Source organism: Macaca mulatta, chromosome X (genome assembly GCF_049350105.2).
Source record: "Macaca mulatta isolate MMU2019108-1 chromosome X, T2T-MMU8v2.0, whole genome shotgun sequence".
NCBI classification, from domain to species: Eukaryota; Metazoa; Chordata; class Mammalia; order Primates; family Cercopithecidae; genus Macaca; species Macaca mulatta.
In genome coordinates, this window is record NC_133426.1 from 122,706,660 (window position 1) to 122,778,748 (window position 72,089).

Below are 72,089 nucleotides of genomic sequence, written 5' to 3' on the forward strand. Positions count from 1 at the left end.
ACTTATTCATCTTATTTTTCATCTGTGAATATAGAGTCATAAGTAGTTGGATCCCTAAGTCCATTTGGATTGACAATATACTCTAAGTTTCTATAAATCTGTAGCACAATTGCACTGTTTCTTCTAGGTCAGCCTCTGTGACAATTAGCCACATTATTACCTTGATCTGTCCACATGTCCCATATGTTGTTTATCTAATCATTTGAACTGTCTGATCCTTGAGACCAGTGATGACCATGGCATGCCTATCACTTTGGATATGTAACATGTGGAAAAATACATTTGTCATTTCAATATGTTCAACCCAAGTTACAAAAACAGCAACAAGGACAAAAAATGCAAGGATGGATTGCTGAAAAAGAAATAAGGAGGAGGGTTAAGAGAAGTGAAATGAGAAGGGAGGTGTGGAGAAGGGTGGGGGTGGGGGAGAGGGAGAGGGAAAAGGAGGGGGGAGGGAGGGGGGGAGAGAGAGAGAGAGAGAGAAAAAAAAACTTTCAGTGACAAAATGGAAATATTTTACCAGCACCAGTCTCTCAATAGTTGCCAGTCTACCGTGGATTCTGAAAGATTCATTTGTCTCCTTATTATACGTACCCTCCTAAGGCTTTCTTATACTCATGAAGCCAAAAAGAGAAAGCAATTGTTATGAAACATCTATTATTTAAAATAAATAAGACTGTAAGCTACTGGAGACCAGAGGGCAAGCTTAATTTACCTTGTATTCCCAAGACCTGGTTCAAGGCTTGGTACGTGGTAGTCCTTGAGGTAATTGTTATTGAAAGAATGAATACTTGAAAGAAACTTGAACTATAAAGATGGTATAAATAATATCAACAAAATCCTGCATGAGCATGCTGAGAGCTAGCATTATAAAATGTTGAAACCAACTTTTTCAGTCTTGATCACATTTGTACCAGTTGGTTGCTGAAGGGGGTGCTTATTTTATCCCTTCATTCACTCATTCTCCAAGTGCATCCTTCTCAAAGTTGCATACTCCTCTTCCCCAGAAAGAGGAGGACCATTTTCCTCTCCAGCTTCCATGCTTCAAACTCCAAACAAGCTCAGAACACCCATAATTAACGTACTGGCCCCAATCAATTAATCATTCCAGAAGATTTACTTTTTCACAACTGAAACAATGAACTTGGATCTTCCTTGTTTGTCTCCTCTACTCTCCTTCCTGCCTCAGGTTTGCTGTCTTACACAGCGGGAAGGCCTTATTAGCTAGCTGGATACCTAAGGGAGTTTACATTTCCCTTTTACTCTTGTTTTCCCCATAGGTCTTACATAGAAGTGCCTGGAACTTCTCAAAGTATTTGAAAAATTTCAAGGGCAAACCCAGACATTTTTAGAAATTCACAATCTTACAGAAAAAAATGAATTTATTTTGAAATTGTAAGTCAAGTTATACATGCATCGTTCTCTTACTTTATATATTAATACAGTTTTTAGGTTTTTATGAAGAGCTGTCCCAGTTCTTTGAAGAGAATTTCACAGTCAACTAAATTATGAAAACAAAAACTGCTTCAATGAAAGCTCTTTTCACCTTATTGACTTCACCTTAGCTATGGGCATTTACCTTTGAATTAAGAGTCAGCAAATAAAAACATTACTTTTACAACAGCATTGACTTGTGAGATTTGCTCTAAGTGTATTATATTTATGGAGTGCTCTCATTTGCTGAGCTATCCTACTGATACGGTTAGATATGTGGCCACACTCGAATCTCATGTTAAATGATAATCACCAATGTAATCACCAATGTTTGGGATGTGGCCTGGTGGGAGGTGATTGGATCATGAGGGTGAATCCTTCAGGAATGGTTTAGCACCATCCCCTACTTGGTACTGCACAGTGAGTTCTCATGAGATCCAGTTGTTTAAAAGTGTGAGGCACCTCCCCCTCCCTTTCTCCTGCTCTGGCCATGTGAAGACGTCTGCTCTGGTTTTGCCTTCTGCCATGAGTAAAGCCTCCCTAAGGCCTCCAAAATTATGCTTCCTGTACAGCATGTGGAACCATGAACCAATTAAACTTCTTTTCTTTATAAATTACCCAGGCTCAGGCATTTCTTTATAGCAATGCAAAAATGGGCTAATATACCTACTAATATTTTAAAACATTTTTCTGATTTACTTTTATCTGGAGATTCCCAGAATACATAGATATCCCCTTTTCATCAGGAAAATTAATTAATGTGCCTCATGTTTATCAGAATGGTGTAGAAGAAATAATGCCTGAGGTTTGAGTCTCAGTTCTATAATTTACTAGCTGTTTGAGATTGGGCAAGTTATTTAACCTCTTTGTGCTTCAATATCCTCATTTCTCTTTATTTATAAGGCATGGATGATATATGTCTTTCAGAATTATTGCAAAGTATACATGAAATATGTGTCAAGTGCCCAGCACAGTGCTTGGTGCCCTCTCCCATATCCTGTTCACATTCATTAATGTCTGCACCTCCCTAACAACTCCGGGGGACTTCATATCTAGGGAAATGAAAAGTGGCTTCTCTTCACAAAAAGTCTGGGGACCTTCAGATGGAATCAACCCTATAGGCTATTTATACAACATTTACTTTTCTGTATTAATTCCAGAGAAACCTTCTGACTGTGAGTTTAGCACAAATAACCAAACAAGAATTTATACAGTTAGAGGGGACATAGATTTCTGCTAACAGTACTGTTCACTGAATGAAAGTGTTAAGTTTACTTCAATCTGTGGGGCTACAGATATATGCCACTGAAAATAACTAAAGAACAATGAAAATAGTAAAGCCACACTATTCTTAAAGTTCATTCATTTATGTATTGATTTGTTATCTATTTCTCTAGACAATGTCTTCTGTAATTTCTAGGCTACAGCTTGTATTTTAATCTTAAAATAAAAGGAGAATAGAGACAAGGGAAAAGGGCAAATAGAGAGTGACTGCTAATGGATATCAGGTTTCTGTTAGAAGTGATAAAAAGGTTTTGGAATTATATAGTGGTGATAGCTGCACAACTTCATGAGTATACTAAAAACCACTGAATTGTATATTTTTAAAAAGGTGAATTTCATAATATGTAAATTATATCTCAGTTTAAAAAAACAAATAAAAGAAGAATAATTTCAGGAGGGCGGAGCAAGATGGCCGAATAGGAACAGCTCCAGTCTCCAGCTCCCAGCATGAACAACACAGAAGACGGGGGATTTCTGCATTTTCAACTGAGATACCGGGTTCATCTCACTAGGGAGTGCTGGACATTCAGTGCTGGTCAGCTGCTGCAGCCCGACCAGTGAGAGCTGAAGCAGGGCGAGGCATCGCCTCAACTGGGAAGTGCAAGGGGGAAGGAAATCCTTATTCCTAGCCAGGGGAACTGAGACACACAACACCTGGAAAATCGGGTAACTCCCACCCCAATACTGCACTTTACCAAGAGTCTTAGCAAACGGCACACCAGGAAATTATATCCCACACCTGGCTGGGAAGGTCCCATGAGTGCGGAGCCTCTCTCATTGCTAGCACTGCAGTCTGCGATCTACGGGCAAGGCTGCAGCAAAGCTGGGAGAGGGGCGCCCGCCATGGCTGAGGCTTAAGTAGGTAAACAAAGCTGCTGGGAAGCTCGAACTGGGTGGAGCCCACAGCAGCTCAAGGAGGCCTGCCTGTCACTGTAGACTCCACCTCTGGGGACAGGACACAGCTAAACAAACAAACAAACAAACAAAAAGCAGCAGAAACCTCTGCAGGCACAAACGACCCTGTCTGACAGCTTTGAAGAGAGCAGTGGATCTCCCAACACGGAGGTTGAGATCTGAGAATGGACAGACTGCCTGCTCAAGTGGGACCCTGACCCCTGAGTAGCCTAACAGGGAGACATCCCCCACTAGGGGCAGACCGACACCTCTTACCTCACACGGCTGGGTACACCCCAAGACGAAGCTTCCAAAGCAAGAATCAGACAGGTACATTTGCTATTCAGCAATATTATATCTTCTACAGTCTCTGCTGCCGATACCCAGGCAAACAGGGTCTGGAGTGGACCTCAAGCAATCTCCAACAGATCTACAGTTGAGGGTCCTGACTGTTAGAAGGAAAACTAACAAACAGAAAGGACACCCACACCAAAGCCCCATCAGTACGTCACCATCATCAAAGACCAAAGGCAGACAAAACCACAAAGATGGGGAAAAAGCAGGGCAGAAAAGTTGGAAATTCAAAAAATAAGAGCGCATCTCCCCCTCCAAAGGAACGCAGCTCAGTGCCAGCAACGAATCAAAGCTGGACGGAGAATGACTTTGACGAGATGAGAGAAGAAGGCTTCAGTCCATCAAACTTCTCAGAGCTAAAGGAGGAATAATGTACCCAGTGCAAAGAAATTAAAAATCTTGAAAAAAGAATGGAAGAATGGATAACTAGAATAATCCATGCAGAGAAGGCCATAAACGAACTGACAGAGATAAAAACCATGAAACAGAAATACATGACAAATGCACAAGCTTCAACTAACTTGATCAACTGGAAGAAAGAGTACCAGCGATTGAGGATCAAATGAATGAAATGAAGCAAGAAGAGAAGTGTAAAGAAAAAAGAGGAAAAAGAAATGAACAAAGCCTTCAAGAAGTATGGGATTATGTGAAAAGACCAAATCTATGTCTGATTGGTGTGCATGAAAGTGAGGGGGAAATGTAAACAGTTGGAAAACACTCTTCAGGATATCATCCAGGAGAACTTCCCCAACCTACTAAGGCAGGCCAACATTCAAATTCAGGAAATACAGAGAACGCCACAAAGATGCTCCTCAAGAAGAGCAACTCCAAGACACATAATTGTCAGATTCACCAAAGTTGAAATGAAGGAAAATCTGTTAAGGGCAGCCAGAGAGAAAGGTCGGGTTACTCACAAAGGGAAGCCCATCAGACTAACAGCAGATCTCTCGGCAGAAACTCTACAAGCCAGAAGAGAGTGGGGGCCAATCTTCAACATTCTTAAAGAATAGAATTTTCAACCCAGAATTTCATATCCAGCCAAACTAAGTTTCATAAGTGAAGGAGAAATAAAATCCTTTATAGATAAGCAAATGCTTAGAGATTTTGTCACCACCAGGCCTTCCTTACAAGAGACCCTGAAGGAAGCACTCAACATGGAAAAGAACAACCGGTACCAGTCATTGCAAAAACATGCCAAAATGTAAAGACCATCGAGGCTAGGAAGAAACTGCATCAACTAACGAGCAAAATAACCAGTTAATATCATAATGACAGGATCAAGTTCACACATAACAATATTAACCTTAAATGTAAATGGACTAAATTGACCAATTAAAAGACAAAGACTGGCAAACTGGATAAAGAGTCAAGACCCATCAGTTTGCTGTATTCAGAAGACCCATCTCACATGCAGAGACACATATCAGCTCAAAATAAAGGGATAGAGGAAGATCTACCAAGCAAACGAAGAACAAAAAAAAAGCAGGGGTTGCAATCCTAGCCTCTAATAAAACAGACTTTAAACCATTAAAGATCAAAAGAGACAAAGAAGGCCATTACATAATGGCAAAGGGATCAATTCATCAGGAAGAGCTAACTATCCTAAATATATATGCACCCAATACAGGAGCACCCAGATTCACAAAACAAGTCCTTAGAGACTTACAAAGAGACTTAGACTCCCATACAATAATAATGGGAGACTACAACACCCCACTGTCAACATTAGACAGATCAACGAGACAGAAAGTTAACAAGGATATCCAGGAATTGAACTCATCTCTGCACCAAGCGGACCTAATAGACATCTACAGAACTCTCCACCCCAAATCAACAGAATATACATTCTTCTTAGCACCACATCACATTTATTCCAAAATTGACCACATAATTGGAAGTAAAGCACTCCTCAGGAAATGTACAAGAACAGAAATTATAACAAACTGTCTCTCAGACCACAGTGCAATCAAACTAGAACTCAGGACTAAGAAACTCAATCAATACCGCTCAACTACATGGAAACTGAACAACCTGCTCCTGAAAGACTACTGGGTACATAATGAAATGAAGGCAGAAATAAAGATGTTCTTTGAAACCAATGAGAACAAAGATGCAACCTACCAGAATCTCTGGCACACATTTAAAGCAGTGTGTAGAGGGAAATTTATAGCACTAAATGCCCACAAGAGAAAGCTGGAAAGATCTAAAATTGACACTCTAACATTACAATTAAAAGAACTAGAGAAGCAAGAGCAAACACATTCAAAAGCTAGCAGAAGGCAAGAAATAACTAAGATCAGAGCAGAACTGAAGGAGATAGAGACACAAAAAAACCCTCCAAAAAATCAATGAATCCAGGAGTTGGTTTTTTGAAAAGATCAACAAAATTGATAGACCGCTAGTAAGACTCATAAAGAAGAAAAGAGAGAAGAATCAAATAGACGCAATGAAAAATGATAAAGGGGATATCACCACTGACCCCACAGAAATACAAACTACCATCAGAGAATACTATAAACACCTCTACACAAATGAACTAGAAAACCTAGAAGAAATGGATAATATCCTGGACACTTACACTCTCCCAAGACTAAACCAGTAAGAATTTGAATCCCTGAATAGACCAATAGCAGGCTCTGAAATTGAGGCAAAAATTAATAGCCTACCAACCAAAAAAAGTCCAGGACCAGATGGATTCACAGTTGAATTCTACCAGAGGTACAAGGAGGAGCTGGTACCATTCCTTCTGAAACTATTCCAATCAATAGAAAAAGGGGGAATCCTCCCTAACTCATTTTATGAGGCCAACATCATCCTGATACCAAAGCCTGGCAGAGACAAAACAAAAAAAGAGAATTTTAGACCAATATTCCTGATGAACATCGATGCAAAAATCCTCAATAAAATACTGGCCAACCGAATCCAGCAACACATCAAAAAGCTTATCCACCATGATCAAGTGGGCTTCATCCCTGGGATGCAAGGTTGGTTCAACATACAGAAATCAATAAATGTAATCCAGCGTGTAAACAGAACCAAAGACAAAAACCACATGATTATCTCAATAGATGCAGAAAAGACCTTTGACAAAATTCAACCGCCCTTCATGCTAAAAACTCTCAATAAATTCTGTATTGATGGAATGTACCTCAAAATAATAAGAGCTATTTATGACAAATCCACAGCCAATATCATACTGAATGCACAAAAACTGGAAGCATTCCCTTTGAAAACTGATACAAGACAGGGATGCCCTCTCTCACCACTCCTATTCAACATAGTGTTGGAAGTTCTGGCTAGGGCAATCAGGCAAGAGAAAGAAATAAAGGGTATTCAGTTAGGAAAAGAAGAAGTCAAATTGTCCCTGTTTGCAGATGACATTATTGTATATTTAGAAAACCCCTTTGCCTCAGCCCAAAATCTCCTTAAGCTGATAAGCAACTTCAGCAAAGTGTCAGGATACAAAATTAATGTGTAAAAATCACAAGCATTCTTATACACCAGTAACAGACAAACAGAGAGCCAAATCATGAATGAACTCCCATTACAATAGCTTCAAAGAGAATAAAATGGCTAGAAATCCAACTTACAAGGGATGTAAAGGACCTCTTCAAGGAGAACTACAAACCACTGCTCAGTGAAATGAAAGAGGACACAAACAAATGGAAGAACATACCATACTCATTGATAGGAAGAATCAGTTTTGTGAAAATGGCCATACTGCCCAGTGTAATTTATAGATTCAATGCCATCTCCATTAAGCTACCAATGACTTTCTTCATAGAATTGGAAAAAACTGCTTTAAAGTTCATATGGAACCAAAAAAGAGCCCGCATTGCCAAGACAATCCTATGTCAAAAGAACAAAGCTAGAGGCATCACAATACCTGACTACAAACTATATTACAAGGCTACAGTAACCAAAACAGCATGGTACTGGTACCAAAACAGAGATATAGACTGATGGAACAGAACAGAGCACTCAGAAATAATACCACACATCTACAGCCATCTGATCTTTGACAAACCTGACAAAAACAAGAAATGGGGAAAGGATTCCCTATTTAATAAATGGTGCTGGGAAAATTGGCTAGTCATAAGTAGAAAGCTGAAACTGGGTCCTTTCCTTACTCCTTATACGAAAATTAATTCAAGATGGATTAGAGACTTAAATGTTAGACCTAAAACCATAAAAACCCTAGAGGAAAACCTAGGTAATACCATTCAGGACATAGGCATGGGCAAGGACTTCATGTCTAAAACACCAAAAGCAATGGCAACAAAAGCCAAAATTGACAAATGGGATCTATTTAAACTAAAAAGCTTCTTAACAGCAAAAGAAACTACCATCAGAGTGAACAGACAACCTACAGAATGGGAGAAAATTTTTGCAATCTACTCATCTGACAAAGGGCTAATATCCAGAACCTACAAAGAACTCAAACAAATTTACAAGAAAAAATCAAAGAACCCTATCAAAAAGTGGGCAAAGGATATGAACAGATACTTCTCAAAAGAAGACATTCATACAGCCAACAGACACATGAGAAAATGCTCATCATCACTCGTCATCAGAGAAATGCAAATCAAAACCACAATGAGATATCATCTCACACCAATTAGAATGGCAATCATTAAAAAATCAGGAATCAACAGGTGCTGGGGAGGATGTGGAGAAATAGGAACACTTTTACACTGTTGGTGGGACTGTAAACTAGTTCAACCATTGTGGAAAACAGCATGGTGATTCCTCAAAGATCTAGAACTAGAAGTACCATTTGACCCAGCCATCCCATTACTGGGCATATATGCAAAGGATTATAAATCATGCTGCTATAAAGACATATGCACACGTATGTTCATTCACAATAGCAAAGACTTGGAATCAACCCAAATGTCCATCAGTGACAGACTGGATTAAGAAAATGTGGCACATATATACCATGGAATACTATACAGCCATAAAAAAGGATGAGTTTGTGTCCTTTGTAGGGACACGGATGCAGCTGGAAACCATCATTCTCAGCAAACTATCACAAGAACAGAAAACCAAACACCGCATGTTCTCACTCATAGGTGGGAAATGAACAATGAGGTCACTTGGACACAGGAAAAGGAACATCACACACCAGGGCCTATTGGGGGACGGGGATAGGGGGAGGTATAGCATTAGGAGATATACCTAATGTAAATGACAAGTTACATTAGGCACACCAACATGGCACATGTATACATATGTAACAAATCTGCACGTTGTGCACATGTACCCTAGAACTTAAAGTATAATAAAAAATAAATAATAATAAAAAAATTTTAAAAAAATGTACTGAGTCTGACATCCATTCATCTCACTACATCGGTTCCACCTTAACTTACTTAGCATTCCTCTCTGTCACTTTTCATGTGATACGTAGACAAAGAGGTAGTGGAATGCAAATAATCACTCATGTTGGGCATTTCACTGAATTTTAAGCTGGTTTCTAAAAATGGCCAATCTGATTGTTATTTCTGAATAAAAGGCCTTATTTTTTTCCATTTGCTTTCATTGTGACATTTCACCGAGAGGCACAAAAATAATATGCAAAGATTCATCAATAATGGGCAATCGTCTTAACTACCCTCCTTTTATAGACCCCCAGGTTAGGAAAAGTCCAGTGACAATTAAAGCATGGCTACTCAATAGGTAAGTGAATTAAAGAAAGGTTGGTATAAAGTACGTGTGTGGGTCTATGGGTGTGAGTGATGCGTGTGTGTGTTGAAGTTGAGAGAAGTGGTAATGATATTGGCACTCAGTGTGGTGGCTGTGGTTGGGGAAAGTTAAATTGACTCTGAAAGACCTAGATTAAAAAGGAAGACCCATATGTATTAAAATCATTCCATAATCTGTACCTCTAATCTTTACCTCTATAACCAGGGCACTTATGTCTAGAATTTTTGCTAATTTTTGCATTTATGTATTTCTTTTCTCCTTTGAAGTTTCATCTGTGTGTGTGGGTGGAGGTGAGGGGGCAAATAAAATTTGTTCTGAACTCTGTAACCTTCTAGCAGAGGAAGAATTCCTCCCAAGAACATTTACTTTTTTAGCTTAGTCCTTTCAAATTTACTGTTAAGTAATCTCACAATAAACAACAGGTATTCATTAGAAAAAAATTAATTTAATGTGATTTACTATTTAATTCTGCTAGCTCAGCTACACTTGTCCTGCAGAGCTGCATAATTTATTCAAATGACCTGAAACTTTTTTAAGTAAGTCTACCAGCAGAAAAAGTATTCCCTACTCCCAGGAGAATGAACTTTTTGTGTTGTACTGCTTCCCAGGACTGACATTTATTTGACTCTCAAGCGTATTTACATTGTTGGTTTAACTGGGAGTTCTTTGCTGAATCAATAATATACAGTATTTCTTTCTTCAAGTGGTGTCAATATTATTGCTATTCCTTTTATAAACTTTTTTTTGTTAATTCTCTACAGTTACAAAATTTTTCTTTGACTTGTGAAAAAATTTACTCCTAAGAGTATGAAGACGCAGAGTAAATGGCCCTTTAATCTTCTGGGAAATATGTACCTCTTTAAACTTTATTTACGTCAGAACTTACTCTAATGAAGGACAAAAGCTCTAGACAAGATCCCCTGTTCCTTGTGGGTGTTCAAGGCTAGGTCTTCTGGAGACAAGCCTGTAGTTTGTTCTCATAATTTTATAGCTCACCTCCTGGCTGTTTCTTTGCAAGGGGCATAAGAGGGGACGAGAAAAAGAGCAGGGTGAGAATCTGACCCATTTTGACCACTTGGGAGGCCCTGGCCTGGAAAATTCCCCTTTATGTGGCAAAAACAAACATTTGAAATGGAGGGAGAAACCAGGTTTAAACAATGAGAGAAAACAGTTTCCATGTCAGCTTTCCTGCTGATAAACATATGTGCCCCCTCACTTGTTTCCAAAACATAAGTTTTCTATCATTTTAACAGAGCCTCAGCCTCAACTGAATCTGTCCAGAGCATAGGACACAAATATTTTGAGATTTAGTAAAATGGTGCATACATTTATTAGGGGAATTTTGACTACGTTCAAACTGTTCACCAAAAGGAACTTTAAGATGGTCTATGAAACCTTTGAATCCTACTGTATTTTTCACACAACGATGACTTCTCACTGATCTCATCTGCCTGTGTGCTACAGTATTGACTTCAATATTAATGGAGAAACAGACAAATATCAAAAGTCATGTGCTTTGTCTCATGCCATTTGCAATTTTGTTTTCTGTCATCAACACTGACTTTTCCTTCCTTGTTCTGCTGAACTCCATACTTAGGTGCCCAGCTACTTCCTCAGAGCCTGCCCTCATCCTTTACCTGTGGCCTGCAGCATGGACAGGCGCGCCCTTACTGCTTATCTGAAAAATACGATCCACAGGAATAACTTGAATCTTTTTGCCCATTTAAAATGTGTTCTAGGTTCTCTGGTTTTCTGTACTAACTACAGAAAGCTATCTAGTCACAAGTTTCTCCTTCCTATGGTCTCCAATTGGGCAATACAATTAAGAAAAATACTTTTCCCCACATAACAGTTCTTCCAATTCTTTTCCCCTTCTTTGATGATTTTGTGATAGATTATGAATGGTCATCAGTGATTTTCTGTAAATGCTACATTTCCTTTTTGCCAAGACAAAGAGTGAGATTAAAGGACCATCTAGTGCTTCCTCTTGTGGTATAGAGGCTAAACAGAATGAGTTCTGATATTAGTTTCTTTTGATTTAAATGCAAGTGTCTTCATTTAATAGCTGTATGATCTCAGAAAAGTTATTAAACTCTATGAGTCCTAGTTTCCTGATTTGTAAAGTGGGGGCTAAAATGAATAGCTTGTAATAGCACCTACCATATGCTAGGCATGATTTTAGGCACTTTAAACATATTAGCTCATTTAATTTTCCATTAGCTTATTTAAAATTCCTACTCTATGATGTAGGTAATTTATATCATTCTCATTTCTCAGATGAGAAACTGAGACATGGAGAAATAAAGTAACTTGGCCAAGGTCAGAATTAGTAAGTGGTAGAGCTGGGTTTGTAAAGCCAGGTAGTTGGATCCCAGAGGCTATTTACTAACCAGTGTGTTATACTGCCTCTCTATTAAATTATTGATGATAAATAACTCATCACAGTGTTTGGCACATAACATGTATTGTCAGCTAGTATTATCACTACCATCACCTGTTCTTATCTTTCTTCATTTTGTCACTCTTGCTTCTGTTGGATTGGTTGTGTAGTTTATTGCCCCCAAGAAACTACTGCCACAAGAAACAGCAGCAACAGTGATCTATGTTGAATTAGTCACCTAATCCTTCTTCACTTTTTGTGCTTTGTATTTAAACTACAAATATGACAGAGACCTATGCAAGGAGGACCAAACCTCTTCTCCATCACGTAAAAATTATATTCCTGCAATCTCCAACCCTCCAGCAAGAAGCCAATAAAAACCGCATAAAGCAAAGGAGAAATTTTAGAAGTTGTAGACTTCAAGTAAAATTGCTACCATTCTTTAATAAACATGGATAAAATTTTCAGAAAGTAATGAAGGTTGTAAAAGATGATGAACAAAGACTTTGCTACTATAATAAATTTCCTAGTCTCTACTCATTAATTTCTATTAGAATGCCAATATTAGGAAAAAAGAAAGAGAAAATTCTATAAATAATTATTATGTTCTTCTCTTAAAGTAAGCCACTGACTTCAAAATTATCTAACACATTTGTGGAAACTTCATTTTTTTGTTTGAGATTTATTTCAATGAGCTGTTATGATTGGAGACAGTGAGAATTTCAGATTAATGTTTTGCAGACAAAAAAAAACCTCTCTGGAAAGCTGGCAAGTGTTCATAAGTCAGCCCTAGAATTATGTAGGTTGAAGGCTCCCAGTGGACAGACCAAACATATAAGAAGGAAACCAGAGATCTGGTGCTATTACGTCCCAGCGTCTGAGAGAACGAGTAAGCACAGAATTCAAAGCATTCTGCAGCCTTAATTTTTAAGGTAAGTATGAACAATTTGTATATAATTTACTTGGAAAGTAGAACATACATTAAATGAAAGTATTTTTTATGGATGAACTTCTGTTTTTCCTGTGTTTTAACACTGTATTTTGTAAAACTCCTGAATTATTTAGCTGCTGTTTCTCTTACAGGAGTGTGTTTAGGCACTAAGCAAGCTGATTTATGATTACTGCTTTAAACTTCAACAACCAGTAAGTCTTCAAGTGGAATTTATTATTGATTCTTTTATGTTAATTTGTTAGGTCAAAAGAAAAAGCTTTAGTCCAAAATAAAAGTTTTGCTCTTTATTAGGAGGTTCTTTGGAGATTATACTTTTAATTGGGTAGTTTATTTGCATGTATTTTGAAACTATCTAAAGTAAATAGTGTTTCCTTAGTATGCTTACCTTTAGCTAATGTGTGTTTTTTTGCTTTTAAAATAATGTTTCTAGTGAAAAAAGTCACAAGAACCTGAACACTGCAACATTTGAGAGCCACGGCTATTCAGTTTTGTTAAACTGAGAAGAGAGCAAAAGAAAAATGATAAGACTATCTCATGATTAATCATTGATGTTCAATTCTCATTTCATTGAGCAATATAAATTACTTCTACTTGAACCTAAAATAGGTTTGACTGTTTTTTTCTTTATCTGCTTTAATTGAAAATGGATTGTTTATATATGAAATAGACCAAAATTAGATATCTATCTCTAAAACTAATATTCTCTATTAAAAGGAGAAGACTTAGAAATAGAAATATATTTCATAACTTCTTAACTATTTTATTATTGTGAAAACAATAGAAAAGTAAAACTAAAGGAATTATTTTTAATTATTAAAGAAAAACCATGATTCCTCATCACAATATGTTCCTTTGGCATATTCTCTTTTAGTTTTTTATATACTTATGTTTTCCTTTGCTTACGTTACTTATGTTTTCCATAGTTGTAGTGATTTGTATGTAATTAGTTACTTAAATAGAGCATTTCTCTATGCAATAGCAGGCAGCAGTGTAGTTTCTAGAAAGTATACAAACAGAGATATATGCTCAAGTGTTTTTTGAAAGATTAACTTTTCTTACCTCTAGGTTTCTTATTTGTTTCACATATTTCCTGCCCTGACTAATCTTTTGAAATATTAATTTTCTTTAAACCTTTCAAAAACATCATAGAAAAGATGGGCAAAAGGTAGTTTTGTTCAGAACTTTCGATCTCTGAAATGATTTACTTTTTTCTACTATTAAGAAAAGTATTTCTCCTTTTTCAAGCGGTAAAATCCATTCTTATTTTACAAGGCATGGCTCTGTTTCATAATGTTTTCTATAATCACTCACTTCTTTTTGCTTTTGACAAACTTTCAAAATGCTAAGGATTCAAGGATGTCCTCAGCTCTGTATGTGTTCTAAGAGTTCTATTTTTTTTCCTCCACAGAAGGCATAAGAACTAGGAGCTGCTGACATTTCAATATGAAGGGCAACTCCACCCTTGCCACTAGTAGCAAAAGCATTACTAGCAGTCTTCACTTCGGGCTTGTGAACATCTCTGGCAACAATGAGTCTACCTTGAACTGTTCACAGAAACCATCAGATAAGCATTTAGATGCAATTCCTATTCTCTACTACATTATATTTGTAATTGGATTTCTGGTCAATATTGTTGTGGTTACACTGTTTTGTTGTCAAAAGGGTCCTAAAAAGGTTTCTAGCATTTACATCTTCAACCTTGCTGTGGCTGACTTACTCCTTTTGGCTACTCTTCCTCTCTGGGCAACCTATTATTCTTATAGATATGACTGGCTCTTCGGACCTGTGATGTGCAAAGTTTTTGGTTCTTTTCTTACTCTGAACATGTTTGCAAGCATTTTTTTTATCACCTGTATGAGTGTTGATAGGTACCAATCCGTTATCTACCCCTTTCTGTCTCAAAGAAGAAATCCCTGGCAAGCATCTTATATAGTTCCCCTTGTTTGGTGTATGGCCTGTTTGTCCTCATTGCCAACATTTTATTTTCGAGATGTCAGAACCATTGAATACTTAGGAGTGAATGCTTGCATTATGGCTTTCCCACCTGAGAAATATGCCCAATGGTCAGCTGGGATTGCCTTAATGAAAAATATCCTTGGTTTTATTATCCCTTTAATATTCATAGCAACATGCTATTTTGGAATTAGAAAACACTTACTGAAGACGAATAGCTATGGGAAGAACAGGATAACCCGAGACCAAGTCCTGAAGATGGCAGCTGCTGTTGTTCTGGCCTTCATCATTTGCTGGCTTCCCTTCCATGTTCTGACCTTCCTGGATGCTCTGGCCTGGATGGGTGTCATTAATAGCTGTGAAGTTATAGCAGTCATTGACCTGGCACTTCCTTTTGCCATCCTCCTGGGATTCACCAACAGCTGCGTTAATCCATTTCTCTATTGTTTTGTTGGAAACCGGTTCCAACAGAAGCTCCGCAGTGTGTTTAGGGCTCCAATTACTTGGCTCCAAGGGAAAAGAGAGAGTATGTCTTGCCGGAAAAGCAGTTCTCTTAGAGAAATGGAGACCTTTGTGTCTTAAACCTGAGAGCAAAATGCATGTAACCAACATGGCTACTTGCTTTGAGGCCCACCAGAATTATTTTAAGTGGTTTTAATTAAATAATACATTTTCCCCTAATCTAATCTTTTCTGAATCTTTTGAAACCAAATGTAACTATGTTTTATCGTCCAGTGACTTTCAGGAGTTGCCCATTGTTTTTCTGATATGTTTGTACAAGATTGTCATTGGTGAGACATATTTACAACCTAGAAGTAACTGGTGATATATCTCAAATTGTAATTAATAATAGATTGTGAATAATGATTTGGGGTTTCAGGTTTCTCTTTGAAACATGCTTGTGTTTCTTAGTGGGGTTTTATATCCATTTTTATCAGGATTTCCTCTTGAACCAGGACCAGTCTTTCAACTCATTGCATCATTTACAAGACAACATTGTAAGAGAGATGAGTACTTCTAAGTTGAGTATATTATAATAGATTAATACTGGATTATTCAGGCTTTAGGCATGTACTTCTTTAAAAAGGCTATAAATTATATTCCTCTTGCATTTCACTTGAGTGGAAATTTATAGCTAATCTATAATTACATATTGAGTAGGGCTAGAAATATAGATTAAATCATACTCCTATGTTTTAGCTTATTTTTACAGTTATAGAAAGTAAAATGTACTGTAACATAGAATTGCAATCAATGATATTTGTGTGTTCACTAAACTCTGAATAAGCACTTTTTCTAAAAAAAAATCTTTCTATTCATTTTAATGAATGTTTAAAGGTTGCTATTTTCTCTGATACTTTTTTGAAATCAATAAACACTGTGTATTGTTATAAAATGTAAAGGTCACTTTTTACATCCTTGACTTTTTAGATGTGGTGCTTTGATATACAGGACACTGATTTGATTTTTATTATTAATGCTTTCGTTCTGGGTTGTTTCCTAAAATATCTGGGTGGCTTTAAAAAAAAAACTCTTTAACTTGTAACAAACCCTTAACTGGCATAGGAAATGGTATCCAGAATGGAATTTTGCTACATGGGGTCTGGGTGGGGGGGCGAAGGGACCCAGTCAATTACATGTTTGGTACCAAGAAAGGAACCTGTCAGGGCAGTGCAATGTGACTTTGAAAATATACACCATGGGGGTAATTTTACCCTATATCTGTAAACACTATTTGTTTCAGAATCTGTATGATTGTGTAGAGTTGTTTTAAACCAATTGCAGGTCTAGATATCTCCTTCTCAACACTATTAAAGCTCCTAAATTAGAGGAGTGCCTAAAACTGAGTTACCTAAAGTTTACTTACATTAAAGTATGCATATTAATTTTAGAAATTTGAGACTTCATTCTGTACCAGCCCTGTATAATAACAGGTTATCTAGGACCTTCCTCTGAGGTAGGTCTAAATAGTGATCTCTGAGTTGGAACTGATGTTTTGGGGGCTCAGCATCTCTGCCAGGTTCCAGGATTATAGACAGAAGAATCCTGTCATACCACTTTCTGAAAAAGTCCTAATTTCATGTAATCCTTTTATTTTCAGTAAAAACAAATAACTAAATGTATAACCAACTATGATGTCATGTTTTAAATAATTTTGTAAAACATCTCATATAAATAAAATTTTTAATTGGAAGAAATCCGTGCTTTTTAAAAATTTTTTAAACTACTTCTAAGTATATATTCTTACCTTCACTTGTATTTGTATCCTCCATTTTATCTCCACTGATACTACTTAGTTTCAGCTCTGATTATTACTCACTTGGCTTCTTGCCATACTGTTCAAGTCTTCTTCTCTTGAGTATTCTGCCATAATTTCCCATTAGCTATGAAAGCAAAATCCAACTTTCCTTGAGTCTGGAAGACCTTGTGAGATGTGACTCTTCCTAGTCTTTCTGGACTTTTTCTCTCTGTCACCCTTCTTCAAACCCTATGTTTAAGCACCAAAAAGTGACTTAATGCTTTTTAAAGCCTAATGCCCTTTCATGCCTCTCTGCTGTTGTTCACACAGCTCTGTCTTCCTAAACACCCCTCCAATAATTCTCACCTCTTCAGGGCTTCACATTCAACTGATGAAAACCTGCTCAACTTTCAACATTCAGCTCATGCTATTTCCTCTACCATAATAATAATTATTATACTAATTATAACACTACACCCCTAGAATTTCCCTTAATGAACAGAATTACTTCTCTAGTTATTGGGATGTTAAGCCTGACTTCTGCTTTTATAGAAGCCCAATGTTGAACCCTGAGTAGTAGCCTCCAAGTGGTTTTTCTTGGGACTAAGAAGAAATGCCAGTTGAGAGGATGGTACAAGAATGTGTGAACTCTTGCTTTAGGAATGTATGTACAAAGGTGTACTTGTCCGCTTTTCTCTTTGAAAATGTAAATTTCAGGTAAGCTTCTCAGATAACAAATGAAAATGTTTTTCTTCTCATTTGGCCACTTTTCAAGGTATTATGCAATATCCTTTCCTTTTCATGACCCCACCTTTTCTCAACTCACCGAACACAATGCCTGGGAAGCATATAACAACAACAACAGGTATTATTAGATGAGCATTATGTGCTAAGAAATATTATATATGCATTGTTCCATTTTATTCTAAAAATTACTCAGTGATTATTATTTTACAAATAAGGAAACTGAAGCACAGATGAGTTCTGACTAATCTTTAAATTTGGCTCTGACAGAGGAATCGGGTAGTATCAATTATGCGATTTGGTACTTTAAATATAAATCCTAGGCCACTAAGCAGATATTTCAGACAGTCTTACACACTCCTTCAACCTTCACCTTAAAGTTAGTACTTCATCATCCATAACCTCAGTAATACAAGTGCTTCTGGGAAGGCGGTAGGTATATTTCACTTATGAAGGAAAAGATAGGAGGCAGATGGATGAGGCTTTCTCCCTTGTTCTTCACTGCCCTTTCCTTGTACTCCATACTGTATGGAACTACATAAAGTCACCACTCTCCCCTGCTGCCCCCTCTACCCTGTACACAAAGCAAGGCAGATATCTTAAGTGTTTCCTTTAAGGAACAAGCATGTTGATATGAACTTTAGCTCTTTGAAATGAGATTATATAGGGTTACCAGAGAAACTTATCTCTTGCATCTTGCAGAAGTAATGTGTATTATTATTATGGAAAAGTAAATGTTAATTATTTCCACATTTTATAGCCCTAAATCAGATCTACTAAATAGGTTATTTTATAATATATACTTTTTTTTCTGATTCTTTGAGGCATGCATCAAAATCAGAAGAAAATCTGAAAGTAAGCAAATTCTGTTTTGACTTTTTTTCTTTCTTTTGTTCCCCCACAGGAATCTGAGGCTGGGAAACTGTCTGATGTCCTCACATATCAACAAGAGAAAACTCCAAACTTGACAAGTTGAGTTAACAAATGAGATGTCTCAGGCAAGAAAGCATTAAGGGTTGAGGCCATAAGGATAATAGAACGCTTATTTTGTTAATTCTTACATAAACTATAACAGCAGTGATAATTTATACAAAATAACAGAAATTCATAAATTATCACTAAAAATAATTATTTCACCTGCAGAAGACCAGTGGCCCAGAGATTAGTTAGCTCACTCCATACAAATACCTACAAAGGGTTAGCACTTTCAAAAATAAATTCTTTCTTTTTGAACACTTTTTTGGAATAAGATAATTCTATCTAAATTTAAAAATAATTGATATATATTTCTTATTATAGAATCAATACTTATTCTTGAAAAATTTAACTATACAGACAAAAAATAGCTATAATCACCACTAATAGCATGGAGTAAAATTATTATATATATATACACACACACACACAGTACATATAAATGGATAAACTTTATTTTTATCTGTATGTCTGCATTCATATTTCTTTCTCTTTTTTGTTTATTATCTATCAGATATGTTCTTTATCACTGTGTCATACCTTTATTTAAATGTTTAAAATATTTTGACCCTAAACTCCCATCTGGTGTACTAGACATTTTTCTTTCTTTACTCACTTGGTCCTGCTTTCCTATAAGCCCCAAATCCCGAGAGCTTTAAGCAATCCAAGAGATCACACCTGGTTATAATTTTCCAGTGAAAGAAAATACTGGAAAATCTGATAAGTCTGCTAGCCCATTCTCTGCAGCTGTTGTTGCTACATTATTTATCAGTTGGTCTGCATGAGAACAGATGTCTGAATAGTCTCATGCAGACTTCTGTCCACTTAAGTAGTTTTGAAGTGATCTATGCACAAGCCACCTGATAAGGATATAAGAGGGGGAAAAAGGAAGGCTCTTCCTTTCTCCAGTGCTACACTCACCGATATCTGATGCGTGTCAAAGTAGACCTGGGCCCAAACACATATTTCTGTTTTGCCACCTCCATGGAGCCAGGAGCAATCAGCAGAAACCCAGCTAGTGGAACATTCCATACAAGGAACCAGTCTTCTCTTTCCTTAAGTAAACATCTCCAGTGCAGCCGGAGTCACATTTCAAACTTTTCCTCAGTAAAAAGGAGTATCCCTGATTGGGAGAGGAAGTGGGTAGTTGAGCTGTTGTTGCTTCTCCATGACATCAGTAGAGGCCATGTTAGTGCATAAGATATACTGAAATAACTTTGAACTTCTTTTAAAAAAGGCGTCTCATTCTTGATTCCTTTCCTCTCCAAAAGGAAACCTAAGCTCAATACACCGATGTGTACAGAATACAGTTGGCACAAACCCATTTGCCTGAAAAATTGGAACCATCAAACTGTTGTGAAGCCCTGATATTTCCAGCTATAGCCTTCCTTCACCTATTTACATTCATATAACAAAAAGGTACATGGAAGTGATTACAAAAAAATTACAAAAAAAAATCTTCTACTCCAACTATTTGTGATGTCCTAACAGCTTGAAACATTTGTGAATAACAGATTTGAAATGACACTTTTTCTGTCTCCTAGAAAAAAACAAAACTATGCCTCATTGTGTATGCTGTTATCTATTCTTATGGACTGAATTACAACCTTCCTTCACACCCAAAATTCATATATTCAATCCTCAAACTCCAATGGAATGATATTTGGAAACTTTTTGAGGTAATTAAGGTTAAATGATGTCATAGAGGTGAAGTCTTCATCTGATAGGATAGTAATCTCGTAAGAAAAAAACAGATACCTCTGTCTCTCTCTTCACACATTCACAATGAGAAAAGGTCATGTGAGTATATAGCAAGAAAGAAGCCATCTGCAAGACAGACAGAGAACCCTCCAAACATGCTGGCATGCTCATTTTAAACTTTCAGTCTCCAAAACTGTGAGAAAATGTATTCTGTTGTTTAAGTGACTCAGTCTGTGGTATTTTGTTATAGCACCCTGATATGGTTTGGCTCTGTGTCCCCACCCAAATCTCGTCTTGAATTGTACTCCCATAATTACTATGTGTTGTGGGAGGGACCGGGTGGGAGATAATTGACTTATGGGGGTGGTTTTCCCCATACTGTTCTTGATAGCTGATGGTTTGACAAGGATTTCCTCTTTTGCTTGGCTTTCATTCTCTCTTGCCACCATCATGTAAGAAGTGCATTTCTCTTTCCGCCACAATTGTGAGGCCTCCCCAGTCACATGCAACTGTAAGTTCATTAAACCTATTTTTCTTCTTAGCTTGGGTATGTCTTTATCAGCAACATGAAAATGGACTAATACAGTAAATTGGTACAAGTAGGGTAGGGCGCTGGTGAAAAAATACCCAAAAGTGGAAGTGACTTCAAAACTGGGTAACAGGCAGAGGTTGGAACAGTCTGGAGGGCTCAGAAAAGGCAGGAAAATGTGGGAAAGTTGGAAACTCCCTAGAGACCTGTTGAATGGCTTTGACAAAAATGCTGATAGTGACATGAACAATAAAGTCCAGGCTAAGGTGGTCTCAGATGGAAATGAGGAACTTGTTGGAAACTGGAGCAAAGGGGATTCCTGTTGTGTTTTAGCAAAGAGGCTGGCAGAATTTTGCCCCTGCCCTAGAGATTTGTGAAACTTTGAACTTGAGAGATATGATTTAGGTTATCTGGCAGAAGAAATTTCTAAGCAGCAAAGCATTCAAGAGGTGAGGTGGGTGCTGTTAAAGACATTGGGTTTTATAAGGGAAGCAGAGCATAAACATTCTGAAAATTTACAGCCTGACAATGTGATAAAAATAAAATCCCATTTTCCAAGGAGAAATTCAAGCCTGCTGCAGAAATCTGCATAAGTAACAAGGGGCTGAATATTAATCCCCAAGGCAATGGAAGAAATTTCTCCAGGGCATGTCAGAGGTCTTCATGGCAGCACTCCCATCACAGGCCCGGAGGCCCAGGATGGAAAAATGGTTAAGAGGGCTAGGCCTCTGGTCCCTGTGCTGAGTGCAGTCTAGGGACTTTGTGCCCTGCATCTCAGCCTCTCCAGTCATGACTAAAAGGGACCAAGATACAGCTCAGGCCATAGCTTCAGAAGGTGCAATCCCTAAGCCTTGGCAGCTTCTACATGGTATTGAGCCTGTGAGTGCACGTAAGTCAAGAACTGGGGTTTTGTAACCTCTGCCTAGATTTCAAAAGATGTATTGAAACACCTGGATGCCTAGGCAGAAGTTTGCTGCAGGGGTGGGGCCTTCATGGAGAACCTCCACTCAGGCAGTGTGGAAGGGAAATGTGGGGTCAGAGCCCCCACACAGAGTCCCTACTAGGGCACTGCCTAGTGGAGCTGTGAGAAGAGAGCCACCATCCTCTAGACCCCAGAATGATAAATCCACTGACAGCTTGTACCATGCTCCTGGAAAGCCACAGATATTCAACGACAGCCTGTGAAGGCAGTTGGGAAGGAGGATGTACCCTGCAAAGCCACAGTGGGAAGCTTCCCAAGACCATGGGAACCCACTGCTTGCATCAGATCTGGAGTCAAAGGAAATCATTTTGGAGTTTTACGATTTGACTGCTCCACTGGATTTTGGTCTTGCATAGGGCTGGTAGCCCCTTTGTTTTGGCCAATTTCTCCCATTTGTAATGACTGTATTTGATCTGATGGTTTAATTAGAGGTTTCCCCTTTTGCTTGGTTCTCATTCTGTCTTGCCACTGCCATGTGAGAAGTGCCTTTCACCTTCCACCATGATTGTGAGGCCTCCCCAGTCATGTGCAGCTATAAGTCCATTAAACCTATTTATCTTCCCTGTCTTTATTACAGTATTGTGATATTTATTATATTATTATAATGTCTTTATTAGCAGGGTGAAAATGGACTAGTACACAGCTCAAGTATATTAAGAAAAATTTTGATATTGAGTGTGGTACTAGAAAACATAATTTTAAGGGTGAGTTTTCTAGATTGGTTCTGGAGTTTCTGAAGTTGTTTCTCTAATCTGATTACATTTAAAGGTGTTAATGATTATTTCCAGTAGTAAAGAGAGCACTGATAAGGCATGATAGGAACTAGCAATGGAGACATATGGAATATGAGCATTAAAGTGGTTTATTTTTTCTGAGATAGCTGCCTAGAAGTATTTCACACATGCCTCATCCACTTGAAGGAATCAGCATAGTGTGTAGGAAGACACATTTTGAGTGAATTATTCAAGAGAGTGCATGAGAGTTCAGTGGAAATGCAAGGAGAAACTCAAAAATTAGTAGAGGTGAAGGAGGATAGTCAGCTTGTGTGGTTGACACCAGCCAGAATCTGGAAGTAAATCCCCAGTATAGAAGAGTGTAAGAAAATGTCTTTCTGTGGTTTATCTTATCACTGGGGAAATCATACAATGTAGTCCATGGGAGTGCACCTTGATCCTCCCAAGCCCTGAATCTAAGTTGGAAGATGGCCAGGAGACTATGAGAAGGAACTGCTTCAGGGAGGTTGCATATTCTGTGTCCTATGTTCTCCTTAAGACTTAAGTGGCTACAATAAAATGTTATTATCAATCCGAGTTTTTAACAATCTGGGTATGCTCCAGGGAAGAGCGGCCCTAGTCCTGAACATTAGGGAAACTTGGGCCCCTGCAACCAGGACTGAAAAGCCAGCCTAAAGAGGGCTTCAGCTGCCAGTGCTGGAGCCAGACAACCTCCCTGGGTCCTGAGCAGGACAAGAGTTGCTGCAAAGGGTAGGTTCTGAGCTAGATGGGTGCTTCTATGGCCCAGGGCTGAGTTATAAGCTAGATGTGAACTATCTACACTGACTGAACTACAGTGTGGGCTGTGAGAGCCAGGACAGGGCAGGGAGCCCCACCTGTACTGGGGTGTGGAGGAGATATGGGTTCTACACTCACTGGCCAAGGCTACAACTGCAAGAACCAGTGGTTCAACGTGCTTCCCACAACTTTGACAGGGTTAGGGTTACCCCTAACCCAAGCATTTCACTAGGGAACTGAGGACTTTCCTACCATCCCCGTCATAGCTGGAGTATGCTATCACCATTCGTTGGGGCTTGGGAAGCTGAGGACAGGTTTGCCTGGTCCAGCTCCAGCCAGCTTTTCCCCAACTACCGAGACAGGGTGCAAAATTGAGGCTTCCGGAGGTTCCACACTCCAGCCCACTGCCTGAGGAACCAAAGCACTTTATCCAGGTCAGAGGTTGTGCATAAACATATTGCTGCTACTACCTCAGCTGGAATGTACCTGCAAGCACCATCTACTGGCTTAGAGGCTGGCCCACATAGCCCATTTCAAACACTCCCAACACAAAAGCACAGCAGTTGAGAACTGGGAAAGCATCTCACTACAACTGCTACTGCCATTACCCACATTGTCATGGATGCCCAAGAGCTTAAAAGCCCAGTCACCTATCTGGTAGCTGCTACTACAACTGACATCTGAGAAAGCCACCCAAAGGAATAAGAATTTCCCTGTCTGGAACCAACAGAATTGCCACTATATGCTGTACCAGATCCCAAGGATACACATGCTTAGTTTACCCTTACTACCACTGAAACTTGAAAAAGAACCCATCAAGCATTCCAGTCTCCAGCACAAATTCACCAGTTTCTACCAATAACCTCACAATACCACACAGAGGAATAGACAGATACTACTAAGGCTGTTTATAGCCAAGGAAATCATACACAGTCTTCACCATTACATGGACCCAGAAGCAAAGCCAAATGGCCCTACCCTACCAACATCACAGCCACATCTTCAAGAAAAATTTCCCTCAAACAAAAGAAAATAAGAAGAAGCTACTGTTGCTTCAGATGTGCAGAAATCGATGTAAAGACAGAGGAAACAAAAAAGCAAAGTAATATGACACCCTCAGAAGAAAGCAATAATTCTCAAGTAATAGATCCTTACCAAAAAGAAATAATCAAAATTTCAGGTACAAAATTCAAACTATTAATTTTAAAGAACCTCAATGAGATGCAAGAGAAACCTGAAAAAAATAAAACTAAAGCAGAAAATAAATTCAGGACATTAATGAGAAATTTACCAAGATATATATATTTTTAAAAGTCAGTCAGAAATTCTGGAATTAAAGGAATTACAAAATACTTTTGAAAACTTCAACAATAGACTAGACCAAGAAGAAGAAAGAATCTCAGAATTGAAGATGGATCTTTTAAAATAATCTGCCCAGACAAATTATAGAAAAAAAGATTTTAAAAGAATGAACAAAGTTCAAGACATTTGGAACTGCATAACATGACCAAACAAGAATATTGGTATTCATGGTAGGGAATAAAGATCAAAACGTTTAGTAAACCTATTTAACAAAATAATTGATAAAACTTTCTAAGTCTAGCAAGAGATTCAGATATCCTGTAATATAAGTGATCCCTAGATAAAGACATTGTAAAAAGTACTTCACCATGGCATATTATTATCAGACTGTCTAAAGTCAAAGTAAAAGAAAGAATTCTAAAATCAGCAAGAGAAAAGCCTCTAGTCACCTGTAAAGGAAACACCATCAGACTAACAGTGAACTTCTCAAGCCTTACAGGCCAGAAGAGAATAGAATGACATACTCAAAGTGCTGGAAGAAGAAACTGCTAGATAAGAGTTATGGACACAGCAAAATTAAGCTTCATAAATGAATGAGAAATAACAATTTTCCAGACAAGTAAATGCTGAGGGACTTTATCACCACAAGACTCATTCTACAAGAAATGCTCAAAGGAGTCTTAAACTTGGAGATGAAAATGTAATATTCACCATCATGAAAACATGTTAAACTATAAAATGCATAGTAATGAATCACAGAAAGGAGAAGGAGAAAGGAATCAAGTGGCAACAGTGCAGAATTTAATCAAATCACAAAGACTAATAGACAAAGAAAGAAACAAATAATTTATAAAACAACTAGAAAAGAATTAACAAATGACAGAAGCAAAATCTTGCATATCAATCATAATCTTAAACCTAAAAGGATTAAAAGCTCCACTTAAAAGATATAGATTGTTGTAACTGATTTTTAAAAGATCCAAATATATGCTGCTTGCAGAAGCTCATATTACCTATAAAGGCAAATGGAGACTTAAAATGAAGGGTGAAAAAAGATATTCACATAAACAGAAACCAAAATTAAGCAAGAGTAGCTATACTTATATAAGATAAAACAGACTTTAAACAAACAAACAAACAAAAAACAAAAAAACAGAAAAAATGTCAAAGAAAGACATTATATAATGATAAAGGGATTGATTATTCATTGGGATAGAATAATTATAAATATATATGCACCTAAGAACAGAGTATCCAGATTCATAAAACAAATATTATTGGACCTAAAGAGATAGACAGATGGTGATATAATAATAGTGGGGGATCTAAACACACCACTCACATTATTAGACAGATCATTGGGACAGAAAATCAATAAAGCAACTTTGGACTTTAACTGGACTTTAGACCAAATAGACCTAACAAATATTTACAAAATATTATTACTAACAAAGGTAGAATATACATTCTTTTCATCAGCTTATAAACAGTCTTCAGGACAAACCATATGTTAGATAATAAAAACCAGTCAACAAATTTTATAAAATCAAAATCACATCAAGTATCTTCTCAGATCACAGTGGAATAAAACTAGAAATCAATATTTACAGAAATTTAAGAAACTATAAAAATACATGGAAATTAACCTGCTCCTGAGCAATCATTGAGTTAACAAGAAAATTAAGAAAGAAATTTACAAAATTTTAATTAAACAAATAAAAATGCAAGCACAACATACCAAAACTTGTGAGATACAGCAAAAGCAGTGGTAAAAAGCTACTTTATAGCATTAAATTCAACATCAAAAGAGTAGAAAGATTACAAATTAACCTAATGTCACACCTCAAGGAACTAGTAAAACAAAAACAAACAAATCCCAAAGTTAGCAGAAGAAAGGATATAACAAAGGCCAGAACAGATCTAAATAAAATTGAGACCAAAAATTTACAAAGGATGAATAATACAAAAACTTGCTTCTTTAAAAAGGTAAAGAATTTATAAACCAATAGCTAGACTAACCAAGAAAAGAAAAAATCTAAACAAACAAAATCAGAAATGAAAAAGGAGACATTACGACTGATACTACAGAAATACAAAAGGCCATCAAAGACTATTCTGCACAACTATACACTGAAGCTAGAAGACCTAGAGAAAATGACGAAATTGCTAGAAACATGAAACCTCCCAAAACTGAACCAGAAAGAAGTAGAAAACTTGAACATACTGATAATAAATAGCAAGAATGAATCAGTAAGAAAAACATTGTTCAATAAAGGAAAGCCCAGGATTAGATATATTCACAGCTGAATTCTAACAACCATATAAAGAAGAACTAATATTAATCTTCCTGAAACTGTTTCAAAAAATTAAGAAGGAGAGAAATTTCTCTAACTGATTCTATGAGACGGGTATTACTGTGATACCAATATCAGACAATAATGAAAAAATAAAAGAAAACTACAGAGCAAACTTCTTGATGAACAAAGACACAAAATTTTTTTCCAGAACTTCTTTCTTCTTATTATTATTTCAATAGGGTTGGGGAAACAGGTAATGTTTGGTTACATAAATAAATTCTTTACTGGTGATTCCTAAAATTTTGGTGCACCCATCACCCGAGCAGTGTACACTGTACCCAATGTGTAGTCTTTTTTCCTCATACCCCTCCCCTTGAGTTCCCAGAGTCCATTATATCAGTCTTATGTTTTTGCATCCTCATTATGTTTTTGCATCCTCATAGCTTAGCTCCCACTTATAAGTGAGAATATATGTTTGGTTTTTTATTCCCGAGTTACTTCACTTAGAATAATGGTCTCCAACTCCATTCAGGTTGCTGCAAATGCCATTATTTCATTTCTTTTTATAGCTGAGTAGTATTTCATGGTGTGTGTGTGTGTGTATTTTACACATTTTATTTATCCACTGATTGGTTGATGGGCATTTAGGCTGGTTCCATACTTTCCCAATTGTGAATTGTGCTGCTATAAACATGCTTTTGTCAGTGTCTATTTCATATAATGCCTTTTCCCCCCCTCTGGGTAGATACCCAGTAGTCGGATTGCTGGATTAAATGGAAGTTCTCTTTTTAGTTTTTTAGTGAGTCTCCATACTGTTTTCCATAGGGGTTGTACTAGTTTACTTTCACACTATCAGTGTAAAAGTGTTCCCTTTTCACCACATCCACACCAACACACAAATTTTTTTTTATTTTTCTTTTATTATGGGCTATTTTTGTGGAGTAAGGTGGTATTGCATTGTGGTTTTGTCTAGCATGTCCCTGATAATTAGTGATGTTGAGCATTTCTTAAGACATTTGTTGGCCATGTGTATACCTTCTTTTGAGAACTGTCTATTCATGTTCTTAGCCTACTTTTTGATGATATTATTTGTGTTTTTCTTCTTAATTTGTTTCAGTTCCTTGTAGATTATAGATATTAGTCCTTTGTCAGATGCACAGTTTGAGAATATTTTCTCCCACTCTATGGGTTGTCTGTTTACTCTGCTGATTATTTTTTTTGCTGTGCAGAAGATTTTTAGTTTAATTAAGTCCCATCTATTTATTTTTGTTTTTGTTGCATTTGCTTTTGGGTTCTTGGTCATAAACTCTATGCCTCAGCCAATGTCGAAAAGTTTTTCTGATGTTAATACTTCTAGCATTTTTATGGTTTCCAGTCTTAGATTTAAGTCTTTGATCCATTGTGAGTTGATTTTTGTATAAGGTGAGAGATGAGAATCCAGTTTCATTCTTCGACATGTGGCTTGCCAATTATCCCAGCACCATTTGTTGAATAGGGTATCTGTTCCCCACTTTATGTTTTTCTTTGCCTTGTCAAAGATCCATTGACTGTAAGTATTTGGCTTTATTTTTATACTGTTCCATTGATCCATGTGCCTATTTTTAAACAAGTACCATGCTGTTTTAGTAACTATGACCTTGTAGTATTGTTTAAATTCGAGTAATGAGATGCTTCCCAATTTGTTCTTTTTACTTAGTCTTGTTTTGGTCATGCAGCTCTTTTTTGTCTCCATATAAATTTTAAGATTTTGTTTTCTAGTTCTGTGAAGAATAATGATGGTATTTTAATGGAAATTGCATTGAATTTATAGATTGCTTTTGACAGTATGGTCATTTTCACAATATTGATTCTACCCATCCATGAGCATGGGATATGTTTCAATTTGTTTATCTATGATTTCTTGCAGTAGTGTTTTGTAGGTTTCCTTATAGAGATCTTTTACCTCTTTCATTAGGTGTTTTATTAAGTATTTTATTTTATTTTTTTGCAAGTTTGTAAAAGGGGTTCAGTTTTTGATTTGATTCTCAGCTTGGTTGCTGTTGGTGTATAGCACTGCTATTGATTTATGTACATTGATTTTGTATCCTGAAATTTTACTGAATTAATTTATCAAATCTAGGAGACTTTTGGATGAGTCTTTATGGTTTTCTAGGTATATGATCATATTATAAGCAAACAGTGACTATTTGACTTCCTCTTTACTGATTTGGATGCCCTCTATTTCTTTCTCTTGTCTAATTGCTTTGGCTAAGGACTTCCAGTACTATGTTGAATAGAAGTGGTGAAAATGGGCATCCTTGTCTTGTTCCAGTTCTCAGAGGGAATGCTTTTAACTTTTCCCCATTCAGTGTAATGTTGACTATTAGTTTGCCATAGATGGCTTTTATTACTTTAAGGTATGTTCCTTCTCTGCTGATTTTGCAGAGGAGTTTAATCATAAAGCAATGATGTATTTTGTCAAATGTTTTTCTGCATCTATTGAGATGATCATAGGATTTTTATTTCTGTTTATGTGGTGTATCACATTTAATAACTTGTGTGTGGTGTATGTTAAACCATCCCTGCATCTGTGGGATGAAACCCACTTGATTATTGTGTATTATCTTTTTGACATGTTGTTGGATTTATTTAGCTAGTATTTTGTTGAGGATTTTTGCATCTATGTTCACTGGGTATATTGGTCTGTGGTTTTCTTTTTTTGTTATGTCCTTTTCTGATTTGGGTATTAGGGTGATATTGGCTTTATAGAATGATTTAGGGAAACTTTCCTCTTTCTCCAGCTAATGGAACAGTTTCAGTAGGATTGGTACCAATTCTTCTTTGAATGTCTGATAGAATTCAGCTGTGAATCCATCCGGTTCTGGACTTTTATGTTGACAATTTTTTTATTACTGTTTCAATCTTGCTACTTGTTATTAATCTGTTCAGAGTTTATTCCAGGTTTAATCTAGGAGGATTGTATATTTCCAGGAATTTATCCATCTCCTCTATATTTTTTAGTTTGTGCACATAGGGGTGTTCATAGTAGCTTTGAATGATCGTTTTGGATTTCTGTGGTGTTAGTTGTAGTATCTCCCATTTTGTTTCTAATTGAGCTTATTCGGATCTTCTCTCTTTACTTGATTAATCTCGCAAATGGTCCATCAACTTTGTTTATATTTTCAAATAACCTGCTTTCTAAAAATTATACTTTTAGTTCTGAGATACATGTGCAGAAAGTGCAGGTTTGCTACATAGGTATACACGTGTCATGGTGGTTTGCTGCACCCATCAACCCATCATCTACATTAGGTATTTCTCCTAATACTATCCCTCCCCTAGCCCCCCACCCCCCAGCAGGCCCCAGTGTGTGATGTTCCCCTCACTGTGCCCATGTGTTCTCATTGTTCAACTCCTACTTATGAGTGAGAACATGCGGTGTTTGGTTTTTGGTTACTGTGTTAGTTTTCTGAGAATGACGATTTCCAGCTTCATTCATGCCCCTGCAAAAGACATGAACTTATCCTTTTTTATGGTTGCATAGTATTCCATGGCATATATTTTCCACATTTTTTTTATCCAGTCTATCATTGATGGGCATTTGGGTTGGTTGCAAGTCTTTGTTATTTTGAATAGTGCTGCAATAAACTTACATGTGCATGTGTCTTTATAGTAGAATGATTTATAATCCTTTGGGTATTTGCCCAATAAAGGGATTGCTGGGTCAAATGATATTTCTGGTTCTAGATCCTTGAGGAATTTCCACACTGTCTTCCACAATGGTTGAATTAATTTACACTTCCACCAACAGCGTGAAACCATTCCTGTTTCTCCACATCTTCTCCAGCATCTGTTGTTTCCTGACTTTTTTTTTTATACTTTAAGTTCTAGGGTACATGTGCACAATGTGCAGGTTTGGTACATATGTATACATGTGCCATGTTGGTGTGCTGCACCCATTAACTCGTCATTTACATTAGGTATATCTCCTAATGCTATCCCTTCCCCTGCCCCTCCCAATAGGACCTGGAGTGTGCTGATCCCCTTCCTGTGTCCAAGTGATCTCATTGTTCAATTGACACCTATGAGTGAGAACGTGTGGTATTTGGTTTTCTGTTCTTGCAATAGTTTGCTGAGAATGATGGTTTCCAGCTGCATCCATGTCCCTACAAAGGACACGAACTCATCCTTTTTTATGGCTGCATAGTATTCCATGATGTATATGTGCCACATTTTCTTAATCCAGTCTGTCACTGATGGACATTTGGGTTGATTCCAAGTCTTTGCTATTGTGAATAGTGCTGCAATAAAAATACATGTGCATGTGTCTTTATAGCAGCATGACTTATAATCCTTTGGGTATATCCCCAGTAATGGGATGGCTGGGTCAAATGGTATTTCTAGTTCTAGATCCTTGAGGAATTGCCACACTGTCTTCCACAATGGTTGAACTAATTTACACTTCCACAAACAGTGTGAAACCATTCCTGTTTCTCCACATCTTCTCCAGCATCTGTTGTTTCCTGACTTTTTAATGATTGACATTCTAACTGGCATGAGATGGTATCTCATTGTGGTTTTGATTTGCATTTGACTAATGACCAGTGATAATGAGCTTTTTTTCTTACATTTGTTGGCCATATAAATGTCTTCTTTTGAGAAGTATCTTTTCATATCCGTCACCCACTTTTTGATGGGGTTGTATATATTTTTGTAAATTTGATTAAGTTATTTGTAGATTCTAGATATTAGCCATTTGTCAGATGGGTAGATTGCAAATATTTTCTCTCATTCTGTAGGTTGCCTGTTCACTCTGATGATAGGTATTTTTGTTTTGTTTTGTTTTGTTTTGTTTTTTGCTGTGCAGAATCTCTTTAGTTTACTTAGATCCCATTTGTCAATTTTGGCTTTTGTTGCCATAGCTTTTGGTGTTTTAGTCATGAAGTCTTTGCCCACTCCTACTCGCTACCTGACTCCAAACTATACTACAAGTTTACAGTAACCAAAACAGCATGGTACTGGTACCAGAACAGATATATAGAGCAATGGAACAGAACGGGGGCCTTAAAAATAATGCCACACATCTACAACCTTCTGATCTTTGACAAACTTGCCAAAAACACACATTAGGGAAAGGATTCCCTATTTAATAAGTGGTTTTGGAAAAACTGGCTAGCCATATGCAGAAAACTGAAACTGGACCCCTTCCTTACACTGTATACAAAAATTAACTCCAGATGGATTAAAGACTTAAATGTAAGACCTAAAACCATAAAAACCCTAGAAGAAAACCTGGGCAATATCATTCAGGACATAGGAATGGACAAAGACTTCATGACAAAGAACCAGCTTTTTATTTCATTTATGTTTTGTAATTTTTTCATTTCAATTTCTTCTAGTTCTGATCTGATCTTTGTTATTTCTTTTCTTCTGCTGGGTTTGGGTTTTTTTTTCTCTTATTTCCCTTGTTCCTTGATGTGTGAGTTTAGATTGTTTCCTTTTTCTCTTTTAGACTTTTTGATGTAGACATTCAATGCTATCAACTTTCCTCTTAGTACCACTTTAGCTGTATCTCAGAGGTTTTGATAGGTTGTTTCACTATTATTTTTCATTTCAAAGAACTTTTAAATTTCCATCTTGATTTCATTGTTGATGCAATAATCATTCAGAAGTAGACTATTTAATTACCAGGTATTTGTATAGTTTTGAAGATTTTTTGGAGTTAATTTCCAATTTTATTTCACTCTGGTCTGAGAGAGTACTTGATATAATTTTAATTTTCTTAAATTTACTGAGTCTTCTTTTGTGGCCTATCATATGGTCTATCTTGAAGATTGTTCTATGTGCTGATGAAAAGAATGCATATTCTGCAGTTGTTGGGTAGAATGTTCTGTAAATATCTGTTAAATTTGTTTTTTCTAGGTTAAAGTTTAAGCCCATTGTTTCTTTCTTGACATTATGTCTTGATGACCTGTCTATTGCTGTCAGTGGAGCATTGAATTCCCCAATTATTATTGTGTTGCTATCTTATTTAGTATGTCTAGTAATAATTGTTTTATAAATTTGGGAGCTCTAGTGTTAGGTGCATGTATATTTGGGATTGTGATATTTTCCTGTTGGACTTGTCCTTTTATTATTATATAATGTCTCTCTTTGTCTTTTTTATTTAACTGTTGTTGCATTAAAATTTGCTTTGTCTGATATATGAAGAGCTATTCCTGCTAACTTTTGGTTTTCCTTTGCATAAGATATCTTTTTCTACCCCTTCACCTTAAGTTTATGTGTGTCTTTATGTGTTAGGTGAGTCTCTTGAGGACAGCAGATAATTGATTGGTGGATTTTTTTTTTTTTTCCATTTTGACATTCTTTGTCTTTTAAGTGAAGCACTTAGGCCATTTATTTGGTTGGTCCAAAATAAATTGCAGGGTTTTTTTTTTTTTTTCTTTTTTGCCATTAGTAATGGCAGAAACTGCAATTAATTTTGCAGCAACCTAATACATTCAGCGTTAGGATTGAGATGTGAGATACTATCCCATTCATTGTGCTAGCTGTTGCCTGAATACTTTGCTTTATTTTCATTGTGTTATTGTTTTATAGGCCCTGTGAGATTTATGCTTGAACTAAGTTCTATTTTGGTGTATTTTGAGCTTTTGTTTCAAGATTTAGAACTCCTTTGTCATTTCTTGTAATGCTGGCTTGATAGTGGTGAATTCTCTCAGCATTTGTTTGTCTGAAAACAACATTATTTCTTCTCCATTTATGAAGCTTAGCTTCACTGGGTACAAAATTCTTGTGTAATAATTATTTTGTATAATGAGGCTAAAGATAGAACCCTAATCCTTTCTGACTTGTAGGGTTTCTGCTGAGAAATCTACAGTTAATCTGACGGGTTTTCTTTTATAGGTTACCTAATGCTTTAGCCTCACAGCTCTTAAAATTTTTTCCCTATCTTGACTTTAGATAACCTGACGACTTTGTGCTTAGGTGATAATCTCTTTGTGATAAATTTCCTAGGGTTTTTTTGAACTTCTTTAATTTGGATGTCTAGATCTCTAGCAAGTCCAGGGAAATTTTCCTCAATCATTCCCTAAAATAAGTTTCTAGACTTCTAGATTTCTCTTCTTCCTTGGGAACACAAATTATTTTTATGTTTGGTCATTTTACATAATTCTAATTTTCTTGGAGCCTTTGTTCATTTCTTTTACTCTTTATTCTTTGTCTTTGTCAGATTGGATTAATTCAAAGGTCTTAAGAAACAAAAGGTTTTAACAAAATCCTAAGAAACAGACTCCAACACCACATTTAAAAGATTATATACCATAATCAAGAGTGTTCTATATTAGGGATGCAAGGATGTTTCAACATACACAAATAAATACATGTGACACATCACATCAATATAATGAAGGATAAAAATCATATAATTATCTCAGTCGGTGAATAAAAGGCATTTGATATAATTCAGCATCCCTTCATAATGAAAACTCTCAACAAACTAAGTATAGAAGAAACATATCTCAAAATAATAAAGGTCATATACTACTAACCCAGAGTCAACATCATACTAAATGGGGAAAAGTTGAAAGCATTTTCCCTGACACCTGGAACAGCACAAGAATTCCCACTTTCACCACTACTATTCAACATAATACTGGAAGTCCTAGCCACAACTAACAGGGAAGAGAGGGGAAAAAAAGCATTCTAATTGGAAATCAGGAAGTCAAATCAACCCTGTTCCCTGATGGTATGATCTTATATCTACAAAAACTTAAAGACTATATCAAAAATCTCTTAGATTTTATAAATGAATTCAGTAAAGTTGCAAAATAAAATATCAATGTACAAAAATGAGTAGTGTGTTTATACACCAATAATGATCTAGCTCAGAACAAAAGAAAGAAGGCAAGCCCATTCACAATAGCTACAAATATATGAAATAACTAGGAATACATGAAACTAAGGAAGTAAAATATCTCTACAAGGAGAACTACAAAACATTGATAAAATAAATTGTAGATGACACAAACAGATAGAAAAATATCTCATGCTCATGGAATAAAAGAATTAACATAGCTAAAATAACCACATTACCCAAAGCCATCTAAAGATTCAATGCAATCTCTATCAAAATATCAGTATCAGTTTTACAGAGTTAGAAAAAAATGCCCAAAATTATATATGAAACAAAACAAAACAAAACAAAAAACCTGTATGGCCAAAGCAATCTTAAGCAAAAAGAACAGAGCTGAAGACATAACATTACCTGATTTCAAATTATACTACAAAACTTTTATCCTACGAGACTACAGTAACCAAAACATACCGTACTACAAGACTTCAAATTATACTATAGGAATGTGGTAACCAAAACAGCATTGGTACTGGTATAAAAATAGATTCATAGGCAAATAGAACAAAATAGATAATCTGGGAATAAAGCCGCACACCTACAACCCTCTGATCTTTGACAAAGTTGACAATAATAAGTAATGGAGAAAGGAATCTCTATCCAATAAATGGTGCTGGGATAACTGGCCAGCCATGTGCAAAAGGATAAAACTGGATCCCTGCCTTTCACCGTATATAGTATCAACTCAAAATAGATAAAGAAATTTTTAAGACTTGAAACTGTAAGTGTATACTGGAATAAAACCTATGGAAAATGCTTTTGGACATTGGTCTAGGCAAAGAATTAATGACTAAGACCTAAAAAGCAAGAGCAACAAAGTAAAAATAGACAAATGTGACTTAATTAAACAAAAAGCTTATGCACAGCAACAAAATTAACCAACAGAGTGAACAGAAAACCTACAGAATGGGAGAAACTATTTACAAAATATGCATCCATCAAGGGTCTAATATCTAGAATATACAAGGAACTTAACCACAAAACTTCAAAATAGTTTCTTAAAAAGGTGAGCAAAAGAGAGAAATAGACATTTTTTTTTTACAAAGGAAGACATACAAATGGTCAATGTGTATATGAAAAAACGCTCAACTGTACTAATCATTAGTAATCCAAATTAAAGGTACAATGAGATCTCATATTACCCCAGTCAGAATGGCTATTATGAAAAAGTAAAAAAATTACAGATGTTGGTGAGGATGCAGAGATAGGGGAATTCATACACTGTTCATGGGAGTGTAAATTAGTACAACTTCTAGGAAAACAGTAAGCAGATTTTTCAAAGTGCTAAAATATAACTTCCGTTTGATCTAACAGTCCACTACTATGTATCTATCCAAAGGAAAAAAAAGTCATTATATCAGAAAGACACCAGTACTCATGTGTTTATTGCAGACCATTCACAGTAACAAAAATGTGGAATCAACCTGTGTCTATCAATGAATAATATAATAAAGAAAATGTGGTGTATATACACAATGAAATATCTAGCCATAAAAAAGAATAAAACAATGTTTTTGCAGTAACATTGATGGAACCGAAAGCCATGTTCTTAAGTAAAACAAGTCAGACATAGAAAGATAAATATCACATGTTCTCACTCATAATTGGGAGATAGGTAATGTATATGCATGCATGAGACAATGGAGTCTTGGAAGGGTGAGCAAGTAGGAGGGGTGTGGATGATGAATAAATTACTTAATGGGCACAATATACATTATTTGGGTGATGGATATCCTAAAAGCACTGGCTACAGTGCTGTGCAATGTATGCATAAAACAAAATTGCACTTACAGCCCATAAAATTCTTTTGAAAACAATAATACTAGCATCGAATGCTCCTAATCAACCACTTATAAATATCACAAAGTGGAATGATTGTGTATATAATAATTTTAATTTTTTTTTTTTTTTCTGTAGTAGCACAGATAATAATATTGGCTGGTTGCTTCTAATCTCACTGGACAAAGTGAGGAAGAAAAGGATAAGCTTTGGGATTAGAATTCCCAGGTGAAGTACCATAAAAATGACCTGAAAACTTCTATGTGTTCCCTGATGAAGACACTTATCTCTTGTGAGGGTGAGAGTACTGAAAATTAAACCCAGAATCTCATTCCCTGACTGTCTGAATCACAACCCATGTTGAATTTCAAGTTTCAAAGGGCATCTACTTTTAAAATGATGGCATTGATTAGAAAAGAATGGGATACTGTAAGTCAGAATGGAGATGTGTGAGAAGACCCTGATAAATCTGGGAAAATTTAGCCCCTAAATTCTTTTTTTTTTTTTTTTTTTTTAGATGGAGTCTCACTCTGTCACCCAGGCTGGAGTGCAGTGGCGTGATCTCAGCTCACTGCAACCTCTGCCTCCTGGGTTCAAGCGATTCTCCTGTCTCAGCCTCCTGAGTAGCTGGGACTACAGGCATGTGCCACCATGCCCAGCTAATTTTTGTATTTTCAGTAGAGATGGGGTTTCTCCATATTGGCCAGGCTGGTCTCAAACTCCTGGCCTCGTGATCTGCCTACCCCAGCCTCCAAAAGTGCTGGGATTAGAGGCGTGAGCCACCATGTCCGGCCCTAAATTCTAAGTCAGTCTTAGTGAGTGGAAGAGTTCTCACTCTCCCCAGGAGATGTGGCCTTCCCATTCTCACTGGAAGAGGTTTCCCCATCCCCAGTAGAAGTTGCTTACCTATACTCAATGGTAGAAACTCCTCCATTCTCAGTGGCATCAGCCTCTCTACCTTTTCTGAAGAAACTAACCTCTAATTGCTAGAGAAAATTGTAATGGTCTTCCCTGAGGCAGTTGCTGTATGAGAGACACTATCAAGTCTCTACAGGACCCAGCTTTATTTTATCTTTTTGTCTCTAGACGTACATAAAACTAGACTCAAGTCTCAAAAGATCCCTAAAGGTGAGATACAAAGTGTGACCCCTGGGGAGATGCACTACTCTCCAAAACAACTACCTGAGATTTCTGATTTATACAAGCAGAAATAGGGAAACATTTGGGAATTGATATTAGGGTTGTGGGGTAATGGTGGAATAAACATCAACTTGGATCAGGCCACATTGATTTATATGGGCTCACTAAGCAGAAAATTTGCATTTAATGTTGAAGCTTGGGGAGTTAGAAAGGGTCTCTAACAGCTTTGTTGGTGGGCTGAAAAGTGGCCTACAGTGAATAAGCTGGAAATACCAGACTTGTCTTTGTTTAATGGAGACAAAGTGATTCAAAAGTTTAGGAGGATTGAAATGTTAAAGAGAATTTGTCATTTAAGACTCACAATAGAAACGTTTGGAAGACAGGACATTTTACCAATACTGTGAGAAATAAACTGTGAGGAGGGCCCTGGCAATTTTGATGAGCTCTGTGATTGTTCTTCTCTGTGGTCCATACTTTACTGTGGGAACTGCAATCACTGAATTGTAAAACCTAAATGCAGTAGGAGTAATTGTATCCCAGGATGGTAGCGGCCAAGTTGTGGCTCTCAACTACCAAAGGTAAGGTCAGTATGATTGTCATAGTGGATAGCAGAATCAAAGCAACAATCAGACTATTCTGACTCATGAAGAACTATGGTATTGGATACTTAATTATGGTGTTCCTAGAAGTGAAATACATAGAGAATCTAGTAATTTTTTACTTCATTTGTATAAGCAGAAAAGTTTTAGGTCAATTGAATAAAAGCCTAATCTGAACTATAAAAATAGTTTCAATTCCAATAATTGAGCCAGTGTATAGTCCCAGAACTCTTTTAATGAAGGGGAAACCAGGTCTCCTTGAGAAAGGACTCTGGTACACTGACAAAAATGCATATTGTTAGTCTTTCTTCCAGCTTTCCCCAAGTGACCTATGGCCTTTTACCAGGTAACTGTGTATTGGGGAAAAGGGAATAATGAGACCTTTGGGGAACTCTTCAACTATGACTCTGAACTGGCAATAATTCCAGGATATACAAAATGCCACTCTGGTCTACCAGTGAAACTAAGGGCTTATGGAGTTCAGGTGATAAGTGGATTTTTCACTCTAGTGCATCTCACATTCAGGACAGTGGGTCCCTGAGACCATGCTGTGGTTATTTATGCACTTCCAGAGTGAACAATTGGAATAGATATACTCAGCTGTAGCAGAATCCCCACATTGGTTCCCTTATTTGTGGAGTGAGGGTTTTTATGGTTGAAAGGCCAAATGAAAGCCAACAGAACTGCTTGTATTTAGAAAAATAGTAAACCAAAAGCAATACTGCATTCTTGTAGTGATTGCAGGGATTAATGCCATTAAATAACTAAAATATGCAGGGGTGGTAATTCCCAGTACATCCTCATTCAACTCTTCTATTTGGCCTGTGCAGAAGACAGTTGCATCTTGAACAATAACAGTGGATTGTTGAAAGCTTAGCCAGAAAGTCACCTCAATCACAGTACTGCACCAGATGTGGTTTCATTGCTTGAGCAAATTAACACATCCACTGTTACCTGGTATGGAGCTATTGATGTGAAAAATCCCTTTTTCACCATCTCTCTGAATAAGACCCACCAGGAGTGGTTTGTTTTTAGCTGACAAGGCCAGAAATAATACTTTTACTCTCCTCAGTGGTATAGCTATTCTCCAGCCCTATGTAACAGTTTCGTTTGCAGGGATCTAATCGCCTTTTCCTTTTACAAAATATCACACTGGTCTATTGTATTGATGACATCATGCTGATTGGACCTAGTGAGCAAGAAGTAGCAACCACTCTAGACTTATGTCTTATTGGTAAGATATTTGTGTGTCAGAAGATAGAAAATAAATCCGATGAACATTTAGGGGCCTTTTCCTTAAGTGAAATTTCTAAGGGTCTAATGGTGTTGGGCATGTCAAGATATTCTATTTTTTTTAATATTTATTATTATTATTATACTTTAAGTTCTAGGGTACATGTGCATAACGTGCAGGTTTGTTACATATGTATACTTGTGCCATGTTGCTGTGCTGCACCCATCAACTCGTCAGCACCCATCAACTCGTCATTTACATCAGGTATAACTCCCAATGCAATCCTTCCCCCTCCCCCCTCCCCATGATAGGCCCCGGTGTGTGATGTTCCCCTTCCCGAGTCCAAGTGATCTCATTGTTCAGTTCCCACCTATGAGTGAGAACATGTGGTGTTTGGTAAGATATTCTATTTAAGGTGAAGAATGAATTGTTGCATCTGGTTCCTCTAAAAACCAAAAAAGAGGCCACCTAGCAGGATGGTCTGGATTCTGGAGGCAATATATACCTCATTTGAGTGTGTTATTTCAGGGATTCTGGTAACCATCCTGCTATTCTCTATCTCCGTGAGTTCAATTGTTTTGATTTTTAGATTGTTTTGATTTTTAAGTATTTTTTTAGATTGTTTTTTATTTTAGATTGTTTTGATGTTTTGATTTTTAGATTGTGCAATTAAGGTAGAACATGTGATGTTATTCTTTCAGAACTGGTTACTTCATTTAACATAATGACCTTCAGTTCCATCTATCTTGTTGCAAAAGAATCTCATGGTTGAATAGTACTTCATTGCATATAAGTATTACATTTTCCTTATCTCTTAATCTGTTGATGAACACTTAGGTTGCTTTCAAATATTGGCTATTGTGAACAGCGTTGTAAACACACACGGGAGTGCAGATATCCCTTTGATATAATGATTTCCTTTCTTTTGGGTATATGCCAGCAGTAGGATTGCAGGGTCATATGGTAGCTCTATTTTTATATTTCAAGGAACTTCCAAACTGTTTTCCATAGTGGTTGTACTAATTTACATTCCCATCAACAGTGTATAAGAATTCCCTTTTTTCCATATCTTCATCAGCATTTGTTATTACCTGTCTTTTGGATAAAAGTGATTTTAATAGAGGTGAGATAAAAATCTAGTTTTAGTTTTTATTCACATTTCTCTGATGATCAATGATGTTGAGTACCCTTTCATATGCCTGTTGCCATTTGTATGTCTTTTCTTGAGAAATGTCTATTTAAATATTTTCTCCATTTTTAAAGCAGATTATTAGATTTTTTCTTATAGATTGGTTTGAACTACTCATATATTCTGGTTATTAATATCTTTCTTAATGGGTGGTTTGCAAATTTTTATTCTCATTCTGTGGGTTGTCTTTACACTGTGTTGCTTGTTTCCTCTGCTGTGCAGAAGCTTTTTAACTTGGTATGAAATCATTCGTCCATTGTTGCCTTGGTTACCTGTGCTTGTGGGGAATTACTCAATAAATCTTGGCCCACATTGATGTCCTGGAGAGTTTCTCCAATGTTTTCTTGTAGCAGTTTCATAGTTTGAGGCTTTAAATTTCATTTGATGATCCATTTTGATTTGATTTTTGTATAAGGCAAGACATAAGGGTCAAGTATTATTCTTCTCCATATAGATATCCAGCTTTCCTAGCACCATTTATTGAAGAGACTGCCTTTTCCCAATGTATATTCTTGGCACCTTTGTCAAAAAGGTGTGTGTTCACTGTAGGTGTATATATTTGTTTCTGGGTTCTCTATACTGTTCAATTTGTCTGTGTATCTGTTTCTATGCCAGTACCATGCTGTTTTTGTTGCTGTAGCTATGTAGTATAATTTGAGGTCAGGTAATGTGATTCCTCCAGTTTTGCCCTTTTTGCTCAGGATAGCTTTGGTTATTCTGGGTCTTTTGTGATTATAAATACATTTGGGATTTTTTTTTTATATTTCTGTATAAAATATCATTCATTTTTTGATAGGGATTGCACTGAATCTGTAGACTGCTTTGAGTAGACATTTTAAGAATATTGACCCTTCTAATTCAGAAACATGGACTATCTTTCCACTTTTTTGTTGCTCTCTTCAATTTCTTTCATCAGTGTTGTATACTTTTCATTATAAAAATCTTCCACATCTTTGGTTAAGTCAGTTCCTATATGTTGATATTTCTTCATTGATTTCTTTTGTGTGGAAGATCTGTCCAATGCCAAAAGTGGGGTGTTAAAGTCTCCAGCTATTATTGTATCAGGGTCTATCTCTTTCTATCTCTGATAATATTTCCTTTATATAATGTAGGAGTTCCATTGTTGGGTGCACACATATTTAAAATTGTTATGTCCATTTGCTGGATTGACCTCTTTATCATTATATAGTGACCTTCTTTTTCTCTTCTTACAGTTTTTGTCTTGAAATCTATTTTGTCTGATGTAAGTGTGGCTGCTCCTGGTCTTTTTTGGTTTCCATTGTATGGAATATCTTTGTCCATCCATTTATTTTTAGTCTATATATATCTTTATAGTTGAAGTATATTTCTTTTAGGCAACATATCATTTGTGAATCAATTCAGCCACTGTCTTTTGATTGGAGAGTTTAATCTATTTACATTCAATGTTACTATGAAAAATAAAGGACTTACTCATGCCATCTTATTATTTTGTTTGTCTTGCAGCCTTCTCTTTCTTCTTTACTTCCTGTCTTCCTTTTAGTGAAGGTTATATTCTCTGGAGGCATGCCTTCATTTTTTGCTTTTTATTTTTTGTGTATCCATTGTATGTTTTTCAATTTGAGTTTATCTTGAGGCTTGTAAATACTATCTTAAAACCCATTATCCACTGATGATAACTTAACACTGATTGCATAAACAAAGAAACAAACATGCAAAAAGTAAACCGGTGAAAAAGCAAGAATTAAACTTTGTCCCTCCACTTTAAAACTTATGGTTGTTTCTCTTTTTGTGCTGCCTATTTCTTGAAAAATCGTAGTTACTACTTTTGATTGGTTTATCATTTAGTCTTTCTACTTAAGAGTAGTTTAAACACCATAATTACAGTGTTATACTATTCTGTGTTTTTCTATGTGCTTACAATTCCCTGTGAGTTTTTTACTTTCAGAGGATTTCTTATTACCCAATAACTTCTTTCTTTTTTTTTTTTTTTTTTTTTGATTGCAGAACTCTCTTTAGCATTTCTTGTAAGACAGGTTTGATGTTCATAAATTCCCTCAGGTTTTGTTTGCCTGGGAAGGTCTTTATTTCTTCTTTATGCCGAAAAACTATTCTCACCAAATATACTATTCTTGGATAAAAAGGTTTTTTCCCCTCAGTGCTTTAAATATGTCAGCCACTCTCTCCTGGCCCATAAATTTTCCACTGAAAAGTCTGCTGCCAGACATTAGAGCTCCAATTTGTGTTATTTTTTCCTTTTCTCTTGCTGAAGATCCTTTTTTAATCCTTGACCTTTGTGAATTTTATTATTAAATGCCTTAAGGTACTCTTCTTTTAGTTAAAACTGCTCAGTGTTCCATAACTTTCTTATAGTTGGATATTGATATCTTCCTCTAAGTTTGCAAAATTCTCTGATATTATTCCTCTGTGTAAACTTTCTACTCCTCTCTTTCTCTGCCTCCTTTTTAAGGCCAACGACTCTTAGATTTGCCATATTGAGGGTATTTTCTTGACTTTGTAGGCATGTTTCATTCTTTGTATTCTTTTTCACCTCCTCTTACTATGTGTTTTCAAATAGCCTGTCTTCAAGCTAATTCTTTCATCTGCTTGATCAGTTCTGTTAATGAGACCTGATGCATTCTTCAATGTGCCAATTGCATTTTTAACTCTATATTTTCTACTTGATTATTTTTAATTATTTTGATCTCTATGTAAATTTAACTGATAGAATTCTGAATTGCTTCTCTGTGTTATCTTGAATTTCTCTGAGTTTACTCAAAACAGCTATCTTGTATTCTTTTTCTGATAGGTCATATATTTCTATTTCTCCAGAATTGGTCCTTGGTGCCTTATTTGTTCATTTGGTAAGGTCATGTTTTCTTGGATGGTGTTGGTGCTTGTAGATGTTCATCAGTGTCTGGGTATTGAAGAGTTAGGTATTTATTGTAGCCTTCAACATTTGGGCTAGTTTGTGCCTGTCCTTCTTGTGAAGGCTTTCCAGGTATTCAAAGACACTTGGGACCCATGTTCAATAACGCTGTGGTTTTTGCAGACTCGTAGAGGTACCACTTTGGTGGTATTGTATAAGAACCAGAAGAATTCTCTAGATTACCAGGCAGTGACTCTTATTCTTTTTTCTTGCTTTCTCCCAAGGAAACAGTCTTTCTCTCTGTGTTGAACCACCTGGAACTGGAGGTATAGTGATGCAAGATACCTGTGGCCATCAGCTGGGACTTTGCTGGACCAGACCTGAAGCTAGTACAGCACTGTTTCTTGCACAAGGCCCTTCCTTTCATGGTGGTGAGTTTCCCCAGGCCACAGGCATGTCCAGAGATGCTGCTGGGAGCCAGAAATTGTAGTAGAAAAACCTTAGAAATGCACTCTATGTCCTATTCTACTATAGTTAAGCTGGCACTGAAACCATAATACAAAGTCCTTCCTACTCTTTTTTCCCCTTTCCAAAGGCATAGTAGCTTCTTTCTGTGGCCACCACCATCACTCATCCACAGGTTGTTGTGCCAGGCCTCCATTGGTATTCACTAAAATCCCCAAGGCCCTTCTGTCAGCTTGTGGTGAGTGCTGCCAGGCCTTGGACTCAACCTGTAAGCAAATGAGCTCCCGCATAGCCAAGGTCATGCCCAGAAATGCTGCCCAAGTGCCTATGCCTGGACTTGGGGACCCAAGGATCCTGCTTGCTGTTCTTCCCCACTGTGGCTCAGCTGGTACCTAAGGTATAAGACAAAAAGTCCCCTTTACTTTTCCCTATTTTTCTCAAACAGAAGTCTTTCACTGTCACCACCAGATCTGGGAATGTGGATGGTCACACCTGAAGCCAGCACATCTAAAGCCCAAGGCCCATGTTATATTCCCTGGGTTTTGCTACTGGTTATTCAAGTCCCAAGGGCTCCTTGGTCATCAGGTAATAAATCCTGCCAGGACTATGTCCTTTTCTTTAGGGGAGTAAGTTCCCTTTTGGCCCAGTATTTGTCTAGAAATGTCTGCCATCTAGGGCCTGGAATGTGTCCTCAAAACTCTGCCTGGTGACTTATCCTACTGTGGCTGAGCTGGCATTTAAGGCAAGACAAAGTCCTCTTTACTCTTCACTCCCCTCTCCTTAATCAGAAGGATGGAGTCACTTTCATTGCTGCATGCTTTATTGCCTGGTTTGGGGGGAAGAATGGCTCAATCCTTTATCCATACTAGCTGGTATGTCACTAATCATGGGCCACTCTAGTTCATTGGCTCTAGGCCTAGCTTAGCACTAGGAGTTGCTTACATATTGTAGTCCTTGTGTCCTAGACTATCTTTCAAGTTTAACTAGGGCCACAGACCACTTCAGCCTGTAGTGGCAAGGCTTGCCAAGAAACTCAAGTTCTGGCCACGGGCATGGGCTATTCCCCGCTGGCTAGGTCTGGTACAAATGTTCCCTTCATGCATGGGCCCTAGCTGAGTCTGGCACGGCTTTATTCTTCACTGTGACTGAGCAGCACTAAATTCTGTGTAAAATCACCCAGTTGCTGCGCTTTCCCTCCCCAAAGTGCATAGATTCTCCCTGCCACATAACCACTTCTGAGGGATTGTAATGCCATTGGCAATTCAACCATCTCTCCTGCCCTCCTTATTGTCTCTTTCAGTAATATAAAGTTAAAACCAGGTACTATGATTGCTCACTTAATTTTTGGCTCCTGTGACAGTGCTTTCTTGTGTGCAGATAGTTGTAAAAATTTAGTTTTACAGTGGAAGGTACGAATGATATAGGCTTCTATTCTGCCATCTTGCTTTACTCTCCTAATTATACTTTTAATATAGTCTAACAGTAGATGCTAACATGATGATGGGGACATCAGCTAGATGTCAGAATGGAAAGTCGCAGCCATCATTCTTTTAGAGATACTGACTTAACAACAATATATAGAATAACTGTATCCCAGGTTAACACAAAGCCTAGAAATGTTGAGATGGGTAACAAGAGTCATTTTGCTTTACCATAATTGTTTCTCCCCAAGGTGACATACCTCAGCTTAGCTCATGGCTTTCTTTTCCTTTGGAGGCATAAGTCGTGAGAAAAGTGGAACGTGCATTCAGTATTCTGGCTTTTGTGGGACTACCCAGTATACTTTTTTTTCTTGCATGACTTGGAGTGCTAATGGAACTGTCATGATTTGGATGGCTAGGAGTCATTAACAGAAAGGGAGCATGGAAGTAATTCTCTCTAGCACCAGAGGGTCTGCAATACTACAGAAAGAGCCTGTCAGAGCTTGGCACAATTATAAAAATATTTCTTAGCCATGATATTCCCCACAAGAGGGAGAGAGAAGAGTGAAGCATGCATCTCAAGTTCCAGTTTTTTCCGAGAAGCCTAAAGGACTGGTATCTGTCTCACTATATTTGGGGCACAGATGTGGAACTGGCATACCTTGGATGCCTGGGTTCCACTTAGAACAAAGGAAAGTAGTGGGGCAGTAATTGTAGTGTTGCATACAGACACCAGAGGGAGTAAGAGATTTATAAACAGTGAAAAAAGAAATTAGGAAGCCTCTCTAATTGGGAAATTACATGCATAAACCCAGAAAAATTGTATCCCTCCAAAAAGTTTCATAGGCATTCAGAATCTCTAGCCAGGTGATTGGTGAAAATATTCTCCTGTATTAAGCCAGTCTGTAGATACTAAAAGATGATTTTTTAACAAATGCACAAAACTCAGGAAAAAATTATAAGGCACATTAAAAATAGAAGTATGCCTCAGTGAAAGGAAACAATAAATCACTAGATATCCCCCTTCGCAATGGAGAGCTATGGATTCCCTGAAAATATTCAAAATAATTGTCTTAAAGTAGTTCAATGATCTATAAGATAACACAGGTAGATAATAAAAGAAAATTGGGAAAACAATGAATGTACAAAATGAGAATATCAAAAGAGGTAGAAACTACAAAAAAATCAAATAGAAATTCTGGAGCTGAAGAATGCAATAACTGGATTAAAAAATTTACTATAAAAGCTCAACATCAGACTTGATCAAGCATAAGAAAGAATCAGTAAACTTGAGGAGCAGTCAATTTTGATTATCTAGTCAGAACAGAAAAAAAAAAAGAATGAATACAAATAGAAAAAGCCTAAGGGTCTTATGGGTGACACCATCAAGCATACCAATATATGCATCATGAGAGTTCAAGAAGGAGAAGAGAGAAAGGTACAGAGAGCTTATTTGATGAAATAATGGCCTTGAACTTCCCAAATCTGAGGCAGAAATTGGTTATCCACATATAAGAAGGTCTAAAGGCTTTTACAAAGATGAACCCAAAGAAACCCCAAACAAACAAACAAACAAAAAACCCAAAAGAAAGAATCTTGAAGGAAGCAAGAGAAAGCAATTTGTCATTTTTATAGAAGCTCCCATAAGTTAATCAGCAGATTTCTCAGTGGAAACTTTACATGCCAGAAGGAAGTATCATGATATATTCAAAGCAAAGAAAAACAAAACAAAACATGACAACTAGAAGTACTATATCTTGCAAAACTGATCTTCAAAAATAAAGAAAAGTCATAACTTTTTCTTTTTCATATAAATGACAGCTGAGGGAGTTCTTAGCCATTGGGCTTATCTTACAAGAAATGCTAAAGGGAATTCTGAAAATTGAGATGAAAGAATACAAAATAGCAACACAAATTCATATAAAAATATAAAGGTCATTGGTAAAGGTAAAGATATAAAAATATATAGAATATTGTACTCTGGTAATGGCAGTGCAACAAATACTTTTAATTCTGATGTAGAATTTAAAAGACAAAAGCAGAAAATAACTATAAATATAAATTTATGTTAAAGGATAGACAGCATATAAAGATATAATTTGTAGTTTCAATAACAATATAAAGGTAGGCTAATGCGAAAGAGTAGAGTTTTTAATATAGATAAAATTGTCAGCTTAAAATAGATTGTTATGAGTATATTTTATGTAAGTCCTTTGGCAAACACACAAAAAACTTATAGAAGATATGCAAGAAATGAGAAAATAATCAAAGCATGTCAATATGAGACATTACCAAAACACAGAAGAAGGCATCAAGAGAGCAAAAGAAGGACAAAATAGTACAAAACAGGCAGTAATCAATAAACAAAATGGCAATAGTCAGCCATTTTCTATCTGTAATTACTTTAAAATGTAAATGAATTAAACTTCCAAATCAAAAGTCATAGACTGGCTGACTATATTAAAAAAACAAGATCGTATTATATGATTCCTATAGGAGACTCATCATAGATATAAAGAAACACATTGGTTGAAATGGGAAGATTGGAAAAATATATTCTATGTAAATGGTAATTGAAAGACAACAAGTGTGGCCATACTTATATCTGACAAGATAGATGTTAAGTCAAAAAACCTTCACAAGAGACAAAAGAGGACTTTATATACTAATACAAAGGTCATTTTACCAGGAAGATATAGCAACTATAAATATATATGTATCTAAAGTCACAGCACTCAAATATAAGAGGCAAACATTGACATAATTGAAAGAAAAAATAGAAAATAACACAAAAATAGTAGAACATTTTAATACCCAACATTCAATAATGAATAGAAAAAACAATCAGAATATCAATAAGAAAACAGGATTTGAAAAACACTGTAGACCAATTTCACCTTACAGACATATAACAGACATATATAGAACATTCATCCTATAGCAGTAGAATATACATTTTTCTGAAGCACACATGGGACTTTCTTCAGGGTAGACACACTTGAGGCCAAAAAATGAGTCATAACAAATATAAGAAGGTAAAAATTATACCAAGTATCTTTTTGATCGCATTGGAATGAAACTGGAAAGCAATAGCAAATGGGATACTGAAACATTCACAAATATGTGCAAATGTAAAAACAGTGTTGAACACCAATGGTCAAGGAGAAAATCACGAGGAACATTATAAAATAACTTGAAAAAAATGAAAACTAAAACAGAACATACGAAAATTTACAGAATGCAACAAAAGCAGTATGAAGAGTAAAGATTATACTGATAAATGCCTAGATTTAAAAAGATGATTTCAAATCAACAACCTAACTTTACACCTCAAAAACTAGAAAAAGGAACACAAAGCCTAAAGCTAGCAAAAGGAAGGTAATAATTAACATTGGAGAAGTAATAAATAAAAAAGGAAAAAATTAATAAAACTACGATTTTATTTTATTTTATTTTATTTTTATTTATTATTATTATACTTTAAGTTGTAGGGTACATGTGCATAACGTGCAGGTTTGTTACATATGTATACTTGTGCCATGTTGGTGTGCTGCACCCATCAACTCATCATTTACATCAGGTATAACTCCCAATGCAATCCCTCCCCCTCCCCCTCCCCATGATAGGCCCCTGTGTGTGATGTTCCCCTTCCTGAGTCCAAGTGATCTCATTGTTCAGTTCCCACCTATGAGTGAGAACATGCGGTGTTTGGTTTTCTGTTCTTGTGATAGTTTGCTAAGAATGGTGGTTTCCAGCTGCATCCATGTCCCTACAAAGGACGCAAACTCATCCTTTTTGATGGCTGCATAGTATTCCATGGTGTATATGTGCCACATTTTCTTAATCCAATCTGTCACTGATGGACATTTGGGTTGATTCCAAGTCTTTGCTATTGTGAATAGTGCTGCAATAAACATACGTGTGCATATGTCTTTATAGCAGCATAATTTATAATCCTTTGGGTATATACCCAGTAATGGGATGGCTGGGTCATATGGTACATCTAGTTCTAGATCCTTGAGGAATCGCCATACTGTTTTCCATAATGGTTGAACTAGTTTACAATCCCACCAACAGTGTAAAAGTGTTCCTATTTCTCCTCATCCTCTCCAGCACCTGTTGTTTCCTGACTTTTTAATGATCGTCATTCTAACTGGTGTGAGATGGTGTCTCATTGTGGTTTTGATTTGCATTTCTCTGATGGCCAGTGATAATGAGCATTTTTTCATGTGTCTGTTGGCTGTATGAATGTCTTCTTTTGAGAAATGTCTGTTCATATCCTTTGCCCACTTTTTGATGGGGTTGTTTGTTTTTTTCTTGTAAATTTGTTTGAGTTCTTTGTAGGTTCTGGATATTAGCCCTTTGTCAGATGAGTAGATTGCAAAAATTTTCTCCCATTCTGTAGGTTGCCTGTTCACTCTGATGGTAGTTTCTTTTGCTGTGCAGAAGCTCTTTAATTTAATGAGATCCCATTTGTCAATTTTGGCTTTTGCTGCCGTTGCTTTTGGTGTTTTAGACATGAAGTCTTTGCCCATGCCTATGTCCTGAATGGTACTACCTAGGTTTTCCTCTAGGATTTTTATGGTGTTAGGTCTAACATTTAAGTCTCTAATCCATCTTGAATTAATTTTCGTATAAGGAGTAAGGAAAGGATCCAGTTTCAGCTTTCTACTTATGACTAGCCAATTTTCCCAGCACCATTTATTAAATAGGGAATCCTTTCCCCATTTCTTGTTTCTCTCAGGTTTGTCAAAGATCAGATGGCTGTAGATGTGTGGTATTATTTCTGAGGACTCTGTTCGGTTCCATTGGTCTATATCTCTGTTTTGGTACCAGTACCATGCTGTTTTGGTTACTGTAGCCTTGTAGTATAGTTTGAAGTCAGGTAGCGTGATGCCTCCAGCTTTGTTCTTTTGACTTAGGATTGTCTTGGAGATGCGGGCTCTTTTTTGGTTCCATATGAACTTTAAAGCAGTTTTTTCCAATTCTGTGAAGAAACTCATTGGTAGCTTGATGGGGATGGCATTGAATCTATAAATTACCTTGGGCAGTATGGCCATTTTCATGATATTGATTCTTCCTATCCATGAGCATGGTATGTTCTTCCATTGGTTTGTGTCCTCTTTTATTTCACTGAGCAGTGGTTTGTAGTTCTCCTTGAAGAGGTCCTTTACATCCCTTGTAAGTTGGATTCCTAGGTATTTTATTCTCTTTGAAGCAATTGTGAATGGAAATTCATTCATGATTTGGCTCTCTGTTTGTCTGTTACTGGTGTATAAGAATGCTTGTGATTTTTACACATTAATTTTGTATCCTGAGACTTTGCTGAAGTTGCTTATCAGCTTAAGGAGATTTTGGGCTGAGACAATGGGGTTTTCTAAATATACAATCATGTCATCTGCAAACAGGGACAATTTGACTTCTTCTTTTCCTAACTGAATACCCTTGATTTCTTTCTCTTGCCTGATTGCCCTAGCCAGAACTTCCAACACTAGTAGATCTACATTCAATCAAGCAATCCCACTACTTCTTATACGCCCAAAGAAAAAGAAGTCATATCACAAAGACACCAGCATTTGTATGTTTATCACAGTACAATTTACAATTGCAAAGATATAGAATCAACCTAAGTGCTCATCAACTGATAAGTGAATAAAGAAAATGTATATACACCATGAAATATTACTCAGCCAGAAAAAAGAGAATGAAACAGTGTCTTTTGCAGCAACTTGGATGGAACTGGAGGCCTTTATTCTAAGTAACTCAGGAATGGAAAATCAAATTCTGCATGTTCTTGGTTATAAAGGGGAGCTCAGTTATGGGTATGGAAAAATCATACAGAGTGATATAATGGAGACTGGATAATCAGAAGTGGGGAGGATGGGAGGAGGGTGAGGGATGAAAAACTACTTATTGGGTACAATGTATAGTACTTAGATAATGATAGGTGCACTAAAATCTGAGTTCACCACTATACAATTCATCAGTCTAACCAAAACCTCCTCATAAACCTAAATCTATTAAAATAAAAACATTGTAAAAATGAATTAATGCCAATCCTTTAAACTCTTCCAAAATATTTAAGCAGAAAGCATATTTTCAAGATCATTTTACGAGACCAACATTACCCTGATACAAAAGCCAGGCAAAGAAACCACAGGATAATAATGGATTGTAATTTTAAAATGTCTAGAATAGAATTTTAATGTTCTCACCACAAAAGAATGAAAAATTAGTGAGGTGGAAAGATTACCTTGACTGAATCTTTCTATAATGTACATCATATTGTACTTCATAAATATACATAATTATTATTTGCCAATTATAAAAAAATGAATACAATTGAAAAATGCTAAAAAGAAAGAAAATTTCTGACCAATATTTCTGATACCAAAAACCTCATGAAAATGTTAGCAAATTGACTTCAACTGAAATTTAAAGGATTACATTCTGTGATTGAATGGGATTTACCTCTGGGATACATGGGTTTTTTTAGTTATTATTATACTTTAAGTTCTAGGATACATGTGCACAACGTGCAGATTTGTTACATAGGTATACATGTGCCATGTTTGTTTGCTGCACCCATCAACTCGTCGTTTACATTAGGTATTTCTCCTAATGCTATGCCTCCCCTAGTCCCCTACCCCGACAGGCCCCGGTGCATGATGTTTCCCATCCTGTGTCCATGTGTTCTCATTGTTCAACTCCCACCTATGAGTGAGAACATGCGGTGTTTGGTTTTCAGTCCTTGTGATAGTTTGCCGAGAATGATGGTTTCTGGTTAGTACTTGGATGACAGGCATGGATGTTTTAACATATGAAAATCAATCAAAGTACTGACCACATTAATGGGATTTAAAAAATGATCATCTCAATTGATGCCGAAAAAGCATTCAACAAAATTCAACACTCTTTAATGATTTTAAAAAACAGAACCAGCTAGGAATAGAAGAAAATTACCTAAACATAATAATGATCATATACAAAAAGCCGACAGTTAACATCATACTCAATGGTGAAAAACGGAAAGCTTTTTCTCCAAGTTGGGGAAAAAGGCAATTATGTCTTTTCTTACCACTTCCATTCAACATAATACTGGAAGCCATAGCCAGAGTAATTATGCAGCAAATAGACATAAAAGGCATAAAAATTTAAATGACAGAAATAAGATTATCTGTTTTGCATATAACATACTCTTACATGTAGAAAACTTAAATATTCCACAAAGTGCTCTGTTAGAACTAATAAACAAATTCAGCAAAGTTGCAGGGAAAAATCAACATTGAAAAATCAATTGTGTTTCTCTATACTAACAATAAGCAATCCAAATAAAAAATTCAGAAAATAATTTCACTTACAATAGCCTCAAAGAAAACACTGTATTTAGAAATAAACTTAACTAAGAAGCAAAAGACTTATACATGAAAAACTACAAAACATTGCTGAAAGAATTTACAGAAGACACAAATAAATAAAAAGACATCCTGTATTCATGGATTAGATAACTTAATATTGTTAAAATGTCCATCTTACCTATAGCAATCTATTCATTCAACGCAATACTTGTAAAATCACAATGGTATTTCATTTTGCAGAAATAGTCATCCTAAAATTCGTATGCATTCTCAAATGACTTAAAATAACCAAAGCAATCTTGGGAAAAAAGAACAAAGCCAGAGCTGAGGTTACACACTTCCTTATTTCAAAACATATTACAAAGTTACACTAATCAAGAGTATGTTACTGGCATAAAGACAGACATAAAAATTCATGCTACAGCATAGAAAGACCAGAAATAAACCCACACATATATGGGCAACTGATCTTCAACAGGAATGCCAATACCCAATGAGGAAAGGATAGTCTCTTCAACAAATAGCATTGGGAAAACTATATCCACATTCAAAAGAATAAAATTTGACCTTTTTCTTACATTATATAAAAAGTGAACTCAAAATAGATTAAAGACCTAAGTATAAGACCTGAAACTATAAGACAAAAAAAAATTAGGAAAAGATTTAAGACATTGGAATTGGCAATGACTTCAATATGACAACAAAAGCAGAGTAACAAAAGCAAAAATAGACAAATAGAGATAACTCTCACTTAAAAATTTATGTGCAGAAAAAGAAACAAGTAAAAAGACAACCTACAGAATGGAAGTAAATGTTTGCCAACTGTGTATTGTATTAGGGGTTAATAATCAGAGTATAAAAAGAATTCTCATAGCTCAACAACAAAATAACCTTATTAAAAATGGGCAAAGAACTGGAGTAGATACTTTTCCAAAGATGAGATATAAATGGTCAACGAGTACATGAAAAGATACTCAACATCATTAATTATCAGTGAAATGTAAATCAAAACTACAATGAGATATTATCTCACATCTGTTAAGGTAGTTAGTATTTAAAAAAAAAAAAAAAAAAAAAAAACCCAGAAGGTAGCAAGCGTTGGTAAGGTTGTGGAGAAATTAGAAACCTTGTGCACTCTTGGTAGCATTGTAAAATCATGGAGTACAGTATGAAGGTTCCTCAAAAAATTAAAATAGAACTACCATGTGATCAAGAAATTCTACTTCTTGTAATCTTTCCAAAAAAACTGAAAACAGAATCTCAAAGTCACTTTGCAAACTTGTGTTCATTACAGCATTACTCATAGTAGCTGAGATGTTGAAGCAACCTAAATGTCCATTGATGGGCCTAAATGTCTATTCATAGATGAATGGATAAAAAATGTGGTATATACAATATACATACAATGGAATACTATTCAGCCTTAAAAAGAAGGACTTTCTATCATATTTTACAACACAGATGAAGCTTGAGGACAACATCATATTATATGAAATAAGCCAATCACAAAAGACAAATACCTCATGCCTCCACTTTATGAGGTATCTAAATTTATCAAAGTTATAGAAACAGAGAGTAGTTTCCAAGATGATTGCCATGGGCCAGAGGGAGAGAGAAATGGGGGCTGTTCAGTAAGTATAGAGTTTTCATCATGTGAGATGAAAAAATTTTAGAAATTTGCTGTACAACAATTTGTAAATAGTTAAAAATCCTGTAATGTACACCTAAAAGTTGTTAAGAGGGTAAAATTATAGTATATGGTTTCTACCACAAAAAAACTTGAGAGACAATGAAAAACAAGTAAAACTGTTAGTACATGGCACATAGTAAACACTCAATAAAACAAACAAATACAAATACATCAGCATGATTTTTATTCACTCAAAACAAACTGATTATAAAATCTTTAGAAAATGCATGTGCAAAAGTATTCATAAATATACAGGAAAAGTATAATAATAAGGGGAAAATAAACATAAATCTAAGACAAAGTGGTATTGGCCAATGAAATGGTAGGCTTGACACTGGAACAAAATAGAATATGGAAGCAGTCAAATACATACAGAAATATAATATATTAAAATCTGTCATTCATAGAAACAGAGAAAAATGAATTATTTACAAGTGGTTTGGAACAAATGGATAGTCCTCATAAAGAAAATAAAGTTAGATTCTGACAACTTGCTCCTTAGAAAATAATGTATTACAAAATAATAAAGGGTTTAAACACAAAAATAAAAACCCAAAGGCATTAGAACACATGAAAGAATAGTCTCATAATCTTAGTGTGGGGATGATATTTCTAAGCATGTCACAAATTCTAGAAACCATTTTTTAAAAAGCTAAATAAATTTAACTAACATAAATACTACAAAAATATGCATGGCTGTAAATACTCACCACAAATGAAATAAAAAAATTATAATCTGCATAAACTGTTTAAAATATTAAACTTACAGCAGTCAAAAGTTAATTTTTGTTAACACACAAAAAGGTTTTACAAATAAATAAGTAAAAGGTAGATAACCTAACAGGAATACTGGAAGACTTAGGTAGGCAGTTGAAAGAAAAGGAAATACAAATGTCTTTTTAAAATATTAAAAGATGAACATTCTTCAACAGACAGTACTAGATAAATTGGATATCCCCATGACAATAGTGTATTTTGAATCCTCCCTGACATTACACGTAAATATAAAATATCAATTGCAGATCAGTTGCAGACCTAAAAGTGAGAAGTATTAAAATATTTTGTGTAGAGAAAGACATAGGGAATCTTTGAAACCTTGGAGTTGATAAATATTTGTTAATAGGACATAAAATATAAAACGTTATCTATAAAAAAAGTCAAACAACAAATTGAACCCTATTTTAACTGAGAAAATTTATTCACAGAAAGATGCCATCAAGAAGGTGAAAAAGTAAGCCACAGTGGGAGACATTATTTGGTACATACAGCAACTTTTACATACATCTGAGTGTATTTGTATGTAGAAGATATTAAAAATTCCTGGAAATCAAGAAATAAAGATATTTAATTTAATTTAAAAATGTGCAAAACACTTTAAATGGACACTTCACAATAGAGGATAAGCAATGGTCAATAAATAGATGAAAAGCTCTCCAAGTTTATTAGCCATTAGAAAAATGCAAAATAAAAGACAATGTGATATAATTTATACAAATAGGACAACCTTTTGTATAAATTGTTAAGTAAAACAAATAAACAAAATCCTCCTCAAAACCTAAGCTGATGAATGATTTGTATAGTTGGCTACTATCTGTTTATAAATGGATATACATATGCACACACAAACACACACACGCACACATATACACACAAACACATACACATACCTACCCACCAAATGAGTAAAAAGAAAAAGACAGAAACACAGTGTTGTCAAGAATTTGTAACAACTGAAACTCTCATGTTCTTCTGATGGAAGTATAAATTTGCCCAACTAGCCAGTTACAAAAGAGTATATAATTTATGTTTCCATTTATATAAAGTGCAAAAAAGTATTATGTTAGAGGTCAGAAGGGTAATTACCCTTTGTGGTGGGTAGTGACTGAGAGGGAGCATGAATGGTGCTTCTGGGCCACTGGCAATGTTATGATTATTGATCTGAATGCTAGATTCATGAAAATGTCGAATTTACTAAAAATGTTGAGCTGTACACTTATGATATATTCAGTTTCTTGAAATCTATCATACTTTTATACTGTGTTTAAAATGGTGATAGAAACTGATATATTGGGGATGGTAATATGCAGAGAGGACATATGTTGGTAACAGCAATAAAAAATTGAATCTACTCCTAAGAGAAATGTAAATTTAAGCTACAATATGAAGTTTATATAAAGTTTAACCTATCAAATTGGCCTAGATGAGTATATTGGTAGCTTATTTATTAGCAAAATTTGTGGAAATAGGTATTCTCATACAGAAGCAAAGGAAAGTAAGTCAGTGCGATTCTTTTGAACAACAACTTAGCAATAATATACATAATCTTTTCTTTATTCATTTCAGTTCTAGGAGTTCATTCTAAGCTTACGCTGGCATATGTGATCAACATTATTTATGAAAGGGTGTCTATTTCAGCATTATTTATTACAGCAAAAGACAGAAAACAACCCACATACTTATTTTAAAAGGAATGTTATAATAAATTATGCAATATTTTTTACAATGTAAGACATTGTATCTGTTACAAAGAATGAGGCAGCTTTTTACAAGCTAATATGGGAGGGATGACCTTCTGTATAAATTAAGTAAAATAAACAAATAAAAACCCTACAAAACTGAAGTTCATGAACAGTGTGTATAGTTTCTTACCATGTTTATAAAGATATATATACACACACATATATACACACACAAATACATACACACACATATATGTGAACACACTAAATAACGTTATATATATATAATGTAGAAGGAATATCACTGGAAATTGATGCAGGGAACTGGTCATAATATTTACTCTGTGGAGAGTAATTGGATATCTCAGTGGCATGAGAGGTTGACTTAAATTTATAGTATAGCCTTTTAATTTTTACAGTTTATATTTTAAAACAGTTTGTGTACTATATATTCAAAATTATTATGCAAATAAATAAAATAATCCCACAATTAATAAATTGAATTACAAAATAAATACAGTTGAAAATGAATTAATGGCTTAGAAGAATTAGCATTTGGAGTCTCTCAGAAGTAGGTACAAAAGGTCAAGGAAAAGAAAAGTTATAGAAAAAGTTAAACACATTGAGGTTCAACTTGGAAGTTCCAACATCTATTACAAAGAAATGCCAGAATGAAAAGAATGACCAATGACATAATAGAAGATAATTTTATGAGATGAATAAAGCCTGGAGGATTCGCCTTGAAAGGGCCAACAAAATGCAGAGGAGGAGTCATTAAAGAAGACATTGAGGTATTAAAACACACATTAGCACAATTTCTGGATGTCAATACTAAAAAGTTCCAAAGAGAAACAAGTATGATACTCACAAAAGAACAAAATTCAGATAGACAGCTGAAACATTAAATACTAGGAGATAGTTAATCAAGATCAAAGTTTCAAAGGAAACTATTTGAAACTTTTAGGTTTATATGGAAACAATGAATATATATATGAATTTAATGCAAAGTTTTTGAGTTCTGTGTTATGATTGTGGCATGGTGAAGAGACTCCCAACAGGACAAAAATCCCCTAAATCATAAAAATTTATATATTGCAAGAAAATCAATAACAAAGTGATAAAAATATTTATAATGCTTATAAAATAAAACTGATTAAAGTCTATATCATCTAAATAAATTCTATATTGTTTAGATTTGGAAATGACCAATTATATTAGAAAATGTTCAATAATCCAGTAGAAAAACAGGAAAAGCCATTTCCAAGAAAAAGTAATACAAATAACCAATGAACACATAAAAGATGCTTACCTGCATTAGTAATCAGGGAAATGCAAATTACATGCATGATGAATTTGTTTTACATATTGGATTTGAAAATCAAAAAGATTGTTAATATACAGCATAGATGAGGATGTAGGAGAAAGGAGCTGTATTATATATTGCTTGTGGGGAACAGGCATGATTCTATAAAAATTTAATAATTGGTAAGGCACTAAAAAAATTTAATAATTGGTATGATACTGGCTCTGATCAATAATGGACACTGCTCAGTGCACTCCATCAGTATATACCAGTGGAATATCAGTCCTGTGTGAAAGAGAGTAAATTGGTAAAACACGTTACTGGAGAGCAATTTGTGACCCATTGACACAAAAATTTACATTTAGGAGTCTGTCCTACAGAAATACTTACATGTGAGAATTTCTTAACTGGTACACTATTTGGGTGATTGTTAGATTAAAAAACCCAGACCTTACCACTTCACGATATATCCATATATCAAAACTGCAATTGTACCTTCTAAATTTATAAAAAAGAAAAAAGACGTGTATGTGTGTATATGTGTAGATATGTGTATATATATGTGTATATATGTCTATGTATGTATATATGTGTATGTGTGTATAGATATACATACACAAGAAATTAAAAATTCTGTGAAAAACATTCATATATGTTTGTTGTAGATTTTTTAAACATATTTTTAATATTTGTGGGTACATAGTAGGCTTATATGTTTATGGGATATATGGGATATTTTGATACAGGCATATGGTATGAAATAGTCACATCAGGGTTAATGAGGTATCCATTACCTCATGCACTTGTTTTTTTTGTTATAAGCAATGCAATTATACTCTTTTAGTAATTTTTAAATGTAGAATTAATCCACAATAATCAAGTAGGCTTTATTCTTGGGATGCAAGGTTGTTTCAACATATGCAAATGAATAAATGTGATTCATTACATAAATAGAAATAAAAACAAAAACCACATCATCATCTCAATTGACACAGAAAAGGCTTTCAATAAAACTCAATATTATTTCATGTTAAAAAATCCTCAATATTTACTGATTTGCATATGTTGAACTAAACTCACATCCAAGGGATAAAACCTACTCAATCATAGTAGATAAGTTTTTTGATGTGCTGCTGATTTGGTTTCACAATATTTTGTTGAGGATTTTTGGATTGTTGCTTATCAAGGGTATCAGTCTGAAGTTTTATGTTGCTGCTGTTGTGTCTGTTCCAGGTTTTGGTATTAGGATGATGCTGACCCAATAGAATAAGATAGGGAGGGTTCCCCCCTCCTCAATTCTTTGAAACAGTTTCAGCAAAAATGGTATCAGCTCTTCTGTGTACATCTGGTAGAATTCAGCCATAAACACATCTGGTCCTGGGCTTTTTTGTTGTTGTTGTTGTTGTTGGTAGACTATTTATTACTGATTCAATTTCAGAGCTCATTACTGGTCTGTTCAGGGATTCAATTTCTTCCTGGTTCAATCTTGGCAGGATGTATGTGTCCAGGAATTTAGCCATTTCTTTTAGATTTTCTAGTTTATGTGTATAGAGGTGTTCATAATCTTCTCTGATGGTTCTTTGTATGTCTGTAGGATCTGAAAATATCAATAGAGTGAACAGGTAACCTACAGAATGGGAGAAAAATTTTGCAAAGCATGCATCTGACAAAGTTCTAATATCCAGCATCTATAAGAAATTTAAACAAATTTACATGAGAAAAATGAACAACCCCATTACAAAATGGGCAAAGGATATCAACAGATAATTTTCAAAAGAAGACATACTTGTGGCCAGCAAGCATATAAAAAAGCTCAACATCACTGATCATTAGAGAAATGCAAATCAACACTGCAATGAGATGCCATCTCACATCAGTCAGAATGGCTATTACTAAAAAGTCAAAAAATAACATGCTGGCGAGGTTGTGGAGAAAAAGGAATGCTTATACACTGTTGGGAGTGTAAATTAGTTCAACTATTGTGGAAGACACTGTGGCAATTCTTCAAAGACCTAAGAACAGAAATACCATTCTACCTAGCAATCCCATCACTGGGTATATACCCAAAGGAATATAAACCATGCTATCATAAAAACACATACATGCATATGTTCATTGCAGTACTTTTCACAATAACAAAGACATGGAATCAATCCAAATGCTCATCAATGATAGACTGGATAAAGAAAATGCAGTATATGTACACCATGGAATATATTTTTAAATTATACTTTAAGTTCTGGGGTACATGTGCAGGATTTTACATAGGCATACATGTGCCATGGTGGTTTGCTGCACCCATCAACACGTCATCTACATTAGGTATTTTTCCTAATGCTATCCCTCCCCTAGCCCCCCACTCCCCGACAGGACCTGGTATGTGATATTCCCCTCCATGTGTCCATGTGTTCTCATTGGTCAACTCCCACTTATGAGTGAGAACATGTGGTGTTTGGTTTTCTGTTCTTGTGTTAGTTTGCTGAGAATGATGCTTTCCAGCTTCGTTTATGTCCCTGCAAAAGACATTAACTCATCCTTTTTTTTTTTTTTAATGGCTCCATAGTATTACACCATGGAATATTATACAGCCATTAAAAATGAAATCATGTCTTTTGCAGGAACATGGATGGAGCTGGAGGCCATTATACTTAGCAAACCAATGCAGGAACAGAAAAGCAAATACTGCATGTTGTCACGTATAAGAGGGAGCAAAATGAGGAGAATACAGGGAAACATAGAGGGAACAATACACAATGGGGCATATCAGAGGGTGGAAGGTGGGAAGAGGAAGAGGATCAGAAAAACAACTATTGGATACTAGGCTTAACACCTGGGTGATGAATTAATCTGTAAAACAAACGCCCATGACACAAGTTTACCTATGTAACAAATCTGCACATGTACCCCTGAAGTTAAAATAAAAGTTAAATAAAATAAATAAATAAACAACAACAACAAAAACTTCTTTTCACACTCTGGTTTTCAATGGTCCCATATAAGCTTACAGATGGAGATGTGTTTCCTTGAAAAACAAAAACAAAAACAAAACCCTAAGCATCAAAGGTACATACCTCAATATAATAAGAGCCATCTATGAGAAACCCACAGTCAACATCATATTGAACGGGCAAAAGCTGAAAGCCTTCCCTTTGACAATCAGAACAAGACAAGGATGTCCACTCTCACCCGTTCTCTTCAACATATTACCGGAGTCCTAGCCAGACCAGTTGGGTAAGAGAAAGAAATAAAAGGCATCTGTATAGGAAGAGAGGAAGTCAAACTATCCTTGTTTGCAGATAATGTGATTCTATACCTGGAAATTTCCATGGGCTCTGCCCAAAGACTTCTGGACCTGATAAACAATTTCAGCAAAATTTCAGGATGCAAAATCAAGGTACAAACATCCATAACATTTTTATACACCAATAACATTGAAGCTGAGAACCAAATAAAGAACACAATCCTATTCACAATAGCCACAAAGAGAATGAAATATCTAGGAATACAGCAATCCAGGGAGGTAAAATATATACACTATGAGAATTACAAAACACTGCTGCAAGAAATCAGAGACAACACAAACAAATGGGAAAAAAAAAAAAAAACAATTCATGTCCCTCGATGGCAAGAATCAATTTTTCTAAAACGGACATATTGCCCAAAGCTATTTACAGATTTAATGCTATTCTTATGAAACTAACAATGACATTTTTCAACAGAATTAGAAAAACAAAATAATTCATTTGGATCCCCAAAGAGCCCAAATAGCCAAAGCAATCCTAAGCCAAAAGAATAAAGCCAACACTGCATGTTCTCACTAATAGGTGGGAATTGAACAATGAGAACACTTGGACACAGGAAGGAGAACATCACACACTGGGACCTGTTGTGGGTTGGGGGAGGGGGGCGTGATAGCATTAGGAGATATACCTAATGTAAATGGCGAGTTAATGGGTGCAGCACACCAACATGGCACGTGTATACATATGTAACGAATCCACACATTGTGCACATGTTCCCTAGAATATAAAGTGTATATAAAAAAAGAATAAAGTCAGAGGCATCATATTACTCAACTTCAAACAATACTACAAGATTACAGTAACTAAAACAGCATAGCACTGGTATAAGAACAGACACATAGACCAATGGGATAGCTTAGACAATACAGAATTAAAGCTTCATACCTACAACCATCTGTTGCCAAGACCAACAAAAGCAAACAATGAAATACAAAACTTAGCCGGGCATAGTGATGTGTGCCTGTAGTCCCAGCTAATCTGAGGCTGAGGTGAGAGGATTGCTTGAGCATGAGAAACTGGACCCCTACCTTTCACCAAATACAAAAATCAACTCAAGATGGATTAAAGATATATAAAACCTAAAACCTAAATATAAAAGACCCTAGAAGAAAATCTAAAAAATACTATTTTGGACATTGGCCTAGGCAAAGACTTCATGACAAAGGCACCAAAACAATTGCAACAAAAGGAACGCTTATAAACTGCTGGAGATAATGTAAATTAGTTCAGCCACTATGGAAAGCATTTTGGAGATTTCTCAGTGAACTTAAAGTAGAAGTACTATTCGACCCAGCAATCCCATTACTGGCATATACCCAAAGAAATATAATTATTCTACCATAAAGACACATGCACGTGTATGTTCACTGAACCCCTATTCACAATAGTAAAGACATGTAATTAACATAGATGCCCATCAATAGTAGACAGGATAAAGAAAATGTGGTACATATACACCATGGAATACTGTGCAGCTTAAAAAAAAAAGATATCATGTCCTTTGCGGCAGCATGGATGGAGCCAGAGGCCACAATCTTAAGTGAATTATCACAGGAATAGAAAACCATATACCACCTGTTCTCACTTGTAATTGGGAGCTAAACATTGAGTATACATGCACACAAGTAAGGGAACAATAGACACTGGGACCTCTTTGAGGGTGAAGTGTGGGAGGTGGGTGAGGAGTTATGCTGATTACCTAGGTAACAAAATTATCTGCATACTAAACCACTGCAACACACAATTTACCTCTGTAACAAACCTGTACATGTATTCCCTGAAACTAAAACTTCAAAAGAATAACACAAAATAACACAGCTATGAAGTTTTAGACACACACATAAACATTTAAAAGTGTAAAGTAACATAGTCGATTAAATATGGAGAACAATATAACCTTGCTTCGTTATAATTATTATTTGTATACATTGAAAGAATTTTGGTGATACATGCCTCAACCTTTTAAAAATCTTCCCAAAACTCTCAACAGTTAATATTTTCTTTTGTTTTCTTTAGCGCTCAAATTTACTTTTAATACAGAAAAATAATAAAATGGAAAATTTCTTACGATATTATCTTGAATACATAGCAGGGTGTACATTTTTATGAGTACAATTAGCAACAAAAAAACCCCTAACCATTGAATAAATAATAAAATAAATTTTTTAGAATAGATATAATTGTGTTTCAAACATTTTTAATTTTTATGTATTCAAATATCTACTTTGCATTTTTCTAGCACTTGCACAGTAACTGGTCCTGAACTAAATGTTGCTTTTCCATAAAATTACAGCATGTGTATATTTCTACTATACCCAAACAGGAAAATAATTTAAAGGAATAAATTTGGAAACCATACTGTAAATAAATTTTTAAAAACTAAACTTTTTGTTTTGTTGATCTCCTGTATTTTTTGTTTTAATTGCAATTATTTCTGCTCTAATCTTCATTATTTCTTTCCTTCTACTAATTTTGGGTTTGCTCTTTTCTTGCTTTTATTCTTCTTTAAGATGCATGATTAGATAGTTTATTTCATGTTTTGCTGCTTTTTTGATGTAGGTACTTTTTGCTTTAAACTTTTCTTAGTACTGCTTTTGCTGTATCCCATAGATTTTTTTTTTTTTTTTTTTTTTTTTTTTAGTTTTCATCGTATAAATTTATTTCCTCCTCCTCCAGTTAATCTTATTCTAAAAACACAATGGGAGGCCCACCCTGAATTTCAACAAGCTTAGAGATTTTCAGATTGATTTCCTTTTTTATGTTTTGTTTTAGCAAATATTTTTTTTATTTTTTATTTTTTATTTTTTATTATTATTATACTTTAAGTTCTAGGGTACATGTGCATAACGTGCAGGTTTGTTACATATGTATACTTGTGCCATGTTGCTGTGCTGCACCCATCAACTCGTCAGCACCCATCAACTCGTCATTTACATCAGGTATAACTCCCAATGCAATCCCTCCTCCCTCCTCCCTCCCCATGATAGGCCCCAGTGTGTGTGTTCCCCTTCCTGAGTCCAAGTGATTTTATTGTTCAGTTCCCACCTATGAGTGAGAACATGTGGTGTTTGGTTTTCTGTTCTTGTGATAGTTTGCTGAGAATGATGGTTTCCAGCTGCATCCATGTCCCCACAAAGGACACAAACTCATCCTTTTTTATGGCTGCATAGTATTCCATGGTGTATATGTGCCACATTTTCTTAATCCAGTCTGTCACTGATGGACATTTGGGTTGATTCCAAGTCTTTGCTATTGTGAATAGTGCCACAATAAACATACGTGTGCATGTGTCTTTATAGCAGCATGATTTATAATCCTTTGGGTATATACCCAGTAATGGGATGGCTGGGTCAAATGGTACATCTAGTTCTAGCTCCTTGAGGAATCGCCATACTGTTTTCCATAATGGTTGAACTAGTTTACAATCCCACCAACAGTGTAAAAGTGTTCCTATTTCTCCACATCCTCTCCAGCACCTGTTGTTTCCTGACTTTTTAATGATCACCAGTCTAACTGGTGTGAGATGGTATCTCATTGTGGTTTTGATTTGCATTTATCTGATGGCCAGTGATGATGAGCATTTTTTCATGTGTCTGTTGGCTGTATGAATGTCTTCTTTTGAGAAATGTCTGTTCATAAAAACCCTAGAGGAAAACCTAGGTAGTACCATTCAGGACATAGGCATGGGCAAAGACTTCATGTCTAAAACACCAAAAGCAACGGCAGCAAAAGCCAAAATTGACAAATGGGATCTCATTAAACTAAAGAGCTTCTGCACAGCAAAAGAAACTACCATCAGAGTGAACAGGCAACCTACAGAATGGGAGAAAATTTTTGCAATCTACTCATCTGACAAAGGGCTAATATCCAGAACCTACAAAGAACTCAAACAAATTTACAAGAAAAAAACAAACAACCCCATCAAAAAGTGGGCAAAGGATCCCATAGATTTTGATACATTGTGTTTCCATCTTCATTTGTTTCCATAAATTTTTGCATTTTCTTGTTAATTTTTTCAATGGCCTAGTTGTCACGAAGGAGCGTATTGTTTAATTTCCATGTGTTTGTATATTTTCCAATGTTTCTCTTGTTAATAATTTCTGGTTTTATTTCATTGTGATCAGAGAATGTACTTGATATTACTTCAATGTTTCCGATTCCTTAAGACTTGTTTTGTGGCTTTACATATGGCTTATCTTTTAGAATGATTCATGTGCAGAGAAAAATAATGTGTATTCTGCAGCTGTTGGATGAAATGTTCTCTAAGTATCTATAAGATACACTTGGTCTATAGCACAAATTAAGTTCAATGTTTCCTTGTTGGTTTTCTGTCATGATTATCTATCCAATGCTGAAAGTGGGGTGTTGAAGTCTCCAGCTATTATTGTATTGGGATCTCTCACTCTCTCTCTTTAGCCCTAATATTTGCTTTATATATCTGGGTGCTCCAGTGTTAGGTGCATAGATGTTTAAAATTGTTATATTGTCTTGCTAAATTGACTCACTTATCATTCAATAGTGACCTTGTCTCTCTTATAGTTTTTGTCTTGAAATCTATTTTGTCTGATATAAGTTTAGCTACTTTTGCTCTTTTTTGATTTCCATTGGTATGAAACATTTTTATCTTTTATTTTTAGTCTATGTGTATCCTCATAGGTCTTATAGGTTAAGTATTTTTCCTGTAGGCAACAGATCATTGGGTCTTTTTAAAAATCCATTCAGCCACTGTATGTCTTTTGATTGGAAAGTTTAGTCCATTTACATTCAATGTTATTATTCATAAATGAGCATTTACCCCTGCTGTATTGCAATTTGTTTCATGGTTGTTTTGTGGTCTTCTCTTGTTTCTTTCCTTTCTTGTTGTCTTCATTTTAGTGAAGACAATTTTCTTTGGTGGTATGATCCAATTTCTTACTTTTGTTTTTTGTACAACTCTTGTATTTTTTTGATTTGACGTTACCATGCAGCTTGCAACTACAATCTTATAGCTCATTATTTTAAAGTGAGGACAACTTAACACTGATTGCACATACAAGCAAGCAAGCAAAAGGAAAACAAAAACTCTACACTTTTACTTCATCTCTTATCTTTTTAACATTTTGTTGTTTCTATTTACATCTTATGGTACTGCCATGTCTTAAAAAGTATTGTAGTTATATTTTTGATTTGTTCATCTTTAAGTCTTTCTACTTAAGAGTAGTTTACAGAAAACAGTTACAGAGTTATAATATTCTGTTTTCTGTGTACTTACTATTGCTAGTGAGTTTTGTATCTGCAGATGATTTCTTATTGCTCACTAACATCAATTTCTTTCTGATTGTAGTACTCGTTTTGGCATTTCTTATGGGACAGGCCTGACGTTGATGAAATCCCTCAAGTTGTATTTGTCTTAGAAAGTCTTTGTTTCTTCTTTGTGTTTGAAGCATATTTTTGCGGGCATACTATTCTAAAATTAAAGTTTTTTTTTTTCCAGCACTTTAATATTTCATGCATCTCTCTTCTGGCCTCTAAACGTTCTACTGAAAAGCTTACTTCCAGACATATTGAAGCTACATTGCATGTTGTTTTTTTCTTTTGTCTTGTGTATTTTTAATATTCTTTATTTACCCTTGACCTTTGACAGTTTGATTACTAAAAGCCTTGAGGTAATCTGAGTAAAATCTGCTTGTCCTTCTGTGATCTTCTTGTACTGGAATATTGATATGTTTCCATAGTCGTGGGAAATTTTCCATTATTGTCCCTTTAAATAAACTTTCTACCCCTATCTCTTTATCTACCTCCTCTTTAAGGTCAATAACTCTTAGATTTGCCCAATTGAGGCTGTTTTTAGAACTAACAGGTGTACTTCATTCTTTTTTTATTATTTTTTGTTTCCTCTGTGTATTTTCAAATAGTCTATCTTGAAATTCACTAATTGTTTTTTTCTGTTTGATCAGTTCTGCTATTAAGAGATTCTGATGCAACTTTAAGTATAAAAATTGCATTAACTCCAAAATTTCTGTTTGATTCTTTTTAATTATTGTAATAACTTTGTTAATTTTATCCAATAGAATTCTGAATTCATTTTCTGTGTTATCTTGAATTTATCTGAGTTTCCTCGACACAGAGTTTTTTAATTATCTTTCTTAAATGTCACATATCTGTTTCTCCAGGATTGGTCCCTGGTGCCTTATTTAGTTCATTTGGTGAGGTCATGTTTTCCTGGTGGGCCTCGATGCTTTCAGATGCTCATCAGTGTCTGACCGTTGATCACAGCTCACTGGAGCCTCAAACTACTTGGCTCAAGTAATCCTCCTGTTTTGGCCTCCCAACATGCTGGGATTATAGGTGGGAGCCACCATGCCAGGCCCAACTGGTGTTTTTAAGAATCATTGTGACTGCCTTGTGGAGAATGGAGTCTAGAATGGCAGGAGTGGAAGCAGATTGACTATTTAGTGGAATATGAAAATTGTTCAATTGAATCTAGCGTGGATTATGGAGATAATGGAGATGGTTAAAAGAGGTCAGATTGGGGAACATTTTGAATTACTATTACTATTTCTAGATTGCTATTTCTAGAACCTTGGCTGTGCAGATAATTAGGAAAATAGGATAAAAGTTAAAGGAGTATTCAGGGTCAGTGGAGGGTTGTTAACAATTGATAACAATTTGAATATATTTGTAGCCTGAAGAGAAAGAGCCAATAAAGAGAAAGATGTTGAAGATCAGAAAAGAGTAAATACACTTGATAGAGGAAATCATTAGAGGATGTCATAAGGACATGGGACATGGAACACATGTGAATGAATTAGCTTTGATAAGAAGGAAGCATATTATATTTTATAAAATGGTGAAAAAAATAAAAGGATAGGTAGAAGATATTGCTGTCTGCAGATGGTAAACCAAGAAGATGAATAAATTCATAACTAAATACCTCTATTTTCTTCACAGTGGTGCAAATGGGCACTAGAGGCAGAGATAGCTTCATGGGACAGTGACCTATAGAGTCACACAGGGCCTCACATTCAGAAGGGGATCCTGCATTTGGGGTTTAATTCTCTATGGCTGCCTTCTGGAAATTCTTTCTAAAAAAAGCATGTATTTATTTTTAAATAAACGTTTTATAATTATACATATTTATAAGGTATAACTTGATATTTAGATACATATTTGTGTCATATAATTGAATTATTAATAATTTTTCCTTTGCATTTCTAAGTAAAGTCCAGTGGGAAAGTGGAGCATGTGCTGGGATTTGGAGCATTGGCTCAGGTGTTCCTCAGCCTGCTACTTCCTCCCTACTTCTTCAGGACTGATTGTTTGCTGCCATTGCCCTTCACACACACAATTTCTGCTGCCACCCTGCATCCCTGAAAGAGGCTTGGGCATGGACATGATGAAGGTCAGAGATAGGTGTGCATGTCCCATTTACTAAGTCATGGGGTAAGGCCCTAATTGTGAGTTTCTGCATTTGTCTCATGAGGATCTCTACACCTGAGGGAGTAGAGTTTTATATTGTAATTAGAAAAGCATTATGTCAAAAAATATCTTTGCCTAGACCAATGGAAAGAAGCTTTTTCCTTACGCTTCCTTCTAATAGTTTTAAAGTTTCAGATTTTATTTTAAGTCTTTAATCCATTTGAATTGATTTTTGCACATGGTGTAAGATGAAGGTCCATTTTCATTCTTCTGCATGTAGATATCCAATTTTCCCAATACCATTTATTGAAGAGATTGTTCTCTCCCCATTGTGTGTTCTTGATGCCTTGGTGAAAGATCAATTGACCTTAAATGTGTGAGTTTATTTATGGGCTCTCTATTCTCTTCCATGGTCTATATGTCTCTTTTTGTGCCATGCTCTTTCAGTTACTACTCTTTCTAATAGATTTTGAGATCAAAAGCATAGTCAACAAAATTAAAAATAGATAAATGGGATTGTATTAAACTGGAAATCTTCCACACAGCAGATAATTGACAGAGTGAAGAGAAAACCTATGGGATGGGAGAAAATACTGGCAAACCAAACATCTGATAAGGGTTTAATATCCAAAATATATAATGAACTCAAACTACTCAATAGCAAGAAAACAAACAGCCCAGTTAAAAATAGGTGAAGAAATTGAGTAGACTTTTCTCAAAAGAAGACATAGAGATAATCAGAAGGTATATATGAAAAAATGCTTGACATCATTAATTATCAGGGTAATGCCAATTAAAACAACAATGAGATATTACCTTACTCCAATTAGAATGGCTATCATCAAAAGGAGGCAAAACATAACTGTCGACGAAAAGTTAAACTCAGTAAAATATTCAAAGAGATTCATTCTAAGCCAAATATGAGTGACCATGGCCCATGACACTGCCCTCAGGAGGTTCTGAGAACATGTGCCCAAGATGGTTGGGGTACAGCTTGGTTTTATACATTTTAGGGAGGCATGAGTAATCAAGCAAATACATTTAAGAAAGACATTGGCTTCGTCCAGAAAGGCAAGACAATTCAAAGCGGTGGGCAGGTTTCCAGACTATAGATAAATTTAAACATTTTCCAATTGACAATTCGTTGAGGTTTTCTAAAGGCCTGGGATTAATAGAAAGGAAATGTTCAGGTTAAGATAGAATGTGAAGACCATGGTTCTTTTGAAGACTCATAGTGACTGCCCTTAGAGACAATAGATGATAAAAGTTTCCTATTCAGACCTTTAAAGGACTCTCAGTTAATATCTTCAGGATTGGGAGCTCCTGGAAGGAAAAGATATAGCTGTGTTAATAGAGATTCTTTACAGATGCAAATTTCCCCCTACAAAGGATGACTTTAAAAGGCCATTTCAAAATAAGGCAAAGAAACGTGTTATAGGATAAAATATTTTGATTTTTCTTCTTGGTCACATAAAGTTATGCCAGAGTCAGGTTGGAAAGTAAGTTACAATATATAGAGTTAAATAAAACCTGCCTGATGAGAATGTATGGTTTTTAGGGCATGACTCTCCAGACCACCTTAGATATTTTGGCAAAATAAGAGAAAATCGGAGCTTGGTCCTCATAACATATGTTGGCGAAAATGTGAAGAAAAGGAAATGCCTGTACACTGCTTGTGGAGATGTATATTGGTACAATCATTATGGAAAACAGTATGGAGTGTCCTCAAATTAAAAATAGAACTTTTTCAAAATACTGCCTCTGGGTATATATTCAAATGAAATGAAATCAGTATCTTCAGCAGGTATCTGCACTCCCATGTTTGTTGTAGCATTATTTATAATAAGGGTCCATCAATGAATGAAGGGACAAGGGAAATGTGGTACATATACAAAATGGAATAATATTCAACCATAAAAAAAGAAATTCTGTCATTTGAGATAATATAGATGAACCTGGAGGACATTATTGTAAGTAAAATAAGCTGGTCACAAAAAGACAAACATTTCATGATCTCATGTGTGTGTTGATATCTACCACGATCAAGTGGGCTTCATCCCTGGGATGCAAGTCTGGTTCAACATATGCAAATCAATAAACGTAATCCAGCATATAAACAGAACGAAAGACAAAAGCCACATGATTATCTCAATAGATGCAGAAAAGGCCTTTGACGAAATTCAACAGCCCTTCATGCTAAAAACGCTCAATAAATTCAGTATTGATGGAACGTATCTCAAAATAATAAAAGCTATTTATGACAAACCCACAGCTAATATCATACTGAATGGGCAAAAACTGGAAAAATTCCCCTTGAAAACGAGTACAAGACAGGGATTCCCTCTCTCACCAATCCTATTCAACATAGTGTTGGAAGTTCTGGCTAGGGCAATCAGGCAAGGGAAAGAAATCAAGGGTATTCAGTTAGGAAAAGAAGAAGTCAAATTGTCCCTCTTTGCAGATGACATGATTGTATATTTAGAAAACCCCATTGTCTCAGCCCAAAATCTCCTTAAGCTGATAAGCAACATCAGTAAAGTCTCAGGATACAAAATTAATGTGCAAAAATCACAAGCATTCTTATACACCAGTAAGACAAACAGAGAGCCAAATCATGAATGAACTTCCATTCACAATTGCTTCAAAGACAATAAAATACCTAGGAATCCAACTTACAAGGGATGTAAAGGACCTCTTCAAGGAGAACTACAAACCACTGCTCAGTGAAATAAAAGAGGACACAAACAAATGGAAGAACACACCATGCTCATGGATA

The 72,089-nt window shown here is 35.7% G+C and overlaps 1 protein-coding gene across 1 annotated transcript; it reads left to right on the forward strand.

Moving 5' to 3' along the window:
- The first annotated feature begins 12,781 nt into the window (after nt 1-12,781).
- AGTR2 (angiotensin II receptor type 2) lies at nt 12,782-17,158 on the forward strand. The gene is made up of 3 exons (XM_001104306.4): nt 12,782-12,987; nt 13,139-13,198; nt 14,416-17,158. Exon 3 carries the CDS (start codon nt 14,451-14,453, stop codon nt 15,540-15,542), a length of 1,092 nt encoding a protein of 363 aa, XP_001104306.3. The 5' UTR covers nt 12,782-12,987; nt 13,139-13,198; nt 14,416-14,450; the 3' UTR covers nt 15,543-17,158.
- The last annotated feature ends 54,931 nt before the right edge of the window (nt 17,159-72,089 follow it).

Bases quoted from the DNA above. Each gene is read 5' to 3' on its own strand.
- AGTR2 (XM_001104306.4), top strand. From the start codon at position 14,451: ATGAAGGGCAACTCCACCCTTGCCACTAGTAGCAAAAGCATTACTAGC.